Here is a 72,089-nt window from a genome sequence, read left to right on the forward strand (position 1 = left end):
TCGAAGCGAAGCATACGTTAAGAAGTACTTTAAAAGGTTTGAGTGTATGGAATATAATAAAATATTCGACGTAGAAAGCAGCCATACAAAATAGAAGAAAATAATGCAAAGTTTAGAACATCCGTTATTATTTTGCTTAATGGAATTCAAAATCGTAGCATTTACAAAGCTTAATGTTAAACGTTTGTCTTTGTCAGTTTGAAAAAAACTTGTAGCTTCCAAAGTATGTTTTTTTTGTTTGTGCAAGGTCAAATCAGCTGGTGTGTCTTTACTTAACAAACACGGTTTACGATCGAAAAAAAAGTATACATATAAATCTTCAGTTTGTGTAGGATTCAAACCATATTATGATAGGTAGACCAGCAGGTAATCAACAAGGCCATAGAACAATTTACGATTTTCTGGTAACCAAAACTGGAATTTACGTAGAATCCATGAACAACTCTATTTTTATCATATCTATCTATATAAATAAAAATGGAATGGTGTTTTTATGCCACGAAATGGCTAGTGAACGGGCTGCTTTCCCTATCCCAAGTTACGGTAAAGATGGGCGTGGCCGGGAATAGCAGTATTCATGGTTTTGGTACTCTTGTTTAAGATTGGATAAAGGTTAACTCCCAAGCCTTGTTCCTGAAAGCAATCTAGATGAGATTATCAAAGAAAAAACCTGAATATAGCTTGAAAAATCTGAATATATCCAATCTACGAAGTATACCGACACTACGCTAACGATAACGCTAATGTCTAGTGAACGGGCTGTCGGATTTTGAAAATTCTCTCATAGTTATATGTTCCTGGAGTACTCCGACGTGTTTGTGTATATAAAAAGCTCAGGATATTTACCGGGAGAGTTGGAACAACGAGAGTGAATGGAATTGTAATTTTGTATAAGACGTTCCATGCCGTTTTTCAACAGCCTACTTGATGGCGAAACGAAGTTTGCCGGGACTACTAGTTTAATATATCTTTTTAAAATTATACCCCATAACTTTGAATTGCATTACCCGGCATAACTGAAGACCATCACAGCGAGTTTCAGTTCCAAGAATGGCGTTACTTCGAATTCCATTATCACGAGACAATACAATTCGAGGTAATAATACATTCGGGACATAGATTTAGCGTAACAGTGCGTTCAGTGTGATGACACTCGGATTAAAAAACAAATCGGGGTTTTGGAATCTTCTCAAGACAGCTTAGATACTTAATGTAGACATGTTATATTAAGCTCTGCAAGTGTTATGATTTTACAATCAAAGAAACCATTGCTCCCCATTGAGGATTTTTTCGGCTCCCTCAGTGCCCTTGTGTACAAAAGTAATTGACGGACCAAGAATACGAAGCAGTTGACCACGAGGGTTCGGAATTGTACCCGGAAGATGGACATCAGTGCCGTACAGCGCTCTTGTGAGAGCATCCAGACTAAGTTGCGTCGTACGGCTGATCAGAGCCCTTTTCCAATATTCATTGAGGTTTTTTTTTGAAGAATAAACATTATGTCAATAAAAAAATACTGAATTCGTTTAAACAATTTTTTTTATTGAATACCAATCACCTAATAAGAAAATCTTAAGCAAATGCCATAATTATTTTCTGGTGAAAATTTCTGAATTGTTCAAAAGCTCAAATTGTTAGTGTCCCCCAAATATATAATAATAATTATTATTATTTGGAGTTTTTGGTTCCAATGAATTCCTGAGCAAACTATTCCTAAAATCCTAATAGTTCAACCCTTCAGTATTCTGCTACATATTATTGTTTGTACATCATCATCCTGTCCCAAAAAATGAATTTCGGATCAAAGCATTCAACAAGCATAGACTTTTTTATTCTCGTTTTTTTACGCTTTCGTACAAGCCAATAAAATATGCTTCATAGTTTCTTTTCATGTCTATCCATACGCTTCGTCTCTTTTTTCGTATAAAATAAAATTTCACAAAATTGCTAAATATATATTGTGGTGTGGATTCATGTCGTTTCCATTATTATCGAATTATCTTCCCAACCGATTCCGGCACCATTCCATCACGTGCATTTTCCTGGTGCAGGGGAATGGTTCTAGTCGGCTTCGCCGTCCGCTTCCCAAGTTCAAATTTTATTTGTTCTATTTGCTCTCGCTTGGTGACACGTGTACTAAAGTAGGGGGTTTGTGTGTGTGTGTGTATGTTGTGTTATGTGGTAAATATATATCATCATTATAAACGATTGAGACAAAAATATCGACATTTGATTTTTTGCTTTTTTGGATTTTTAGCTTTTTTCGCGTTTGTTTACAACAACAAGCGTTTTTCGGAAATTTATGCTTTGTCATTTGGTGCCTGTCATTTTTTGCCATTGTTGCTTGTGCTTTTTGAGGTGCTTTTATCGGCGACGGGATTCGATGACGGGGAGGAGGATGGCAAAGCCCTGGCCGGAGATTTGGTGGCATTGGTGGAACTGGCAATTGGTGGTTTTGAGTTTGGTTTTGAGCTGCCAACAGTTTTCATCGGTGATGAGCTGTTGCTGTTAATAGTTTTACTAATATTGCTGCCGCTACTTGATTGTGACTGACTTGATATGGCCGAGGTCTTCGAGGGGGCTAACCTTTTCGGGGAAGGTTTAGGGGAGTTATCTGGGGTAGATTTCGGAGTTGATTTCGGTGACCTTAGACTAACGCGACGGCTCATTCCGGGCGATGGACTTGCGGAGGGAGAATTAGAACCCAGATATATCGCCGAACCTGAGCCACTAGCTATAGCTAAATCGACCCGTGAACCGTGGATGGATGGAGGAGCTGAACCTGGAAAGGAAATATTTATGGTTAATGTCAATCAAACCTATTTTTACGACTTTTCTTTTTATAATAGATCTGTTTATCAGATTAAACGTTCATAATATTCCGTTTAGTTGTGGAGAAATTTTATTCACTCAGCCATGTTTCTGTCGTTAGATGGCAACACTGTTCAACTAGATTTCAATATATCTCAATAGATTGAAACTACAACAAGATAGCAAATATAAATCTTCAGTTATAATAAAACTGATGACAAGTACTTATTAGTCGCATGATATGACAACTAGAAGTTTACACGACTGTCAGACAGCAAAATAATAGTGACTTTATTAACCACAATAATAAAAATAGTGACCAGAAAGTGACGTAAAAGCAACTTCAAAACTACAAGTATTAGTCATAAGAATGACTAGGAATGAAAATACGTTCTATGTGGACATTAATCAATCTAAATAGTGGGTGAATTTAGATTGTAGAGAACTGCGATAATTTGAAATATTTTCTTAACGGTTTGCTGTCCTGGATAAGACTTGATTGCCATAAATGGTCAAAAAAATGGTGCATTGGAGATTTCAAGTCTCATTTTTACGAGACGAATATTAGCTTGGTAATCGAAAAAGTTGAAATTAAGCGTGACATGATTTGTGTGCCATCCCTAAGAAAATGATTTCTTGTGTCTACATTTCAACTGAATGTTCCAATGGATGAATTATTGAAAATAATTATATCACTCAGAGACGACCCGTAATCTCACGTTTTATCTATTCTACGACCCTAAAAATGTCTAATTTAGCATATTTAAATTATAAAGATTATAAACTGAACTGTTGATATTTCATTAACCTTCATTCAGCCAACATACTTTTCACATCATGAAAAACACACTAAAATATGCTAAACTTTTTTTTGTTTCTCGATGTATCCTGTTGAAATTTTCAGAATTTACCAAAAAACTCTCGTAGTTTATGGTTCGGAGAAATTGGAAATATGGTCCAGGTAATTCGACCTGTGCTTCATTATTAAGTTTTTTTTTAGATTTTTTTTTTTCTAGGAATTTCTCCTGCGTTTCACCCAAAGAATTTTGGATTTCATCCAAACGTTTTTCAATCAATTTCTCAAAAAATCTCCATGGAATATTGAAAAGTTCAATGAGGTTCCACACCAGCATTTTTTTTATGAGATCCTACGATTGTAGTAAAATCTTCTAAAAGTTCTTCAAGAGTGAGTCTTGCTGAAAATCCTCTTTCATCGAGGGTGACCTAAGAAATTACAAAAGTAACTGTAACAGAAGGTACTCTAAAATTTTTGCATCACGAATTTTTCTGGACAATTTCTCAGCTTACTGGTAAATTTCATTCAAATTTCATTGGAAAAAACTCAGAGAAAAAAGTTTTGAAAACTTCCTTGAGAAATCTCTTAGAATTAATGGAGGAATTTCCGAAGAATTCTTAGGAGCAATCTCTGGAGTAATTCCTGAAGGTATCCTCAGAGAAATTTGTAGTTAAAATCTTTAAAAAAATCTAAACAACAATTTTGTGGAAAATCCTGAGAAATCCTTGGAGACATCTGGAGAAGTTTCTAGTTGAACAATAGAACATGTTTCAAACGGGAGTCTTGGAGGATGTTCTAGAAAAACTGATTGGAGAATCACCGGATAAAATAATAGAGGACTAAGGGCTTTTTCGAAAAATATATGAAATAATATATGGGAATTTCTGATGGAAGCCCTGAGGTATTGTTTGTGATTTTTTTTTTTGGGAAAATCCTGGTTCTATTTTGAGATATCCAAAACAAAATTTTTGGAGGAATTCTTTAGGAAATTCTTGGAGAGTGAAAATCTCAAATAAAGATATCAATCAATCCCTATCGTAATGTCGTCATAATACATCAAAGAATGTTTGTCCTTTACTGACATTTACCAAATTTGTTGGTATGTCGTCGTAATATCACGAGAATTTTGAAAAAAAGTTAAAAATCAAACTATTTTATCCTGGTTCCTGTTAGGTTTCATTTTGTTTTTTTGATTACTGCTTCGTCTCGTATTGGTCATTAGTGATTTTTAATCTCTTTTTTTCTTTCCAGAGTTTCTAAATCTCCTATTTTCAAGAAACTCAGTCACCACCAGCCCTGCTTCAAGCACAATTTTTAAAATTTCTGAAAAGTATTTGATTTCAGAACAAACGGTTTTCGAAAAGTATTCTGGAAATAAACAACTTTAAATTCAAAATTTCGTAACAATCATGATTAATTTAGAACTTCTTCCAAGGAAATGCAAACATTCATCATTTATTTAAATTACCACAGTTAAATGTAATACAGTCGAACGCGATTACCCAGAGGCTTGATAATCTGTGTTTCTATTATCCGAAAAATATGGACCGAGATCCAAAAGTTTTACGGATTATTTGTATTAATTTAGATGAATATATATATCTACTTAAATATGTAGCAGATGACCATCAACACGATTGATTCAATGTGAGATATTTTAAAGAATTTGGCTTTTATGCAGGTCAGAACTATATCTATTACTTCCTTACTAGCTAATACATCGATTAACTTAGTATTTCTTGTAAAATATTGCCACAAATCCAAATAAAGTTTTACTTTTGCGCCCATGAAGCTGTCTTAGTTATCCAAACGGCCGATGGAAATGAATGGTACATAATATGTACTAAAAATACTGTCAAGAAGAAGCATACTGATGTAAATAAAAGACATAATCATTGGGAAATACAATTCATTTATAAAAAACTTAAACTTTGGCATTGTTAAGATCTTCATAGTGTAATATTAAAAATTGGAAAAGCTTCAGCATGCTTTAAATAATGTTTAGAAGTGTATAAATAGCTATTAAATTGAAAACATTTCAAAATTTGTCATTAGTTTGTTTTAGGGCCGTTTCTTCACCTTCGCTTAAGGCTCGAGACACCATCATTCAATCATCAGCAATCATCAAAAAATAAAAACCAGTTTTTTCGTTCAAATTTGGAGAAACTCTTATGAAAATCTATCATCGCATTACAGATCCCGGGGTTGGTGGTCTAATGGCTACCGCATCTGCTTCATAAGCAGAAGGTCATGGGTTCAATCCCAGGCCCGTCCCTTTCCTCGTACTTTGTAGTTCTATCTTTCACTTGCTTTTACCTACCACTCTTAATATATCACAGTTGATGAATCTACCACAGTTCTTAGCATTTGCTTGAACCAGAGACGGACAGAAATAAACCGATTCCATTCATTCATCATTATAGCATGTCTTCCTTTACGCCTGATACATAGGCAATCTGCTAACCAAACCAGCAAGCCTCTCTGTCATAAAAATTACCCCACCTTTTCACCCTTCCCGCATGAACTGGCGTTGACGCAGTGGTATATACGGTCAACCGTGGAAGCTAGTTGAATGCATCATTAATTCTTTCCCCTTCCCCTCATTGGTCTGCATTCTGACGTGGCAGGCACCATTGTTGCCTAAAAATAGAAGCTCACCAGCACTTTTACACTGAGGCTGTTAATCCCAATCAGACATTGGGATTGGTTCCTTGTGTAAGTGCAGCTGACCTGGCGATACTGGAGTAGCAACCATGGGCGGCCAATCAAGCTCAAGCTCAAGCTCATCGCATTACAGATAGCCACTGCAATGCAATGATAGATTTTCTTGAGCATTGCTTCAACTTTGAGCGAAAAACCTGGTTTTGAACATTTTTAAAACGATGATGGTTATTTTTCTTATTAGCCGTGAATCACGTTTACCCATATGATTTAACTAGATTTAAACCCAAGAGGAGGGGGGGGGGTCTGGTGAAGAAATCGGCCATTAGACATATAAAATTAGAGTATTTCTTGAACCTGGATTTTTTTGATAATAAAACCTGGAAATATCAGGGAATTTCATTTCCCTCCCCTTGGTTATGCGACCTTGCCGCGATGGGAGGGCATAATCCATTAGCCCATATGATGGAAACCAAAGGCGTAACCTGTAGTGGTGGTATCACATTTTGGCATTTTTTGCTTAAAGCCGCGTCATAATTCATATGGCATAGACGCAATAATATCTCGGATGTGATCCAACGGACATTCTGCGTCATTGATAGAATTGATGCCCATTTCAAATAACTAATCTATTCGAAGTGGACATTAATACTATTGGTGACGTTCAGTTTGCCTTTTGCTAACCAGAATGATCCGTAGCCACTCTTACTATTAGCTAGCTAAATACATCGTTATCGTAGGGACTACTTAGGAACTCTTAGGAAAATGAGTAATGACTAGTAGATTCACTGAGTAGAAATAAGTGGCGACAATCTTATTTTAATATGGTTTTTACATTGCCATAATAAGAAATACCTCTTTTGTAACAGCGGTATAAATAAACTAATTCCAGCTTCATTTTCGCAAAATTTACAAGTAGAAAGTAGGCGTTGTGAAGCATTGCATTTGCCACCGATAAGTGAATCTTTTAGGAGACTGTAATAGAAGCCTAAGGTAACTTTACTCTTCAATATTCACTATAAAAATGACTATGGTAAGTAAGACGCTGAGATCGATCATTAGGATACACTTGCTAGTTTCGAAAAATTGTTGAACAGACAAGGAAAGCGACTTTTTTCTTTAAGGATATATGAACGTAATGACCAATAAATACTTTTAACAACAAAAAATGAAATTAACTAGAACTACTACTAAACAGCCTAATTTTGTTAAGACTTGACGACACTTGACATTTAAGACTCTAATCTTACGTAAAAGACAATAGTAATCAGAATAGCACTTGAATGACAAATTATTCAAAACCATTTCGACTAGACAGTATTAGTAATGCACTATTATTTCAAACAAATTCTACACTACTATTTCAAACAAATTCTAATGGAGCTGCTGATTTTCATAATGCTTCCTTTTCTCAGAAGCAAGGGAATATGGGTACTTTTCAAAAACTACCACGTCACAATACTAATAAAAAACAGTGTTCATGTGGGCGCCATTGCCTAGTCCGTCTGAGTATTGGTCCTGGTAGAGGGGAAACTTGGCAAAAGCCAGACCGAGGGTTCAGCCATGACAATTTAAGCTGTCAGGCAGCTCCAACTGAATACCATACAAAAAAAAAAAAAAAAAAAAAAAAAAAAAAAAAAAAAAAAAAAAAAAAAAAGAAATATCAGGGAATTTCATTTCGGTAAACAAGTAGACACCCTGCTTTTGATCTGCTCTACCAAACTTTACTGAAGACACCAAGCTTCTAGCTTATCAGAATCTCGGGATATTGAAGATTAAAGAAAATTCGTTACTAGCGCCGCCTGGCGGATGAATTCCCAATCGGGTTTGCCACTATCAGACCCTAACAACTAGCCTGCCTTACAACGTTGCGAAGACACCAACCTTCAAGCTTATCAGAACCTCTAGATATAGAAGATTGAGAAAACAACAACTACTCAACAACTTTGTCGAAGACATCAACTTTCTAGCGTATCAAAATATCGAGATATAGAAGATTGAAAAAAAAAAAACAATGTTATTAGCGCCGCCTAGCGGATGAATTCCCGACCAGGTTTGTCACAGTCTTCTAGCTCATCAGGTTCTTGAGATATCCGTTGAATGGATGATATGATAATTTTTGGTACCCCAATACAATATGGAATTACTCTGGAACCACCTGGATTTCCAATTTCTTCGGACCATAAACTAGAAGAGTATTTCGATAAGTTCTGGAAATTTCAACAAAATCCACTAATAAGCGAAAAAGTTATGCACATTGTAACACGTGAAAAATTATTGGCTGGATGAATATCGTACAATGTTCATCAATGGTAAAATCTGAAATAATTTCTAGTAAAATTAGTACTCGCGTTTGAAGTCATGGACGAGTTTCTGACAAACTTTTTAAAAGTATTTGTTGGTTATACCTTATTGCCTCTGGTTTCCGTCAACATTTATTAAAATATTTCGGCCAGAAAATTCAGTCCAAAGTCGCTTCCTTAGTTTTGAAAGAACCATCCCCGGATTTCCCGTTGAAAGTTTCTATGATATTTTCAACTGAATTCTGCCAAAGTTCCCTATCTTTCTTGACACATTGACTTCCAAATCACATTATATTTGTCTTTATAATAACAAATTTCTATTTTTTGCCTTAAATCTCATTATCAACAGACCTCAAAAATAGTGGCTTTAGTAATCATTTTTCTGAAAAAAGTTAGTCTATAATTTTGTTGCAAATCGTTTACACGAATATGGAACAACGATTAGATCGGTCGATTTTTTGAGGTTATCAAAATCAATGATTGTAAGAAATTGGCTGGAAAATTCGATAATTTATATTTTCTATTTTCAAAAAAGGTTTGTTCTTCGAAAGCATCATCAATCAGAAGCCTGATGGAAATAATCAAGTTATTTTTGGAGCAACAATTTCACAGATATAATAAAATCAATTTTCCCGTATATTTTTAAAGAATTTTTTTTTAAATTTGATGAGAATTGATATGAGTAGAATTTTTTGTGTAAAAGTACGTCCTGACGGAAGTCCTAATATAGTATTAATATGAAAAAAAACTTACGCCTTCATAGAGTTACTTAGTAAGTCACCACGCACAACAGAAACACAATTGTTTTATTCTTAGAAGACCTATCAAAGTACATTGACAATCATCAAAATTGGCAACACTGCTGTAATAAAATGGATTTAATTTTCACATATTAGTTTCATAATATGCTATTTTGAGATTACCAATTGAAATATTCGGAGAAAACCATTTACAATTTGCTGTAGATCGATAAATATGCGTAGAAGATTTCAAAAGTATGAGACTTTTTAGTAAAACTACCATAAACAGTAAAATATGTACTTAAGTCTATAGTTTTAACGCACGATTTAGCTTTCGTTTATACTAATATAGTAATCCAAACTAGTTTTGAACACGCTTTTTACTTTTCTCTTTTGCTGGGAGTGAAAGGATGGTGTATCAGCAAATTTGGCCATAAATGGGTAAATCACTAAAGTTATCTAATGTCATAGAATGGTGGAATATAATTGATATTTTTGAAGCTTTACCTTTAGTAGAATAGTAAAGGATACAAACATACAATTTGTTCATAAAAATAAGGATTTTTGTTTTGCGAAAAATAATGTTAAACTTTGACGGACAGCTTTTTTTAAGAGTTTTTGGAAAAACTATTTAGCTCTTCAACCAAAAGCATTTTCAAAGATTTTATATTTTCATAGCATTTTAGGTCAACGATACACAGAAAACCGATTACGATTTTATCAATAAATAAAAAAGATATAGCATAAACAAAGTGTCCACTTTATAAAATGAACAGTCCTTATACGATTGAATCCATTCGTATATAATGATGTGTAACAAATGTTGACTGGGAATTATCTTTAATCGTTTATTTAGAATAGTTCTGATGATTTTTCAAATGTTCTACCTTACTTCCATTGATAAGTGATGTAGAGAATTTGGAAAATCCTTGCAAAACCGTAATTAATCATGCTTAGTTTTGTTAAGTGACTTCATCAGAATAAGAAAGTCATACATAAAATGTGATTTTGTTATAATTCACATATTATCTTGGAAAGTTACATTATCTTTTTCTACCATTGGAAAAACATTGTATTTTTGAATTTTTACTTTTATTTCGATCAAAATATTAGTTTTATTGAAAATTTGAGAAATCCCGGGATAAGCTTACATTTTTGTCCCGAATCCCGGGATGAGCAAAATGGCCGGGAAATGGACACTCTAGTTGTTGTCTATGTTATAAGCGGTTTCTTCACCACCGCTTAGGCCTTAAACCTAGTTTAATCGTATGGGCCTTAATGAGTTATTTAGTCCTGGGCAATTTCATCCAACCGTCGGCTTAATACCTTGCGATCGAAAGTTATTTTCTTGGGGATGGCATTTCGACCACATGTCCATTCGACTAAGGGTCATTCGAAAAACGTCTCGCGACCTAATGTCATAGATCTTGAGTTGAGCTAATTGGTTCATTTTTTTAAAACATGAGCTACCATGCGTCCACATTATTTGGAATTTGGTGAACGCTGAAGGGAACGTTATGACACAGAAGCTCCATAGTGTCCTACATGGGGGATAGCTGTATGCATGTATGACTTTTAGACCGTCAAAAACTGCAATCTACCCCAGTGTGCGACCTCTCTAAAACTGTCATAAAAAGAGGTGCGACTATATCATAATGCCTAGCTTCGTATACCTACCCGTATAAGAGTACAACCCGGCTGGACTGCTGCGAGGTCTAAAGGTGCTAACGATACTGGAACTACGTCGCAGCTCGGACAGTTCCCCAATGTCGATCTCGGCCGAATGTTCCGCCGCAGCCCGGGGGTTGTTCCGTTGACCGGTACCGGCACCTGGCCCTCCTCCTCCTTTCGAACTGCGTGGCGACGTTGGACAGGACTGGGCGGCACTCCGCACCGACAGCTGAGAGGAAGTCGACGGCGATGCCGAGAGGTTGTTGTATTGCTTTCTCGATGCGTTACTTCCCTTGCGGCGAAGGCCACTACGTGACTCCGAACGACAGATCCCTAATAGTCACACAACTAACTGTTTCAGTTTCGCATTTTTAAGGTTTATGTTTCTATGTTGAGACTGAATGAATAGCTATAACGGGCACTAAATGATGCTAAGTGATTGCATGAATTTTTGATAGAACACCTTTTTACACATTGTAACATATGAACAAGCAAATACTTTTCGTATTGTGTTTGAGGTGAACATGGCTTTTGATTTTTTTTTTGGGTAGATTGGGTGGCATTGGTATGAATCTATAATGAGCGTAGCTGTAAAGTGAGAAAAGTGAAAAGAACATATGAAATAATGAGAGGTAAGCCGAGAGTAGATTTTGTTTCAATTTCGGTAGTTATCATTGAAAATTTATACGCTGAAGGGTGAAACTACATCGAAAGCTGTAACAACAAACAACGTGATGATGATCTAAGGTGAAATCTAAACTCCACTCACCTGTTGGACAGTCTTTTGCAAATTTACATTGGCCTTCGCAAACTCCTTTGTTTTCTAGCAAAATTTCGTAATTATCTAAAGCTACAAAGCATTGCTCTCTATCATTACTTTCCAAGGCTAAGCTGGGGAAACGTTCTTTGAGGCGTTTCCTTTCCTGGAAAAGATTGAGATTTGTAAATCATCATGATTTAACCCTGCAAACCAACTCACATCCAAAAGCTTGTAGGATTCAAAGTCTTGCAGCTGGTTCTGGAAGCCGAGATTGGGATTGGCGATGGCACGACCCGCGCGCACCACCTTCAGGGCCTCCTTCCAGTTGAGCGGGGTGACGGACATGATGTAGGCCACGGCCACCGTGACCGAGCGGGACATCCCGGCCAGACAGTGGATCAGCACGTGGCCTTCCTTGAGCCGGGCGGCGTGTATAAAATCATTGCAGACAGAGAAGTATTGCGACAGGTTTTGGTCCGGTGTGTCGGCGGCCATCACACAGAGGTAGTGTTTGTCCTGGAAATAATTGAAGAATGGTCATTATGCTGTATGATCGATTTGGCAAAATAGAGCGTTGTTGCATTAAGGTGAAGATGAATCGAAGCCAAACCTCAAATTTTTGAGAGCACAAATCTAGAGAACTGAACACTCATTTGAACTGAAAACTTAATCGATTAGTCATCACCTACTAGTGACCAATCGATTAAGTTTTCTGCTTAAACGAATGTTTGGTTCTCCAGATTTGTACTCTTGAAAATATGAGGTTTGGCTTCGATTCATCTTCACCTTAAACCGAAATGATAATTTTACAAATGTAATCCAATTTCGTACACTCATTGATAAGGTATGCTGCAAATTGTTTATCACAAACGAAAATTAAGATTTCTTTCTTCCGAAGCATTGAAGTCGCCTGTGCATTGTATAAATTCAAGGTAGTCATTGGACCATTCATGAAATATTTTTGATGAATAAAATTAATACATTACTCAATGCGTTTGTGGCGATCCCGCCTGGTAACCCGGTAAATCCGAACATCATCATCATCATCATCACCGTTCAGGTAACTCACTCTCAATCCACACACCCGATCCCGGAACCACACACCGATCTCTGAACGTGTATCTACACCATCCTCTCACACCCAACACCACAATAGTGAAACCACAAGGTACCTTCTGTACATATCTGTAAATACCTATTAGTAATAAATTGACTACCGAAGATCGAACACGCGACTCTTCCCCGCTCCAGCGTGAATCCGAAAGGACCCCAAACGTTCTTTACCGACTCCGTTTGAAAACAAATTATGTTATCTGCACTATGACTCGATGGACTTGAATATGTGTAAGTATCGGTCAGCCAATCGGGAGCGTCTTAGAGACTCCCCGACTCAACTGCCTCAGGGTCGGCACGCTTACCTTAATTTACCGTGGACAGGGAATCTTCGCACTAGAACAGTGAATCAAATTGTCATCAAAGGAGATGAAAAACAGACAACAAAGCAAGTCGCTCACAACCCGTTTATCCAAACTTTTGCGGATAAGGATACAATCGGAAGCAAAATTGTCTTGACAATCACATAGCACAACATTGTTGCAACCTTTTCAACTCGCGATTAATCAGTTATTTTAAACACAAAACCAAATTTGTTTTATACATTCTGTTCGATAGTGTGCCAATGTTTACCTACACAGAGAAAGTTCTCGAAAATTGCAATGTGAAGCCCAGAAAATCGCTGTCAACGTGGTGATCGATCTTTGTCATATTCTGTTCAAGTGGTGATAAACTGATGTTGCGGAATAACATTGTTGCAACAAGAATAGAAGATGACAATGTCTTTGTTGCTGAGTGTTGGGTGAAAATTTATTCACTGCACTAGAATATAGGAAAACCCAAGCACCTCACTACTTAAAACTCCTACTTTATTTTCTTCCACAGCCTGTATTTTTTAATTCTACCATCTACTCTACTACACTTTCTTATGTAGTCCTTTCACTTCGAGCCCCCTTCTTCTCACAGCTATCACCTGCCCACTCCTTCCTCTCGGCCTGGTATCGGCCGCCGACGTTCTCCTACCACACAAGTATCCTTCGGCCTTGCAGCCTTCTGGGACCCTCTACGCTTCCTAGGCTACCGATATGTTGACGGATCGGTCTCGGCCAACGACGGTGCCGGAATCTACCCGGAATATGGCTCTAGGATGGCGTAGGGTGGTAATAGAAATTATGTGGTTTCTACACCAAAAAACGGCGGGGTCCTGGTGTCCACTTTCCGCTATCTTCTTCCTCACACAACTCTTCGTCTGCTTTTCACTTAAATTTCTGGATTCTGGATTCCGGGCAAGTGAACGACCAGTAATCTATTTTCGACCGTAGAGGTTCTTGACCTAGGTCGTCGGTCATACCCCTTTTCCATTCGGGGTTTCAACAATGGCCCCCATTTCGCCACCCCTCATGGCCGCCCGAACGTTATGCTAGCAGACATCTGGTGGTGAGTTTTGGGAGCTCGGTGGGTGGTAGCCTGCACAATTACGGTTATTTGACATACTACTGCGCTAGTTGTATGCCTAGTGCTACTGGGGAAAAACCTACAACTACTACGAATAATTCTTGTCGTTTTAACGAACAAAAAAATACAAAATCTCCTTAACACTAGCAATTGACAAATCAAAACTTACACATGTTACGTCCCAAACATTTCAAATTAAATCTTGAGCTACATTTTCTAAAGCCGAATCAAAGTCGCAACGCTTATTTTTTTATTATTTAAATATAAAATTAGGTTATAGTGCATTGACATTTTAGGATACATCATAAAAGGGATAAAATTTAGTCATATTCGTGTTTAAGTTGTTACTTAACTAAGTGTAATAAGGTTTACGTCACTCATAAATTTCATTATTTTTAAGAGTGTATAATATGATCAGTTATAAATTATTTTACCGCTCTAGCTTTTTATTCTCGTTTATTTATTCGGCTCGTAGGTTTATTATTTTTATTCTGCTTTTACGTAAAAGTCTTCGCAAAAATAATCTGATAAAGTTCTTGAAATTGTGTTTTGCTGATTATAACCATTCTATTGTTGAAAAAATACCGATTGGAATTCCAGGCTATTTATAAAAAAGTGTTTCAAAGACATCGACATTATGAACAGTCTTTACATCGTTTCTGAAGCTAAATGCGCGAAAAAGTTTTACGCTACGTTGTGGTTTGGTGTTAGGTAGAATAATCTGTGTTCGCTCTCTGAAAACCTCATCTGGATATGTGATCGAGTTTTGCAAGGCTAGAGATCGTACTCCAGTGTCTTCCAAGACTCAACTGGCAAAAGAAATATACACAATTGCATAAATAGTTCTATTGCAAAACTGTATATTACCATCGCTTCGTCTATCTCGTCTGATTCAACACAACGACACTCAATACCTACTTCCTCTCTACAACCGTATTCACTTCAAAATAGTGTTGCCTAAACGATGGAAACTATTGACAATTCTTCAACTTCTACCTGGCCACGTGGAATCATATTTCGAGAATTCGCTTACAGAAATAAAGATCCATGGAAGCCTTCAGCAATGAAGAACACAATAGAATTGCCTTCTTGTACTTTGTCTGAATATTATGTCCACTGACTGTTTCATGTAAAAAGTATATAAGTTTCGTTTGTTTAGTATTTTATATTTGTTATATTGAATGTAACTGTTATACTAATGAATTAAAACAGTCTGTAGAGTTCAACTGAAGACAGTGATATAATAAGAAATAATTATGAGAAATGCTTGCGATTTAAATTTATATCATAAATAACTAGTACCGTAATCCGGGATAACATTGATCACAATGACCCTTCTTGTAAGAAGTTCAAATATACATTTATCGATGAAATATTTTCAATACATGAGTGGTGATTCTCTTCCTTCCATTCATGAGCTAATGAACATTGAAATTTTTGCGAAAATTGAGTTGTGTTCATGCGTAAATTTTTCGACTTCTGAAAACAATTATTTTCATGATTATGGATGCCTACCTTTAGGAGTATTTCATTATTCAAGGTGGTTTATTTTGTAATAACTCTAAAAGTAAACGACTTGTAAGAGTTTGGCCCAGTGTTGTAAGCAATCACGGTAGTCGACACGTTTTCGCTGATATTCGGCAGCGCTTCCCTTAAACATCCTCAACACGAGCAGGGTTGGGAAAAAATCTGAAATTCACTCTACAGTAGCCAAACACAGCCAATCACAGTCAGCGAAGCCAGTGAAACTCACGCCCATCGCTGCTGTAGGCTAAATGCCTTGAAAATTGCAAAACACCCGTTGCTGAGAGCAACCCAAAATTACTGTAGAAAAATGTTCTATTTCCCGCTGCACTTCCCGCATTTAGAGCCTTCAATGACACTCATGATTTAGAAAATTTGTCCACCCAACAGAGGCTACTTGATGAGATTCACATTTTTGAACTACTGTACTGGGAGAGCCACGTGATTTTCGCGAAATTTCAAGCCTACTACTATTACCATTCCCAGCACTGAACACGAGCGATCAAGCGAATGTCGAAAAAAAAAATGTCATTTGAATGCCACCGACCACGATAGCTTCGCTAGGTAATGTTACGGTTTTGTTTGTTTCTGTTCTGCTTTCACTCTATGTGTGTCCCATTCGACATAACAGGCAAGATCAAACTATTCATGTTATTTATGATCCGATGTCTGAATTATATGCAAAACTTCTGATTTATGGCATCGTGTCCTACGACATTCAATTGACACTTTTTTGAGTTTGTCGACATTCATTCTAAAGCTCGTGCTGTGACTGCTGACCATGGCAACGAAACGAACGTCGCGCAAAGTGTCGAGTGATTGCAGCACTGAGTTTGGCCTTCATATCCAGCTTCAGGAATAACGATTTTAGTAAGTAATGATATTTTCAATATTACCGAACGTTGTTTTCATGGATGATCAATGTAACCCCATATCTGCTGAATAAAAAAATAAAACATTTTTTTCAACATTGAAGCATGTTTCAGAAAACAAAGTACAGATTAGAGTGGTTCAATAAATCGTTTTCGCTCCACACCGCTCATTCGATTCAAGATCCAATTTTGAGTGTCCTCCCAAAATTTGAGCTCATTTGGATGAAAACTGAGACTGCACAAGCCCTTTAAATTTTGTATGGGAATTACTATTGGAAAAGCAAGAAATTCATTCAACAGGTCATAGTGTTTGCCCATGTGCTCTTGGGGACTAGAACTATGTTGATACTGTGAGATACATTCATCAGCTACAAATTTGCCGAAGACCGTTTTCAAATCGGACGTCTCAGTAATTAGTTATTGATTTATATCCAGTCACAAATTCTTCAACAGTGCTCATTTAACTTCTGAACAGGCAACATTGCTGCATCTGGCGCGTAAGATAGCATGCAGAAATCATGGCTACTATGTTTTACTGCATATATCCAGTGATGCCTGCAGAACAGCCCAATTATTATAACCAAAGTTTTACAACTCATACAAAAATCAATAACTAATTACTGAGGCGTCCGATTTGGAAACAGTCTTCGGCAAAGTTGTAGCTGATTATTGTATTTCACAGTATTAACGTAGTTCTAATCCTTAAGATCGCATGGGCAAACACTCTGACCGATTGAACTAATTGCTTGCTTTTCCCATAGTAATGCCCATACAAACTTTGAAAAGCTTGTGCAATATCAGTTTTCATCTGAATGAGCTCAAATTTTGGGAGGACACTCAGAATATGAACTTGAATCGAATAAGCGTTGTGTAGCAAAAACGATTTTTTTTTTTGAACCACTCTAGATAGTGCTTCGTGAAGCCCAAGCAGGACAGTTTTTACATTCAGAAATGGAATAGTGAAAAGTGAAAAATGAAAAAGTGATTTGTTTGATTTGTCCTCAGTACTGTTGGTTTTTGGCTGCCCTAAGTTCACCGAACCATCCGAAAGTGACAGGCAGCACATAAATTTAGAGAATCAATCCGGTGAGTTTGTTCCAGTATGATACTTTTTCTTTTGTGAGCCTTCCGGATCGTTTTTGTCCGCGTCGTGGAACTTCTGATCGTTTCTTGAACGGAAAATGTTATTTTCGGAGTTTGATAATTATGTTCAGATTGCGCATTCTGTCCGGGCGGGTGTTACGCAACTAACAATCGGTTGTGGATGCTTTTTAACCGTTCGATGACCCTGGAGGGATCGATTCTGCTTTTCGTATAATTTTGAGCAGAAAAACCGACTGTGCTATCCTAGGGTGTTTAGTTCGAACGCGCTTCCTTTCGTTTTTCGATTATCTAAAAATACAGTACCACCCAGTACAGTTTTTCAATAGGCGTGATTTTTTTTACGCGTACCGTTATTTTATACAATCCGATGACCCTGGAGGGATCGGTTTTGCATTTTACTGGTTATTGAGCAAAAATATTACTGCACAATCGACAAGCATTTCGTGAAATACTATTTATACTATAAATAAGGTATTGTTTTCTCTTTTGATTGCCGGCATTCAAAAGATTAATTTGAAAACGCTTAAACAACAAATATTTATGGTCTATCGCCAGCTTTCTAGGCGAATCCTGACAATATACCTTCCCCAACCTCCAACCCGTAGCTTATGAGGGTGTCGCTGAGTCGGTGGCCTCTCATTAAGTAAGTGCTACATCAACATTTCCTTCCCCTATCCCAAGTTACGGTAAAGATGGGCGTGGCCGGGAATAGCGATATTCCTGCTTTTATTATTCTTGTTTATGATTTGAACAAGGTATAATCCCCTGCCTTGTTCTTGAAAGTAGTCAGGATGAGATTATTAAAAGGAAACATGAATGTTGCTAGTATCCAATTTACGAAGTATACCGTAACTACGCTAACGCTAACGCTAACGCTCTAGTACAGATTTTTTATGCAAGCAATGGGTGTCAGAATTTGTTTTAAAAATATAAAACTTGCAACATATGCATTTTCGAATGAAATTTTCAAGAAATATCTTAAAAATGACCAATGTTAGCCCGGATGACGTCATTTGACAGTAGGGTTGCTCATAATTATCATATTTATTATACGTTTTTGGCCTACATTGTATGGAAATCGTGAAATTGGCATAGAATTCTTGTAGGTCGAAAATTTGTGCAATTTGTGGTCGTGCAAAAGATGAGTTTGAGGTCATCCCCTCATAAACATACAAAAGTGTTTTGCTCATATCTCTACGATTATACGTTAAATTACCGGCCTTTATAATGTTTCAAATCTTAATTTTAGGTATTTTAACAACATAATTTTTTGAACACTGTTTACAAAATTTGTAATTGAAGTTTTCAAAAATTAGATACCCTTCAAAATAAGTCTAATTTTCTCAGCATTGGGTTGACTATACTTTGAATTCAATGTAGGATTAGAACCGTAATCTTATATTCTTGCACTTGCAAAATTTTATCGGAAAAGTCTGCAAACTATCTAAAATCAATAAAATAGTCATTCGACTCAACTGCAATAGTTTGAGGTCACCTTTCTTTAACTTATGAAAATGGCCTATTTTAATATACAAACAATATTTTTTGCATTAAACTCGATATAATTCGAAACTGGCTACTTCTAGAGAAATTATTCATATAATCATGGCTTAGAATCATTTTAAGATGCCTACTGTATCATCAAAACGTATTTATTTTGACAAAAAATCAAAATTTCAAAAATCGACCAAAAGTTGTTTTTAGAAAAACTTTTTTATTAAAAACTAGTGGTCCCGGCAAACTTCGTCTTGTCACCAAGTAGGCTGTTGTGAAACGTCATGTAATCCTTCATACAAAACGACACCTGAGTCTTTTCCCGTTTTCCCACTTATTCCAGTGACTTTCCCAAACTTTTCCTTGTACGAACACGTCGCATCCCTTGTCGAGTGCAACAATGAAAAACTTACGTCAATCCGTTGATCCGCTCTCAAATTATTTCGTGACATACAAACACCACTCCATTGTTATTTACCGTGGTGAATCAAAATCCGGACAGTACCAATATCCGGACACTTCAATGAAATCCATTATTTAAAGGTTATAATAATAGCTTTTAACTTTAGTTTTTATTCTTTAAGTTTAACTTCAACATTGCTGATCATATAAGTATCATTTGTAATCTAGTTACCATTGCCAAAAAAATATTAAAAAAAGAAACAAGTGCGATGTTCCAATTAGATGTCACTTTTTTGTTGTGCAAGTGATTTCAGTCAAAAAGCCGACACACACACGACCAAAGTTTGATTTACGATAATGTGCTTGAAATATATAATCCTGGGTTTGCTGGCGGTTCGGGCTTTTTAAAAAACACTTAACTGATTTTCCTCACTAAATCACTTTATTACTTAAGCCGAAACGCAATGAAACACGGATAAAAATAAACTGAACACCGGTCACGGTCAGTCCGGTGGTTTTGTAGAATTGAACTGCTGACCTAGCAATTCCGGCTGTTGGGCATAAAGGTGTTGACGTTGCATAGCACGTGGCAGTGGTCCGATCCAAAGGTGATGACGGTGCATGTGACGTTGCACCTGTGGTGGCTGGTTCATGTCGTGACTCCTCCGGGGGGTGAAGAAGTGTCGTCCTCGATACTCAGCTCCTGGTTACCATGTCCTGGTGATTTGGTTTCTGGCTTCCTTTGGTGGGTTTTCCTCGATGTCCTTTTGTGGGTAAACCTTAAATGAATGAAGATAAGGTAAAGGGTGAAGAATAGTAGAGTCGACATTAGAGCGGTTCCTCCTAATAGACTCCATTTCCAAATCTTGTCGGTTTCGTGTTGAAGAGATACTTTTTCCAGTTTGCGTCTGTTCAGAAGGGTGGCTTTTTCTATTTTTGCAACGTCATGATTTTGCAAAATCTCGCTGTTTATCTGCAGATTGTGTAATGCTCCTTGAATAGACTCGCTTTCACTTATTTTTTCGGTAGATGTGAAATTTTGGTCCATAAATTCGATTGTACAATTTGAGAACGATACTATAAAATTTCCAGATAAGTATCTGTCGCTAGGACCGCAATTTGAGCGTAATTCTCGGTTTTTTGCATTTGAGATAAGAATTTTGTTATTGGTTATTAGTTTGGTTGTAGTTTTTGCGTTGATTTCCATGAGACATTGTGGTTCTGTTCCCATGATGAGTGGATAAATACACAGATCCTTGAATTCTTTGATAAAACTGTGTCTTTGGACGTAGTCGTCTGGTTTTGCAGTGGTGAAGAGTTGTTTGGCTTGTTTGATAAGGAATTGAGGGTAAGTCTTAATAATCGAATCATTTTGACTCAATGGGTGGATTCGCATGATTGTCGATTCTTCTGTCTCCAATTCTGGAACATGTAATATGTAGAGTAAAGTATTTTCGCTAGTTGCCATTTTTGGTGTAACGAAATTGAGTGCATCTTCCGGAATGTCTAGCTGGACTCCATGATTTCTGAGTATATCCTTGATCAGATGAATTTCTTTGCCAGATAACATTCTGCTGTTTGTGACGTGCATTTTAGAAAAGAGTATCGCTTCTTGAACGCTTGTTAGAATTTTGTTGAGTGTATCTATGTTCAGTATGGTGGTGATGACGTCAAGTTCATCGAGAATGATTTGATTGATTTGTTGTTTTTCGATTAGTTCGTTGATGGTGGTTGTAAGTTCCGAAATTCTTTTGCCGATTTGGTGATTAATTTTTACTTGATGATTATTTTCGTTGACAAGTTCATTGAGGCTTCTGTCGATTATCCGTAGGTCTTGAGCATCTGGGCTGCCCGCTATCCACTTCCACGCTGTGCCGATGATGTCCCATCTTTTGGACCGTTTGTGCGATATTGGTTTGATTTGCATAAAATTAGAGTACAATTCTCGTATCTTGTATTTACTAATTTCAAATAAAGCGTTATTATTTTGTTTACGATACACCAAATTTGTGAGTTGATTGATAGTAATTTCTATGTCTGTTAGGTTGATCGGGTGTACAACCCGGATATTTCCTGTCTGAATTCTACATAGGCTGTTTTTTTGCATCATTATCAAATCATTATGAAGATTCCTGATAGTTAGGTCTTGACATGAGATGTTTGTGAGAATGAGGGTGAATGTGATAAAGTAGTGAAGCATCTGGAAGCAAAAAGTTATAAAAGTAAATGGTGTTACATTTTTTTCGGTCTTTTGATTTTGTTTTTATGTCTTTTAATGTGACGGTTGTTTTTGAATGTTCTGTCTGTGACTTCATTTGCATTTGTTTTATTGGCTCTGGGTTGAGTCTTTGTGCGAATATTTGGAATAACATAAACTTCTTGCCCATCATTTATAATTGGAGGGTCTTCCTTATTAGAATTTTGAGAAATCATTTGTTTTTGTGCTTTACCCATGTTCAATTTTGCTTTAAGGAATAGCTCTTGGGCGTCTCTTATAATTTCTTCCGGGTTAACTATATTATTCTGGTTGAACAATATTTCATTTGGAGTATATTTAGTTGAAGAGTGTACAGAGTTGTTATATAATGCAACGGATAATTTTACAATTGATTTTGTACCCATTCCTCTGAATTTGTGCTTGTTGGTATTAAAAATTTCTATTATAGTAGAATGTGTACGCTCTATTTGTCCATTCGATTCTGACGAAGCGGCGTAATGAATTTGTGCCCCTAGCTGGCTAAGGAAATTTCTTAGTTGAATTGATTGAAAAGTAGTTTCATGGTCGGTGACAATTTCTCTGGGTACTCCAAAGGAGCTGAAATATTTTCCTAGTGCTTTCTGCACATGTACAAGATTTTTCGATTTCAAAACTATTAACTGTAAATGTTTAGAGAATGAATCTATTAGAGATAAGAAGCTGCATTTATCCATGATGAATATGTCCATGTGGACTCTATCTAATGGTTTTTCTGTTATTGGCCTGGGTGAAATTTTTATGTTAAATGGTCTACGTTCATATTTGTGAGTATTGCATATTTCACATGAGTTTATAAAGGTTCTGATTTTTGAGTAAATATTTGGGAAAAAATATGATCTTTTAATTTTGGCTTCGACTTCAGTTATACCTCGGTGAGCTCTATTGTGTTCATTTATTATTATTTGATTCTGTCTTTCTTCATTTTGCACGTCTTCGACCATATTGTTAGTAAAAACGAAATGACCTTTTTGATTGAAGTTTTCTTTAAAGGACTCCTGTACCGTCTGGATAAGATTTTCTGGTGCCATAAGGGCTGTTTGTCTACCATTGTGGAAGGTTTTCAAAAGATGTGTGATATTTTCTTTTGTGTAGGTTTTCTGAGATACTATTGTTCTATGGTAGTTCTGGAAAAGGGTTTCTTGGATAATAGTATCTATACGGGAAATACGGAATATTATCTGATTTTTGAAATAATTTAAAGGGCGTTCCGTGAAATGAATATAGTTATTAGCTGAATCATCAGCTGAGTGAACAGTTTGGGAATCAAGGGAATCATGGGATTCAGGGGAGTTATTGGCAATGGAATCTGCATCATCTTCAAGATCTTCGGAACCTGAAAAATAAGGAATTTCATCATTATTGGTTTCATTAATATTTACTTCAACAGGCCTTCTGCTTAGTGCATCTGCTACTACATTTGATTTGCCTTCTCTGTACTTTACTTCGTAGTCATAATCTTCCAGATCTAGGCGCCATCGCAAAATTTTTTGATTTTTCTCTGAACTTTTAATAAAAGTCAGAGGTTTATGGTCAGTTACTAAAGTAAATTTAGTCCCGTAAAGATATGGTCTGAATTTATTCACGGCCCATATGATTGCCAGCGCTTCCTTTTCGTTGGTAGCGTATCTGGTTTCTGCATCGTTTAGTGTTCTGGATGCAAAGGCGATTGGGCGTTCTATATTGTCTTGTATCTGAGATAGAACTGCACCTAATGCATATCCTGAAGCATCTGTTGTTACGATGAAAGGCTTATCGAACTGGGGATAGACTAAAACTTGATCTGTGGCAATTATCCCTTTGAGCGTATCAAATGCTGTGTGATACGATGAATCATTTATATTGATTGATGAATCTTTCTTGAGATATTTGGTCATAGGTCTAGTTATTTTTGAAAAATCCTTAATAAATCTTCTGTAATAACCTACTAAACCCAGAAACTGTTTAATTTCTTTCTGCGTTTTTGGTAGAGGCCACTTCAGAATTTTATCTATTTTTTCGGGGTTAGGTTTGACACCTTCATTTGAAATTATATGCCCTAGAAATTCGGTCTCTCGCTTGAGAAATTCACACTTATCGAGTTGGATTTTTAAGTTGAAATCCGATAAGCGTTTCAGGATAAGGCTAAGATTTTCTAAATGGTCTTTTAGATTATATCCGATAATAATTATGTCATCAAGATAGACATAACATTTGGTGCCGATATAATCTCCTAGGATATTGTTCATTGCTCTCTGGAATGTAGCAGGAGCATTCTTTAGGCCAAAGGGCATTCTCGTGAATTCAAAATGTCCTTTGTCCGTTGAAAAAGCTGTTTTTTCTATGTGGGCAGGATCCATCGGGATTTGATGGAAACCAGACTTTAAGTCGATCGTTGTGAAGTACGATGACTTTCCGAGGCTATCCAGAATATCCTCTATTTGAGGCATAGGGTATCTGTCGTCAATAGTGAGCTCGTTCAGCTTCCTATAATCTATTACGACGCGTACCTTTCTTTTGCCTGACGCGTCAAGTTTTTTCGGTACTACCCATATCGGTGAAGAGTATGGGCTTTTCGAAGGCCTAATGATGCCGTTGTCTAGCATTTCTTCAATTTGCTGTTGGATATCGCCTTTAAAGTGGTGTGGGTAGCGATAGTTTTTTGTATAAATGGGAGAATCGTTTGTTGTTATAATTTTATGTTTTGTAGCTGACGTACATGAAAGTTTTTCTCCTTTCTTTTGGATCACTTCTTGGTGTTTGAAGAGAGTGCAAATCAGTTCTTGTTTCTCTAGTTTCGAAAGATGATTTGTTCTAATTATAGACTCTATATCATTTTTGGAAATATGTTGAGAGTCAATCTTTTCTGGGAGAATTGTTTCAAAATTGTTTACTGTCAGTTGAAGTTTTGGAAGATTTTCTATGTTTTTGGTTGCAGAAATAACATGGATGGTCGATTTATTATTATGTGCTTTATATAGTCCTGGTTGAATGAAAACTTTTTTATGAAGTTTTTGGTATGTGGGTACCAACCAATCTCCGTTGTTCATGGTATCAATAGTTATGAAATGATTGTAAAGTTTTTTTGCAGGGTAGAATTTTGAATATGAAAATTGTTTATCCCTTAACGTAATGGTTTCATTCTCATAGTTGATTTGTGCTTTAAGTTTTGCAAGGGATTCTGACCCCAGAATTCCATCAAAGAAATAATGAAATTTCATTACGTAAAATTGCAAAGGTTTAAACGTATTTCCGAAAAGATCGAGTTCTCCTTTCGAAGTGACGTTGTTGACTCCGCAAACATTACTGATTTGTGTATTCGGTACGGTTTTAACGGATTCTATTATGTTTGGTGAAATAATATTTTTGTTTGCCCCAGTATCGATTAATATTTTTAACTGCTTTTTTGTTTTAGGATGATTCAGTTTTAAATATGGGAGGTAATTTAGGTTGTTTTTTGTGTGGGGTTGACCAAGTGAAAATTTAGATCTAGATCTACTTCTTCATCAGATTCAGTTTCTGAATTTAAATGTGATTGAGTTTCCTCTTCTTCCGTTACATGATTATTTATGGTTAACCGACTCCGAGTAGTTTTTGTGTCCATTGGTTCAGTTGTATCTTTATGTTCGGTTTTTATAAAAGGTTTCTTATTTTGATTGAAATTTGATGATCCTTGGGATTTATTTTCAAATATTTTGTTTTTGTTGAATTTTTGGTCTTGATTCAGGTTTCGAGCTACAACTTGTTTAGATTTGAATTTGCATAAGAATGCGTATGCATCCTCAATATCCTTTGGTCGTGCAGCTTGTGCATAACCAAAGTACGGTTCTGAGAGTCCAGATATAAAGGCTGCTAGCGCATCCTCTTCAATGAACTCGTTAATGGCGTCCCAATGATTTTTGTATGTATCTTTTTGTTTTGCTAGAGTCTTAATATTTTGAATTATTTCTTTGGATTTTTTGTAGTAAATATGGATAGACATATCTTCGGTCATTTTACAATGCCATAATTGGCTCTTGTATGTTGACAATTCGTGTCTATCTCCCAACGCGTTCGTCAATATTTCTTTTAAATCTTCAAATTTGTCCGGATTTCCGGCTAAGCAAAGAATGTCTTTTGCTTTGCCTTGGACTTTATTAGATACCGCAGTAAAGTACATTCTAAACTGCTGAGCTGATACATGTGGTTTTAATACATTAAGGGTTTCTTCTGCTGTTTCCAGCCATGAACTTAATTGTTTCCTATTGCCGTCAAATATGGGGATCATTTTGATCGGGTCTGGAATTTTGAATAGCTGGTCGATGTTACTTATAGGTTGATGTGCGATAACGTTTTCTTGAGTTTGATTTGTTTGCGTTTGAATTTGACTGAAATACGTGGCATGTTCTGTTTGTTGTTTTGCCAGTGCCTCCATCATCTGCATCATCGTTTGCAGTTTGGCATTGACTTCTTCCATATTGTTGTTGTCGTTTAGAGAAAGGATTTCTAGTGAAGGGATGTTCTTTATTGGAATATGTGCTAAGTCTCCCGAATCGGTAGACTCAGAGCTGTCTGAATCTGAAGACACGCACGCGCTGTTTCTAATTTTAGATAACAAGTGGTGAGTTTGCTTCAGACTGTTTCTTACTTTATGCTCCTTTGGCATGACATGCACTTAGAAGATAAAAGCAAGCTATATTTTTGTTTGTTTTGAGCCGTACGATCTCTCGGAACTCGTATGACTCCCGAAATGTAATTCTCTTAGAACTTCACAATTTCGGTTGGAGGGGAAGCTCTCTTAGAACTCTTCTCACTCCAGGGGTTTAGCAAATTTTAATTTCGTAATGAGTTCGAGCCTTTCTCTTAGAACGGGTTTCAAACTCACGGAAAAATAAAACGCCAACCTAGGCGATGTTTTCACTTTCACTCGTATTTCGGTGTGGAATAGAGGATAAAGAAAAAAACACTCACCTTGCAATCGTTGTGCGTGGGTTCTCTCGACGTCCAACTTCACGCGGTGGAACCTCAACTCCGCTGCACCCTCGATGTTAGCGAATGCTTTCGCGGGTTCACTTCGATTCTGGCTGGTAGACCAGAGTCACTACACTGTTTTTCGCGAAATTGTTTTTCGAGCACTGCACGGCTGCGCCAATCCTGGGTTTGCTGGCGGTTCGGGCTTTTTAAAAAACACTTAACTGATTTTCCTCACTAAATCACTTTATTACTTAAGCCGAAACGCAATGAAACACGGATAAAAATAAACTGAACACCGGTCACGGTCAGTCCGGTGGTTTTGTAGAATTGAACTGCTGACCTAGCAATTCCGGCTGTTGGGCATAAAGGTGTTGACGTTGCATAGCACGTGGCAGTGGTCCGATCCAAAGGTGATGACGGTGCATGTGACGTTGCACCTGTGGTGGCTGGTTCATGTCGTGACTATATATTTCATGATGTGTTTGGTACAAAATTGTGAACGGCATAATATTTACTCAGTTTGACGATACAGCTGCAATGGACTATGCAGAGAATATATACTTAACTGTGTTTAAAGTGACTGTCCGGATTTACAGACAAGTGATTTCAAATCCGGACATAATAGAAAAGCCCTATGTTTTACGTGTTTGTGTTAATATTTGGAAAGTTAAACCTAAAGGTCATGTAAATGTGTATACAAAGAACTCAAACAATTGGTATCAAGAACATTATAAGTGATCAGATTATTACTCAATGCCGGAAAACTGTCTAATATGCTGCTCGAGCAAAAGGCGCTCCAGTTCAGGTAAACTAAGTGACAATTATTACGTACGCGCTACTCTTGAGAACACTGTATGGCACAAACATGTTTCAAATTGATTTAATAGTGATATAAAATTAGGTTTTAATGTAATTCGCATTCATTTTCAATACGTATTGACCAAGAAATACAGTTGTCCGGATTTTGAACCAAGAGTGTCCGGATTTGAAGACAACATCTGCTCAAGGTGTCCGGATTTAAAGACACGATATGCTATGTTAATTTAACGAATTTCAAGTTAAAACGTAACTTTTTTCAGTAATGTTCAAGACTACAATGAAGCTATTGTATGAAATGACGTGTTGCGTGACAGAACTTTGATTAAATTTGAATGAAACATATTCAAACCAGAGTTTGATGTTTTGTATTGCCTTAAGTGTCCGGGTATTGATGCATCACGGTATATAGATTTCTCCATCATGAAACATTGTCCTAAACATCTATTTACTATCAAGATTCTATAGTGAAAATTTAAAAATATTAAAAATGGGGTTTTTGTGTAATTTAAAATTCAAGTTTTATTTTCGATATTTTTATGAAAATAAATAAAATATTTTTTCAGTGTATATTTTTTTCTTATAGTCCAAACGGTTCACTGCAACTTCTTCAAAGAACAATTTTCTCTAAAATCAACAGTTTTGGAGTCAGAATTTTTCAAATAAGTTGCATGCAATAATTTATAGGCCATTAAAAAAGTAACACTTGAATCAAAATGATCAATTTTTCTATGGAAAACACTTATTCTACCATACCAAAAACATGTGCAAAATTCAATCCAAATCGAAGATGGTCGAGTTCTGTGACTGACCGATTTGATCTATCTTTGTATCTACGCAATAATGATAAATCTACACTGTTACTTCAACAGGACCTAACTGACATGAGCGATTCCTCATCATCGATCCTCTCTTTCGCTAATAACTTTGCTAAATTAGATATACACTCCCGTGCAAAAGTTTGGGTTCACCCCCTAAAAACATACAAAAGTTTTCAGTCCATATATCTGTGATTACACGTCCAATCGAATTTCTCTAATCCACATTCGAAAGGCAAAGAGTTATTCTTACTTCATATGGATTCTTCCAAAAAAACATTTTTTGAATTTTGTATACTAAATTTTTACTCAAAGTTGAGACAATTTTCAAAAAACCCACTGAAAAAATACAGCTAATTTCCTTAGCATTGGATCGACCAAAATTTTAAAACAAGGTTATCATTAGAATCGTAATCTCATATTCTTTGAAGAGCACTTACTAAATTTTTGCGGTAAAATCTGAAAACTATTCAAAATCAATGAAACAGTCATTAAAGTCATCGTGCAAAAGTTGTTGCAGTCGTGCAGGGTTCACCCCTTCGTATGATGCAAATCGTGCAAAAGTTTGGGATCACCTGAGCCGCACGCAAATCATTTTTGTCAATGTCTCTGCCATTTTTCAACCGATTATAATAATTAATAGCTTATTCAAACGCAAATAATGGCGCGTACATATTTGGCTTGAGATTTCACAGATTAATCGTGTTTTAGGTAAGTTCGAGTGAACCCAAACTTTTGCACGATACACCATACTGAGGGGTTTGAATAGTTTTCAGATTTTTCCGTGCTCTTCAAAGAATATGAGACTACGATTCTAATGACAACTTGTTTAAAATTTCGGTCCATCCAATGCTGAGGAAATTAGCTATGTTTTTTGAAAATTGTCACAACTTTAGGTAAAAATTTAGTAAACAAAGTTCAAAAAATGTTTTTGGAAAAATACATACAAAGTAAAAATAACTCTTTGCCTTTCGAATGCGGCTAAAAGAGTTTAGATTGGACGTGTAATCACAGAGATTACACTTTCGCTTTATAAGCGGAAGGTCATGGATTCGATTCCCAGCCACCCCACAAAAAAAAAACTCGTCCTGCCGCACGGAGGATCGTGTATTGGGGAGCACATCCATCCTTCGTCAGTATCGGATGGTGACTGAGACACACTGACCCTCTTCGTAGACAATAAGCCTTAAAAACACATGGGAGCAAGGCAAACAGACCCACCGCACAACAATGGACTATGGCTATATGGACAATGGATTGGACCAACAGCAAAAGCAGTGATCTCCCTCCTACCTTCTCGGTAGATGTGTTCTCGAGAGCGTAATAAAAATAAGAGGTAGGTTAAAAATAGGTTCTGCATCAGTGACACTCGGCACAGTTGCGGCCAAGAGCACGGAGTGCCTGTAAAAATAAATAGAAGGAATACAAAAGAAAAGAGACTCAGTTTTCTGCAATAACGCAAAGAGAGCAACGATAAAGAGAAATCGATGAATGCATATAAGCTCTCATGAAAAAAAAACAATGCTGAAATGATAATTTAGGTACATAAAATTTAATGATTAAAAAAATCCTGGGTTTAAACAACTGGGAAATATATTGAACAAAATTCTTGAAGGAGTAGCTTAGAAAGGCCGTAATAGAACCAATTAAGTAAAGAAATGTCTGGTAAGATTATTTAAAAAAAAACCTTATAAAAACTCGTTTATCCAGGTTTATTTTTTTCCTGATTGCTATTAGGTCTATGTTTGGTTTTTGTATGGTTTTTATTTGTCTTTTTTTCAAGCATGAGGTCTTTTAGGCTCCTATTTGTGAGACACTCGCAACCAGCCATGGGGTTGATGCTTGACCTAGCATGTATGTAAATAAATCGTTATATTGCTACACTGCTTTGCCTCATACGCATGTCGGAAAGTTTCGGACGGATTCAAATTTAAAATGAAAAAGTAAATCATACCAATGTATAATAACAAAAAAACAGAAATATTTTACAAAGTTATTTTATATTTTTTTGTATTAGAACTGTGGTGGATTGTTAATTAAAAGTATACAAATTCACTAAGATATCCTCATGCTAAAGTTATAGAACAGGTATGTTGTTTACTTTTTTATTTCAAATTTGGACCTGTATAGAACTTTATAGCATATTCACGTTATTCTTAGTTCTCCGTCAAAATTTCATATAATTCAGAACATTAATCACAAAATACAGGCCTCCAAACATAACCATTTTGTATAAAATTTGGCATTGTTTAATTTTTATTTCCTTTTGCATTGTTTACTTTTTATTTCCAACACTATATCTTAGAAGGAAATTCAAGATAATCGCAAATAGTTGAACATTACCATTTTAGTTAAAAACTGTGGGTCTTTGGAAAATGGTAAAATATATCATAAACTAAACTTCTTCAAAATGTGTAAAACGTGAGAATCCTTTTGTAGCAGATATAACATGAAATGGCTTATTCATCTGAATGGTTCATTTTCCACTCACTCAAAAATAATGTTCTTTTAATGATATCAAATACCAACTATAAATATCCATGTTTGCAATAGTTGCAGTAATTATTCGTTGTTTAGTTTCGATACAAAAGTGATTGTTCCATAGCCATTGTTAACTACAGCAGTATAACATAAGCAATTAAATCCGATTTCAATTGCATTTTTCATGTATTTTATCAATCGCTCTTTTTGCATTACCGACGTATACATACAAGACGTTACGCGAGTCAAGACATAACACTTATCGTTTTTACAATCGCCAGTCTCGAAATGTTTACTTACCGGATGGAAACGCCGTGGGCTATCATGTATCGAGACAATGTGCGTTATTTGATATCTTTCTAATTGCTGATAGTCTTTTGAATCCCGATAGTTGCCAATGTACAACCCGGGCATGACCTGAAAATGAAAGAGCACAGAACACCCAAACAAATTCAAATATAAATCAAACGGTATCATGTACGGATGATAGTTATTTTTCCTCTTGCATTCATCCAATCATCCGACCATCATCAAACACAAAATCCAATCTAAGCTCGCATGCAAACGAGGTCGGGCTCTGTTGATATCCCCTCTCGGCAAGCAATAATAGATTCATTACCTTGTTCATTCCATTGCCCATGATGACGGACGACGGACGAGGCGATTCCCTGCTATTATTATCCTATCAGTGCTTTTTTCGTGCTTCTCCGGCCCGTCGAATGCTTCTCCCCGCTCCTCGGAACAGGATATCTTCGTCGGAAAAAGGATGATGATTATGTATGCGCTCCGCTATTCCAAAGCTGCCAACAACTAACGCTATGAACAAACATCAACGACAACAACAACGATAACGACGACGACGACGGCTACAATCGGTATAACGACTCTATTATTCTACACTATTAGAAGTGGGTTGTAGCGCTCCTGGCTGTGGATAAACGTGTTTTCCTCTCCGCCTGGTCAGCAACATTACGGGGTCATGATCCGACGCTTCGGAGCCAGAAGCGCAGTCAATCGGGATCCTCATTTGGCGTGGGATGCTTCTGCTCCGATTCCGTATTCCAATTACGAATCCGATGAGGGCTGTTCGCGAATCGAACGGCACAAACAACTTGCAGGAACTGATGGGTATCTATCAACCGGTTTGTAACTTCAGAATACGAACGCCAGGCCAAATTGCTACGTGGCAGCTGGGACTGATTGCTGGTGGTCCTGCCTTTGGTGTGCTAAATATAAAACTGGAATAGACAAGGAGAAGCGGATTTGTAATATGTCCTCAATCCTTGGAGACTGATGCAGTGTGGTGTCATGTTATCGACAAATGGGCATGGTGCGCAGTGGTTCAGTTTTTCAAATGGCTCGCAAAAAAACAATTTTTAGACCTGCCCAAGTCACCATGGTGCTCAAGCTACAGTTTATGCTTATACACGGTATAGGGTGAAAACACTGTATTTCGACCCATAAAACCAGCATAGGGGCGGAAAACTTCTAAAAACCCTGCAAATCATGAATCAATATTCAAATTTGGCAATCGAATAGAAAAACCTTCTTTTTTTTTAATTTCTTTATTAGTATCATTCCAAACATTACATTCATTTCTTATATCTAGGTGTTCTGTGTTATTAGACAACACTATCATCCTAATTTGGTAAAACAAATTTTAGATTTAATTAACATTTTGTTAATAACATATTACATTTCGATTGCCGTAGCAGTTCAGTTTTTTTACAGGTGAGTTGATTTCACCTGCTTATAAGAGAAAAAAAAAGTTTTTAATATACTTAACCTAACTTAACCTAAACATATAACGCATTAATCGTGGCAATAGAAGATTGTAACGATTTTTTCCTGAAATTATTAATGATTGTATTTGACATTTGTTCCAATGTTTCAACATTGGATATTCTATGTAACTCATTGGTACTATACCAGGGAGGAAGCCTTAGAATCATTTTCAAAATTTTATTTTGAATTCTCTGCAGAGCTTTCTTCCTGGTATTACAACAGCTAGTCCATATTGGTGCAGCATACAACATGGCTGGCCTGAAAATTTGTTTGAATATCAAAAGCTTGTTCTTAAGACAAAGTTTTGATTTTCTATTAATAAGGGGATAGAGACATTTTACATATTTGTTACATTTGGCTTGAATGCCCTCAATGTGATTTTTGAAAGTTAAATTCTTATCTAGCATGAGCCCTAGATACTTAACTTCATCTGACCAATTTATTGGAACCCCTCTCATCGTAACAACATGCCTTTTGGTTTATGTAGGAATATTATTAGTTGAATTCTTCCATTTTTTCAAGTATGAAGAAAAAATATCCAAACTTTTTTGCAATCAACTACAGATGACACGCTGACTTCGTCCTTTGGCGGAGAGTCCCAAAATGCTGCCTTGGGGAACACCAGCTCTTACAGGAAGTCTTTCAGAACTGGAGTTCTGATAATTAACCTGAAGTGTACGATTTGACAGATAACTTTGAATTATTTTAACAATGTATGTTGGAAAATTAAAGTTTTTTTTTCAATTTTACGATCAAAGCTTCAAATTCTTGAAGCAACATGTTGATAACATGTTCCATTATAGTGGTTCAAAAAATCGTTTTTGCTCCACACCGCCCATTCGATTCTAGATCAAATTCTGAGTGTCCTCCCAAAATTTTTGCTCATTTGGATGAAAACTGAGACTGCACAAGCCCTTTAAAGTTTATATGGGAATTACTATGCGAAAAGCAACCAATTCATTCAATCGGTCATAGTGTTTGCCCATGTGCTCTTGGGGATTAGGGCAACGTTGATACTGTGAGATAAATATATCAGCTACAACTTTGCCAAAGACCGTTTTCAAATCGAACGGCTCAGTAATTAGTTATTGATTTATATCCAGTCACAAATTCTTCAACAGTGCTCATTTAACTTCTGAACAGGCAACATTGCTGCACCTAGCGCGAAGGATAGCACGCATTAATCATGGCTACTATGTTTTACTGCATATACCCAGTGATGCCTGCAGAACAGCCAAATAATTATAGCCAAAGTTTTACAACTCATTCAAAAATCAATAACTAATTACTGGGGCGTCCGATTTGAAAACTGTCTTCGGCAAAGTTGTAACTGATTATTGTATCTCACAGTATCAACATAGTTCTAATCCCCAAAAGCACATGGGCAAACACTATAACCGATTGAATGAATTGCTTGCTATTCCCATAGTGATTCCCATATAAACTTTAAAGGGCTTGTGCAGTCTCAGTTTTCATCCAAATGAGCTAAAATTTTGGGAGGACACTCAGAATTTGATCTAGAATCGAATGCGCGGTGTGGAGCAAAAACGATTTTTTGAACCACTCTAAATGTTCCATATTGGCCACATTCTCCAGGTCACCTGGAACCTACTAAATAGTGGTCATAGCATCAGGTGATTCTGAAAATGCTTCCGGAAGCATTACCTTCAAAAATCTCAAAGTTAAATGTTATTGATATGGCTCTGGAAATTTCCCGTATTGGCCACTTTCCCCAAAGCACCTACAAACAACTACAGAGTGGTCAATGAATCTAATTATTCAAAATATGCTTCAGAGAGCATTTTCTTGAAATTTTGTTTGCTATGCTTAGCTCACTATAAAAAAAATCAGAAAGGAGGACATTTTTCTTTACTGGTTTTAAAAAAGAAGAACATTTCAAAGTTGTACCATACAAAAAATAAGTACAGAATGGAAAAAAATGAGGAATATTGATCATTCAATCATTCTTTGAGAAGATCATAAAAATCCACTGGGAAAAGTAACGATTGAAAAAAAAAAAACAATGTGTTACCGCACTGTACGCACTGAACTTGTGAAATGCCACATTAAAAAAGAAAATAATGAAATCCTTTATTTTCCACTACACGGTGTGCCAGAAACCGTTATTAACAGAAAAAAATGTCCATGAATTCGGCACCTACCATTCGAAAGATATAGTATTCAAGCATCTTCTCCGTGAATTTGAAAATATTCTAACGAGGGAATCGAAAGTTATAGTGATTTGAAGGTTTTAAGCTATTCGACATGGGATATTCACATGCTTATGAATATTCCTCAACGGTGCATCATTATTAACTTGTAAACAAGCCAAGTAACCATCAGCTTTGCATTAAGCATTCAAAACATGTGATATTCAAGCATCTTCCCTGTAAATTTGAAATCATTACGTCGAGAAAATCTGAAGTTACAGTGATTTGTATATTTACCATTATTTCTATGCAGTCTAAATTAGAGCTTTTTTATATTAGTGCACATAATTTACAAATAAAAATGTCCATATGACTGACACTCGGTACTCAAAAGTTGATTATTCAAGCATCTTCGGAGTTAGTTTGAGAATACTTTATCTAGAATGTGATTTGTATTTTTATGAATATTTCTGTGAAGTTTAAATTAGGGCTGATTTATATGCCTTTGTCATGAAAGTGTACGTAATTTACAAATAAAAATGTCCATAGGACTGACCCTCGGCATTCAAAACATATAGTAGTCAATTATCTTCGCAGTTAGTTTGAGATTATTATATCAAAAGACAACACAAAAAAGTACTTTGAAGTTTTGGACCTATAATAGAGTAAATTTTGAGTATTAAATTACCACGTTCAATGTTTTACCACTACTAATTGCAACAAATTCTTATAAATATATTGATCAATGTGATTTAATAGCGTGATTGACCGCCTACTGTTGCTCTTCCGTTGTCACAAGAGCAACTTTACATGTACAAGGAACCAACGGATGTTACTTAGGATTAGTCGCAGCACTCTCAGTGTGTATGTAATGGAATTCTCATTCATTGTACTAAGCAATACCGCGTCCTGCTGCGTCCGAATGCATGTCAATTGGGGATATGGAATACGTATTTACGTGATACTATCTTTGAGGAAGCCATTGGAATCCTCTGCACTTCCACGAGAAGTCAATGGTAGTTTGGAAAATTGGAAGTGGTTATATTACAGATTCGTCTTGGTAAACAAAACGCTTCATTACAATAGTCCTAGGGATCATCACATCATTTTCACGGGTTATACCCTGTTATACCTCTCTTAAAACATAATGAAGTCATCAACACAATGAATAAAATAATATAAATAGTAATCCTTTAATATGCACAAAACATTACAGAATCAATATGATAATCAATCAATATCAATATATCAATCAGGGATTGAATCCTGATAAAATTGAAAGAATCTCTCACGTATCGCTCTTCGTAACTATCATAATATGCTGCACATTACGAGAGACTGTTTATCGTATACTGCTACAACTTTGATCAGATTGGGGGGATAGCAGTGCATGATAAAACCCCTCTAAACAAGCTCCAAACCTGGGGGGCACTATTGCTATAGGAAGTACGGGGATTGTTCATCGTGCCAGTAAAGAAAAACACCTACCCCCCAACGGTAAACAAGCAAGAAAATGGATTTTATCATCGCTCTCTCTTTAGGGCTCTCGCTCGCTGCTTCCATTTATCAGACTTGTTACACCTTGCGATACAATGACGATCGCGGACCGCAACAGATGGGATGTTTTTCTTTGCTTGCTTCGATCGTGCTTCATACTCAAATGAGAGCGAATTCTGCAATGCCTGATGACGATACCTTTGATGACGAACTATTCAAAGATTTCGCATGATGCAAATCATGCAGCATCAATTCAAAAAGTAATCTATCAGTATCTAAAGGAAAAGTCGACGCTTATAGTATCCAAAACTAGAAACTAAACAGAATATAAATGCAACAATTTACATATTTTGCAAAATATGAAACAAGGTTAATTTCTACAAAAAAAACTTCTACTAACTATTAATTGAACAAACACATATATAAACGTATCCCCTTCGCTGTCATGAAAAAATGTGAACCATCATATTTAACTTATTTGAAACACTAGCATAAAATGATCTCAATAGTTGATAATCCAACCTCGACTGAGCAACAAGGTGTCACTTTCAAATTGTTCAGGTTCGCCAATATGCTTATATGGGCCATAACGAAACACTGCCCCGCAAAACGCGCAGAAATGAAACAAAATTCACACAAACAAACCCATTTGCTTATGATTTAACGAAACACTGCATTTCTTCAATGTAACATATAAGTTGAATGCAAATCTGTTAAATTAATTTGTGTCGAAATTATTAAATGCGTGTTGCGAACACTATTTTAGTATTTTAGACGATTGAAAAAAATCTTAATGACTCCAAAACTTCAAAGTACTCTAGTTATGTTGTATTTTGATATAATAATCTCAAACTAAGATTTTTTTTTTTTTTTTTTTTCCCCCATCTGTAGAGCCTTTTAACCACTGCTTCCATTATTTAGGAATATTGTGGTATGACCCATATTTTATTTGGTGCTCATCAAATATCCTTTCACAATTGAGATGTGATAGACATTGGTTGATGTGTCACACTGTCCCTCGTTTATAATACTCGTTTTATAAAGTCTATTACCCTATTAGGACTACCTTGCCAAATTTCCAAGGGCTCTAATAACCCTTTTCCAAATGTTAACGTTCTTTGATTAAGCAATGCTCCGCAGTTGCAGAGTAAATGCTCAGCAGTTTCGTCTTCAGCTTGACAAAAACGACACTCAGAGGATTGTATTTTTCCTATATTTTTAAGATGATACCTACTTGGGCAGTGACCGGTCATCAGGCCAGTTATTACCCTAAGATTTCCTTTATTAAGATTCAGTATAGCCCGGGCTTTAGCTAGACTGGGTTTTATGAATCTTTTCGCTTGCTTGGATGTATCCGTGGCGTTCCAATTGGATTCTACCATGGACATTTCCCAATTTTTCAGTTTCATCCTGAGAGTGCACTCAGGAATACCACAGAACGGTTCAGGGCCGACAAAGCTCGAAGCTGCACCCTGTCTTGCTAGATTGTCGGCGATTCCATTCCCCTCAATTCCACAATGGCCGGGCACCCAGTACAATGTAACTTCGTTCCTACTGGCCAATTGCTTCAAAGAAAGAATGCATTCCCACACTAACTTTGATCTACATGTGAATGCCTTCAGAGCATTCAAAGCTGCTTGACTGTCTGAGAAAATACAGATCTTTGCAAACCTATAGTTTCTTTTGAGACAAACATTTGTACAGTCAATGATGGCTTGTATTTCAGCTTGGAACACGGTGGGACTGCGCCCCATAGCGATTACCTTGCTGATACCAGGGCCGAAAACTCCAGCTCCGGTATTGTCGCCCATCTTTGACCCGTCGGTATAAAACACAATAGAACCTGCACGTAAACTTGGCCCACCAGAATCCCAAGTATAGCGGCTTGGTTTAACCACTTTAAAGGGAACATCATAGTTGGTCTTCGTTGTCATCCAATCTTCTATTGTTTTGTTATCTGAATTCAAATTGAATTCCTTGATGATTTTCATGTGACCAATCAAATCACCATCTAGTATTTTATTATAACGAATAAACTGCAAGGCATTTTTTGCAGCTTGCAGTTTAATGAATTGATGCAAAGGCAGTATATTAAGAAGGGCATCCAAGGCAACCGATGGTGTACTTTTCATTGCCCCTGTCATTGATATACAAGCAAGTCTCTGCAACTTAGCCAGCTTCTTCTGAGCGGTTACCTCATTTGTCTTGGGCCACCATACCAGTGAAGCATAACTAATTTTTGGTCGGACTATTGCTGAATAAATCCAGTTTACCATATTAGGTCGCAGTCCCCAAGTTTTTCCTAGGGCTTTATTGCAGACCCATAGGGCATTAGTACCCTTACTTATGACCTTGCTCAGATGAGAGTTCCAGTTCAATTTCTTATCCAAAGTAACACCAAGGTGTTTAACTTCTTCCGAAAATTGAATTTGAACTCCATTCAAAGAAGGCTGTATAAGCTTTACCTTTTTCCTTCTGGTAAAAGGCACGATAGTAGTTTTTGAAGGGTTTACGTTTAACCCCTCTTTCCTACACCATTTGAGAGTAATGTTTAACGCAGTTTGCAACCGATCGGAAATCGTGTTATCAAACTTTCCACGAACTAAGATGGCCACATCGTCGGCATATCCTATTACCTCAAAACCTTGATCTATTAAATTTCTAAGGAGTTCGTCTACTACAAGAGACCACAGTAAGGGCGATAACACTCCTCCTTGAGGACATCCCTTCGTAGATCTTATAGATATTTGCGCACCTCCTAGATCAGCAGAAATTGTGCGACCCTTGAGCATGGTCATAACCCATTCGATAACACTTTTATCCAAGCCCCTTGCTTCCATGGCTGAACTCATAGAGCTATAGGATGCATTATCGAATGCTCCTTCAATATCGAGAAAAGCAACCACGGCTATTTCTTTGGCTTCAAGAGATTTCTCGATTTTATTTACCAGCGACTGCAGCGCCGTAATGGTAGATTTACCTGATTGATACGCAAATTGGTATTTACAAAGAGGCATTTCTATTAAACTTGTTGACTTGATGAAGTCATCAATTATTTTTTCCATTGTCTTTAAAAGAACAGAGGAAATGCTTATAGGTCTAAAGGCTTTGGGAGTTGTTTTATCCTTTCTTCCAGCTTTTGGAATGAAGACAACTCGAACCTTTTGCCACGCTTTTGGAATATATGAAAGCGCAACACTTGCTTTGAATATTTCGGTTAAGAGCGGACAAAGCGTCTCTTTTCCTTGTTGCAGTAAGGCTGGGAAAATATCATCTTTCCCGGCAGATTTGAAAGGCTGAAAAGAACTCAATGCCCATTCGACCCTCGAAGGCGTGAAGATTTCACAAGCTTTCTGATAGGCATTTATCGACCATACATGTCTTGCCTCATCTGAGACCTGTTCTTCATCCGAATATGGGATCGATTCAGGGAAATGAGTTCTCATCATTACTTCCAGTGTTTCAGAAGAGTCAACAGTATAACTGCCGTCTTCTTTTTTAAGGCAACCTAGACCATTTGAATGGTCTTTTGAAAGGACTTTGTGCAGCCTTGCAGCTGCAGGAGCGTTGTTGATGGTGGCTCTACCCCATTTGGCATAATGCCATCTGGCATAATGCCGTTTGGCATATTGCCAATTGGCATAATGGCCATTTGGCATAATGGCCATTTGGCATAACGGCCATTTGCCATAATTTGAAGAATACATTTCCTCAAATTGTTGTCCTCAACTTTTGGCCATGTCCAATCTAGACAACATAATAGAATCATTTTCGATTTTCGACCAGTGCCCTTCAAGTCACACTTGAAGCTGTGAGATTTTATTCACGTAGCTTCATGAAGAAGTTTTATGAGGAGTAAAAATTTGGCACCGTAGAGTGAGCCGGCTTTTATCATTCTTGTTATGCTCTTAGAACGTCTGTCTTTAATTATTTTTAAAGCATTAGCTCGATTTCTGGCCATCGCTTGGGTGCCACGATTTTATATTGATTTTTTTTTTTGAGGGCACAGAAGTTAAATATGAAGAACATCCAATGTTCCAAAGAAGGAAAATCTCAAGAGAGATTCTTTTCCCTAAATGCTACAACAATCAGTTGATACACGGTTATTAGTTAAGCAGAATAATTCGCCTATTGCTGAACGGCCTTAAATCCCGCCTATTACTGAACAATATGTGTGTTCTTAACGAAATGTTTAACAATTAGCGAGCATTTTATGCATTCAATAATTGGTGAACTGCCCAACTAGAAATTTTACCTTCTTTCAAACATAAGCTGTTCTTTTAGTATGCAGCGTTGTGAATCATAGGCACGCCATGATCGATTTTTAATTACATCGGATGCCTTTGGTACCGTGTTGATTCAAATTTCCCGGACGCTTCAAATTCCGGAAACTCATCTTGACTGAATGAGTACGACTTAGTGGTGAGATCCATGATATGATCACGACTAACCGGATTTCCGATATTACGCGGTTACGCATTGCATGCCAAACGAATATGTTTCTGGAGCAAGCGACACATCCAATGGACTCAATCCCAGACACTGCCCCTAATTCACCCAAAAGTCATTTTTCTTCTACATTATGCATGGAGAATGTAAAGGACGTGGTAATTATGGACTTTAGACGAAAAAGTCGGAATTTAGTCTAAAAACATCGCGAAAAGGCCACTGTCCGGCATTCGCAGCTTCCACAGTTCGTTATGACTTGCTAAACTGCAAACTCAAAAGAACAGCTGATGTTTGAAAGAAGGTGAATTTTACTAAGGAGCTGCCCATTAACCCATGGTCATTTTTTTGGAATTTCAGACCGAATTGTTTCCTCCCCTGTGGTCAGTTGTCCACACAAAAATTTTAAAATTTGTATGGACTGTGGTCTTCGGCCAAACCCCCCTTCCGCCCATAAATGACCACATGGTTCATGCACGACCCCTAATCTAAATTAATTACCCCATATGTTATGGGATGCCTCTCCAGCGATATGCTCAACCTCAGATGTGACAAGTAATAATGTTGGTAATATTATTATCATCAGCCTCAAACGCACTATTTGGACGAGCCTATCTTAAAGTATTTCCTCGTACTTACATCACATTAACTTCTTTGGACTAAAGATCATTGTCAATATTAGTCCCTTGACTTGTCCTAGACAAACATTTCAAGCACTTTAAGGAGGCAGGATCCGTCATTGATTTCCGAATTTTCAAAAGCAGTTTTTTCGTTCAAAGTCAAGACAATTTACAGGAAAATGTGTTCGCTGTATTCTATTCTCCAACTGATACACAGTGAACACATTTTCATCGAATAATTTTCAGTTTTGAACAGAAAAACTGCTTTGGAAGTTTCGATGATGACGATGATTACAATGACGGAGCGTTGAACGTTAAATGTGAAATGTGTGAGAAAAATATATATTTTTTTTTAATTATGCCAGATGGCCGTTATGCCAAATGGCTATTATGCCAAATGGCGATTATGCCAAATGACATTATGCCAAACGGCATTATGCCAGATGGCATTATGCCAAATGGGGTAGAGCCGTTGATGGTTTCACATACCCGTCTCCAGTCCTTACGTTTGGCGTGCCTTAGTTCTCTGTTGTATTCTGTTAGGGCTTTTTTGTATTCAACTCAATCTAAAGTGATCTTTGCTCTATTGAACAACCGCCTGGATTTCTTCCTCAATCCTGCCAGCTTGTCATTCCACCAAGGCACATCCCTGTTAGATGACCTTTGTTGAATAGGACAACTAGCATGATAAGATGAGACTATTTGGTCAATGATCCCATCAGAGGCATTTTCCAGTTGTGAAACAGTCGTGAACTGTTCACCGTTATACGAATTCTTATTCGTTAAATGAAAACGATAGAGATCCCAATTGGTTTTCTTCGGGTTTCTATAGCTTTCTGTTATTTCTGATCCAGCTTTAAAATCGAACCGGATTTGTTTATGATCTGACAATGATTCTTCATCAGAAACATGCCAGTTCACAATCTTCTCCGATAACAAGTCGCTACAGATCGTGAGATCAAGAACCTCTTGTCGGATAGAGTTTACAAAAGTAGGAGAATCACCTCTATTACATATGTCTATGTTGTTAGACGACATGTAGTTTAAAAGATCTTCTCCTCTTTTATTAATATCGGTGCTGCTCCAAATTGTATGATGGGCATTTGCATCGCACCCTATTATAAATTGGGCATTAATTTTCTTACAGTAGTTGACAAAATGAACGACAGAGCATGGAGGCACATCTTCAACATCTCCAGGAAAGTAAGCAGAAGCAAAACATACCTCCGTTTTCCCACGGATAGTTGGCACCTCTACTTTGATCGCAACAATGTCTCTACGGATAAATTCTGTGATTGGGACAAATTTTGTGTCCCTATTTACAAGAATAGCCGTCCGTGGTTTGGACTGAGTTTCGTCGTACAAAACTCTACAACTGCTCGAAGGGCAACCAAGTACCCTTCCATTATTTACCCAGGGCTCTTGAATTAGTCCCACATTGATATTTTCCTTGGTGAACCTTCTGCTGAGCACTGCTGATGCGCCCTTTGCATGATGAAGGTTCACCTGGATAATTTTGATTCGATTCATATTACATTAACATGCTCCCACTCGTATCAAGCCTCTGATTTGAGGCTAAATATGAGTAGCCGATTATTTCGGAGAAGTCCAAGGTCAACTGCGCCATTGCTCCGGGTAGCACAGTAAGGGCATAATACTGTGGAGGGTGCCCTGGTACTCCACAGGCACCGTTCACGGTTAGGTTTCTTTTGACCCCCCTAACCATTCATTCCTAGGCACGGTATGCTTTTAGCCGCATGACACCATGAATTAGGGGCCACCTGTATGATGGACTTATACCACCGGAACAGGCAATCCGTAGTGTTATTTCTAGCCTTGTTGCAATCGGCTACCGACACTACACGGCTATCTAGGCTATTCGAATATAGAAGCTGATATTGAGGATCAACTTCCATTGAGGCCGAATTAGCCTCAAACTAAGATAATCGACTACTATATTTTTTGAATGCCGGGGTCAGTCCTATGGACATTTTTATTTTTAATTACGTACACATTCATAACAAAGGTATATGAATCAGCCCTAATTTAAACTTCACAGAAATAATCATAAACATACAAATTACTGTAACTTCAGATTTTCTCGACGTAATGATTTCAAATTTGCAGAGAAGGTGCGTGAATATCACATGTTACGAATGCTTAATGTTAAGCTGGTGATAACTTGGCTGATTTACAAGTTAATAATGATGTACCGTTGGGAAATATTTATAAGCAGGTGAATTTCCGTTCCAAAATAGCTCAAAACTTTCAAATCACGATAACTTTCGATCCGTTAGAATATTTTCAAATTCACGGAAAAGATGCGTGAATACTATATCTTTCGAATGGTAGGTGCCCAATTCATGGACATTTTTTTCTGTTAATAACGGATTCTGGCACACCGTGACTACCTTTGGCAAAAACTCAAATTAACGACAACCATAGTCATTGTACTTAATATTGAAAAAGTATTGATGTGAGAAGTTCAGAAAGTTTTGATTTATGATTCCTCGAACAAACGTAACATTCATATAATAAAGCTATTCTGAAACTTTTTTTCCTAAAAGTGCGAATTCTAATGAAGATAACTTATTTTTCTACATAAAAAGAATCGTATTTTCACAAAAAAAGTATAAAGTTTGTCCTAATTTAGGTAAAAATATGTGAAAAACAATATTTTTAGAAAAATTTAAAAGCATTTCGATTTTTCAATGGCCTCCACCCGAGGAGGAAAGAATAACTCGGCAATAACTTTTGCATACCATATTTTGGTATCATACCCCAATTAGGTATTGTTCAGTTATCAATACCACATTTTGGTATTCTAATGGTATTGGAAAAAATGTTTAAAACAATAAAAAATACTTCATTTTGGTATTCGATAGCTATTGAGGACTGCTGGAGGTATTGAACTATTATTGAAAAATTTCACTTTTATATGAAAATCCATCAAGTATTATTTAGGTATTGCAATACCTGATCTAGTTATCAGCTTGGTATTTGTAAAATATGCAGAAGGTATTATTTGAGGTATTTTACCTCTTATGCAGGGCTCATTCATACCTCATTCAGGTTGTAAGTATTGGAAATTATCTGGTATGGAATACCTCAATTTGGTATTCAGTAGTTATTTTCTTCTGCTGGGGCAGACAGCACGTAAAATGTCCCTGTTGACTGAATATGCTTAGCAAGGTGTCAAAATCGTTTGGCCTCCCTTTTTGAGCTAATCAAATATTGTCTATAAGGGAAGCCATAATTGTTTTCCATATTTAATTTAAAGCTCTTAGAAAATGTTCAATTCGAATGCATAGAAATATATTGCAAATTAATATAGCGTTAGCGTTAGCGTTAGCGTAGTTACGGTATACTTCGTAGATTGGATACTAGCAATATTCATGTTTCTTTTTAATAATCTCATTCTGACTACTTTCAGGAACAAGACAGGGAAGTATACCTTGTTCAAATCATAAACAAGAATACTAAAAGCATGAATATCACTATTCCCGGCCACGCCCATCTTTACCGTAACTTGGGATTGGGGAAGGAAATGTTGATGTAGCACTTACTTAATGAGAGGCCACCGACTCAGCGACACCCTCATAAGTGCTACGGAGTTGGAGGTTGGGGAAGGTATATTGTCAGGATGCACCTAGAAAGTTGGCAATAGACCATAAACATTTGTTGTTTAAGTGTTCTCAATTTAATCTTTTGAATGCCGGTAATCAAAAGAGAAAACAATAGTTTATTTATAGTATCAATAGTCTTTCGCGAAATGCTTGTCGATTGTGCAGTAATATTTTTGCTCAATAGCCAGTAAAATGCGATCCCTCCAGAGTTACGAGGATTTATAAAATAACGATACGCGTAAAAAAAAAATCTCCGGCGACGCAAACACGCGCGAAACCGTGAGCAAAATCTATCGGACGACGCAAAACCGAACTGTCCTGCTTGGGCTTCACGAAGCACTACCCAATGCATAGAAATATATTGCAAATTAATATATTCACAAACAGGTAGAAAAAACTGAGGTGAAAACTATCATTGGACTTAAAGTGACAACTCCTATATCCTCATCCAAGAGATTCTATTGAAAAAGTATGTAATTCAAACTTCAATTACATTCTAAAAGAATTACACATTGCAGCATTATGCAAAAATAGCCTATAAACAAGAGCAGACGTGGGACGTGGGCTTCGTAGCCGTGCGGTTAGTGTTACCAGACATTTAGCCGCATCGTGCTAGAGAGTGTGGGTTCGATTCCTGCCTCAGGCCGGTAAACTTTTCGTGAGGAATGTTTTCCGACTGTGCCACTGGGCGTTGCATGCTAGTCCGTTGTCTAGTGTGGTGCTTCCTTCAAAGGGCATAAATGCCCACTGGAAGCATTAACGTGTCAGTGTCTTTTTTTTAGATTATTTTTCGTTTAGAATGTTTAAAGCTTTAACACGAAAAAAAACCTTCTCACAGCATAACTCGAATGAAGAACACATTTTTTATGGCAAGATTTTCGAACGATTTATTATTAATTATAATTTTGAAAGTGTAAATCAAAAACACCGTCTATTATCGAAAGGAGGGGAAAATTTGTGACTGAAATAATATTTTTCCAGCATATAACGAAAGAAAAGCATGTGTTTTTGTAAAAAAAATATTTTGAATTATTAGCAGGTTATGAAGTAATGATCATAGCAGCACTGATTGTAAGAATTGATAAAACAGCAATATATAAAAATGTTTAACTTTCTTAATATGTTTTACATCAAGAGCATATGGTTGTTGAATAAAGTGTCAATATTTTATATCTTTTGACTCTAAAATATGCCTGATGTCGTTAGAGGGATTCAATAGAAACGTAAAAATGAATGTCATCTTAAGAAAATTTTAGATTTAGACTTATTATGCCAAACGGCTATTATGCCAAACGACCATTATGTCAAATGGTTTTATGCCAAATGACCTACCACCGCCTAGCCTAACTCCAATATATTTACAAGGCCAAAATATCATTTAGTCTGGTCTGTCTGAACACCGATCAATTCCAAATTAGAAATAAAAAACCCCAAAAAGTTTTCCTTTAAGTTAAGAAACCACGAAATGTATAGAAACATGTTTTGTTTCTTTGAAAACCTGTGAAATTTTTACTGTGCTCAAAATACGGACTAGAACCCTATATCATTTCCAATGATATGGGCAACAATATTGAACTACCGTCGATGGGGGTGACAATGACCAGAGAGGTAATAATGGGTTAAACATAATTTTAATTATCTCAACAAACGTTCGAAACATTGAAGTTCGATTTTAATATTTAATAAAGTCTTGTCATATGTTCAAAGCTAGCAACAAAAAAATAGGTATCTGAGACAAGTAGTTATTTTTAAATTAATCATCTAAAATGCTTGAAAACAACGCCTTTTCTAATTGTTCGTTTTAAGGTGCCATAGAATACCGAATTCTTGTAACACTATTTAAAAATTGTATATATTATATTATATATTTATGTCCATCATATTAAATGTTTTTGAAAAGCAGTAAAACGGACGATTCTTCTGTATTGTTCCTGTTGCGGACCATTTTCAGTTTCTTCAACCCAATATTCCCTGAATAGAATGGGGTGAGAATAAGTCAATTTTCATACATTTTACACGGAATCTCATACTCGGAAGATTATTTCAAATCAAATTACGAGAGTCATCCAATAAGCAACATGCTCATATTTATGCGTTTTACACCCATTCTCACCCCGGAGGACGGTACTGAGAATGTGTAATATTGTCATGATTTTTCGACTCTGGACCACTGTATGACGGGAACGTGCTTGTTTCCCTGACACTGCACTCAACCGATGTTTTCAGCAATGGTTTTTGGTGTGCATTTTGTGTGTTTTCGCCAGACTTTATGACGCCAACTCGTCAGGCGGCGGGAAAAGTTATGTTATGGTATCTACTGAACGTTTCCTGTGTAGTAAATCCAAACAAAACCATTTGGAGCACAAGCTGTGCTTTTCATGTTTGCTAGATATTATGATGACCTAAGTTTTGGACAACATCTCATATTCGTCTTCGATATTCGTTGAACGTCCTCTTCCTCGTGGACTTTTTCTTTATGTAATTTGTGTAGAGCATAGAAATAAGTCAAACTTTCTTCCTCTTAAAACTCAACGGAGTAATTGGGGGCGCAAATAAGGATAAGATAAATGACGGAGTTTTGTTCTCTCATTTTAAGATTGTTGTATATGGACCTAAATTTTATGAAGTGTCTCTTAGTTTTTCTCTCTTTTTTTGAAGAAAAACGTTTGCTTTTATCAGTTCTTGATATAAGAGTCCTATGAAATTCCAAGAAATGTCTTTCGTTAAGTGTATGTTGAACTCTTTGACAGTTACGCGTATTTTGACCTCAAATGTAAGGCCGTCTTCAGCGTCGTGTACCAGACTCGACTATCTGTCAAAGGATACAAACTCTAGTGGAATTAAATTGTAGCACAATTATATTAAGATTTGTTACAAATAACAAACTTTGTTTCATTTTTGTTAGAAGCACCTTGAGTTGACGGAGGAAATTATAACATAATTAAAGCAAAATCAGTTATAATTAACATAGCCTGTTACAATTTTGTTTCAATTTAAAACATGATTATAATAAATCTGTATAATTAAAAATGGAGTGGTGTTTGTATGTCACGAAATGGCTTGTTGTCCCGTGACAACCGAATTTCACAATTCTTTCACTGTTGTTTTCTTGAAGGTTTCCGACGTAAAACAGGAGAGTACTAATATGTCATTTTGTATGGGAGGTTCCATTGATATTTTTCAACAACCTACTTGATGGCAAGACGAAATTTGCCGGGACCACTAGTTTTTTTATAAATACCTTGAGATCAACTGCTTATAAATTTTTTTGTTATAATGCATTTATAGAACACACCAAAATGAGTTATATTTTTGTATGATTTGAAATATAATGAGTAGCATTTGTGTTTAAATTACATTAATATATTTTCAACGAACCACAGAACCCATCTTCAGGATCGGTTGCATTGCCCAAGTGGTGGGATCACATACAAATGACCATTAGGCCGGTCTTACAAATCTGACCAATTCAGATTTAACTCACCAGTACCAGTTGCGATGATCAGGTGTACTAAAGTACTCATTGGGTACCTGAACATCACTCACTTGCCGAATAAGGCAACGATCGGGAAGTGGTGAATATAGATCGGAGTGAGAGCTAAGCTTTGACCCAAATGCCCACAAGAACTTCAATCAGTTCTGACTAACCCGTTCTGCACACAAGAACAAGTGCATGGTGCAAAAAGCAAATAGCAAGTGCGTTACGGAAATAATTATTCATTCGGGTTGTTTAGTTATCGAGCTTTTTACGCTAGCTTGCCATAGACTTTGAATCACCCCTTTTTGACATTCCTTGCCCACACTATAATGTGATTCTATGACACTACCCCGAACGCCACTACCCCGAATGCCACTACCCCGAACGCCATTACCCCGAAAGCCATTACCCCGAATGGGTCATTACCCCGAACGCCACTACCCCGAATGGGTCACTACCCCGAACGCCATTACCCCGAACGCATAAAATTTGGAACTTATTCTAGTGAGAGAGTGGGGAGATAATTGTACGATTTCTTATGAGTATTTAACGATTGGCTCAACAATTTATATTTCAAACATTAGAAGATATAAAAGCAGCTAGTTTTTTAGCTAATGATTTTTGAATACTAAGTTTTATTTCGATTTGTCCTCTAATTTTGGTGAGATTCACACAGCCACATTGCAATGCTCTGAAGAACAGCCTATTTCAAAAAGAAGGGTGAATTTATTATGCAAAGGATAGCTATAATATGCACAACATTAGGATGTAGTAAAGTTTCTTATTGGACGTCGGAACCCACTTCCTTTACTCATTGTAGGTGTCGGGCTACTAGCATTAAGATCTCCTTAAAGAATTTGTTTCGTAAACGGTGATAATGGAAGATCACCCTGAGATAATCGCTGCAAGTGTTCGTCTATGGAACCCGCTTAAAAACCAACCTGATAGACAACCGTTCCACTAAAGCAAGGAAACGTTAATACACTTGTACATGTTAGAAAAACGGCGGCCTTTGATTGCCGCTACAGTAAAAACTTTCGTTGGTTTGTGGGATCATAATTTGAATTTCGATGAGATAAACATATTTTTTTTTTTCCGATTCAGCACAATGAAGAAATGATGATGACAGTAAAGCGGTAAGCAAATTCATAAGAGACCTGTCTGTTTCAATACAAGAAGATGAAAGAAAGAGAAAATTACTGATTAGAATTATAGGAGGATTCACTTGAGTGAGTGCCTTCAGGATATATTCCTTCAAAAAAAGCTATATCTATTCTATATGGAAATATTAATGACTAGTTTGTCCAACGAAAACTTGAAAGAACAGCCTATTTAAGAAAGAAGGGGAAATTTCTGGTGAAATGTTTGCAGCTATGACGTGAATGATCACTGTAACAACGTGATATGTAACAATATGATATGTCATATCATGCTATGACACAACATATATACACAAGAAAGGAAAATATTTGCTTTAAAACAAAATTGAAATATGGACACCACCAAGAAGTTCAAAAATCTGTGTTCACGCAGCTGTTCAGCTAGACCATATTAAGGATTATGGGTTCAAAATCCTCCGGTGGTGGATCTTATGCATTGAGCTGACGTTCTATGCCCAGGGACAATAGAACATGTACAATTATGGTAAGTTAACAAGGAGAGCTCTCAGTCATTAAACGGCTTATTTTATCAAAAGCCCATTCACAAATTTCGTAACACTGAAGGGGACAAAAAATGCTGTCCATGCAAAAAGTGGTACGAACGGGTGGGTAGGTGTCAAAAATAGTAAATTTTGGCGTTATGAAATTTGTAAATGAAATTTGTAAATAAAGTGCCCACTGGGCTGATAAAAAGGTACCGTCTGCGAAAGAATGAGAAGAGTTGCCAACAATATATTTCGAAAGAAGAGCTGTCATAAAAAAGAAGGGAAAATGTATGATGAACATTTTACCGACGAATTTTACGCGCCATTAATTACCAGTTTTCATTAGAGACGCATTTTTGTCCGCAAAACAATATATTTCACTGTATCTCATACTATTCGGGGTAATGGCTCATTCGGGGTAGTGGCGTTCGGGGTAATGACCCATTCGGGGTAATGGCTTTCGGGGTAATGGCTTTCGGGGTAGTGACCCATTCGGGGTAGTGGCATTCGGGGTAGTGGCGTTCGGGGTAGTGGCGTTCGGGGTAATGGGATGGAGCCCTATAATGTTTATAGCTGGGTCGCAGTAAGCTTTGCGATTTTTGATTATTGTTATGTTGTCAAAGAAACGCTTATGTTGTTATGTTGTTGTCTTAGGTTGTTAGCTTAGTTTGGAGAAAATTGAAAAAAAAAATAAATATATGCTCTTATTGTACTAATGGTTCTTTTCTTTCAGGTTTGGTGAAAACTCATCTACAAGGGTTATGGTTGTAATTTTGCCTGTAAAATGAGTGCTCGGTCGTGTTTACTGAAATTAATAAGTAAACGCGGCCGTAACGATTCCTGAATCATTCAGTCAAAAATGGCTGTTCTTAGGCGTAGCATAAGGCTCCCTATGTGGAGAAAATCAATGCGAATGAGTGAAGAAGGGCTGAACGATCGTTAAGGAAAGCATAGCTCGGCCGGGGCTGTTTTGCTTGGGTTGTTCCAAATGTTTTAGTCAACAATGGAGTACAAATTAATATACATATATCAAATATGCCATCAATTTTATTAAATTTTTCCTGGTTCTTACTGATCCTTTCCACTTATAGATAAAGGTTCTTCAGTGCCTGGTTCCTGGAATGGTAAAGAAGGCTAATAAAAAAGGTGATATAAAACATTAACCCTCTAATACCCAACCCCGCCTTTAGACGGGGTACACTTTGGAATTTTGTGTATTTTTTCGTAGCTCGCAAATCAAAATGATTTTATTTTTGGCTTATACCTTGACTCATAACACGCATATAAGAAAAGTTTTTTATGACTTTTGAAACTTTTTTGTATTTTTAGAAATTGTTTGAAAAATTGCATTGCCTGGGCTTCATTTAACGTGTAATATAAAAAATCGTACCTTTTATATTTTTCTACGATTAACCTATTACAAACGAAGAGCCTGGTGGTATTAAAATCATTTCAAACCTGTTTTTCCGTTAGTTACACGGAAAATAAAATACGCTCCGAAAAAAAAAATTAATATTTTAAAAAATACCGTAACAATTTAATTTTTTATTATTGCCAAAAATCAACAACTAGAAATGAAAAAATGAAAAAAGCTAGGGATGTTCAAAAATAAAAATTATAAAAATCGAAAACCAAAATTTAAAAAATTTAGAATAAAAATAAATAATGCACTAGAAGGAAAAATTCTTTCGGGAGTAATTTGCCTATGAAAAATGTATAGGTACCCCGTATAGAACACTTATTTTCAAGACCAAATAAAATGTGGAGATTCTGGGGTTTTATAGGATGGGTGACATAACAGGAGAGGGACAATTTATCTTTTCGTTTCAGAGAGCGAGTAACGGCGCTTAAGCCTAGGCTGTAAAGCCAGGACATTAGGAAGAAATACCTTTGTCCCATCCCAGGAAAACCACAACAATGGAGTGTGCATTAACTTTCTTAGCAACGCCACTCCCAACGATTTGACCTATCTTCCCCTGATTGAAACGGTTGGTACGGTTGTCCCCGTTTCTTCCTTCGTAAAATTGAAAAATTCTCGTCTATCAAGTTATTCATTCGTGGATAATCTGATCGCCGTGAATTTTGCAATTACCTTCAATCCCAAGTCTGCACAGTGGGCCTGGCCGTTTTAATATTTGTATTATATTTTCGATATGCTGCAAATATTAATGATGACAAGAAAATATTAGAAGATATTCTAGTATTTCCAGGATGCTTTTCTATATTGGCTGTGCAAGCGCTTAGATTAGATTAGATTAGATTAGATTAGAATAGATTTAGAATAAAAATAAATAATGTCCAAAACGTGTTTAGAACGATTTTAGATAACGAAAAATAATACTTAAATCGAAAATAAAAATTTGGGTATTACAGGGTTAATCTTTAATTTGTTTGATTTCCAATAGGTACAAGAAAATTAGAAAGCCAAAACAAATAAAATGGAAATTATTGACAGTTCGATCAACATTATGAAGGCATTGCCTACTAAGATCATGCTATAAAATGTGTACGCAAAACATGTCAAAATCGATTCAACCCTCGCAGTTTTATAGCCAGCGTAAAAAGCTGGATAACATCAGAACTTAGCATGTGGTGTATGGAGTAGGCGTGAAGTGCTTAAATTGAGATCGGTGAGAAGATGAATTATTGGTGCATTTATCTGTACCTAAAACCACCCTTGATCGCACCCTAGGCCTATTAGTTAATACCAACGATTGTGTCTTCGCGGGAGGTGCAGTGTCGTCAACAGCCAATTCGCTGCATGTTCGCCCCGCTGTAGAGCCAGGCTGCGGCTAAGGTTTGCCATCCGGATGGCCGATGATGTCGCCGAGTGGATACAAACATATTTACAACACTAGCAGATAAGTACAAACCTTAGAATTAAATTGATTTGGGGGGAAAATAAATGGGATTTTGCATGTAAAACTTCAATATTCTTTTTATCTCTGGTGATTCCGTTGACTAGATTCGAAAAGCGACTTTTATGCTGAGCCGCGAACCTGTTCAAGCTGTCTTTCTGTAGACCAGCATTTCTGCATGTGTTCTCTAACTAGTATTTTTTTCAATTTTTTTGTCTCATGCCAGTGGGATGCAATCCCCGTGTGACAAGGTGTCCGGCCATTTGGACAAATGCCGTTTGACGGAGCGCCATTTAGCCGAACAGGTCGTTTGGTCGAATGCCATTTGGCCGAATTACGATAAAAATCATCTAATTACTACAACACTTATGTGTAAGATTTTTAGATGTTGTTCAATAATTGATCAACTAATTTATTTATTTACTTTAATAATGTGACGGGACGTCATGCTTGTTACAATTTAAGTGCTCCAAGAGAATGATAAAATTAACCCTGATGATGATAAATCTTCGAGCTGTTTAGTAGAATACCTATAAGTAGATGAAAAACCCGAATTTAGTACTGTACCATTTAATTCCACTAGAGTGTGTATCCTTTGACAGATACGCGTATTTCGACCTCAACTGTAAGGCCGTCTTCAGTGTCGTGTACTAGAGTCGAGTCTAGTACACGACACTGAAGACGGCCTTACAGTTGAGGTCGAATTACGCGTATCTGTCAAAGGATACAAAATCTAGTGGAATTAAATGGTGTAGTACTAAATTCGGTTTTTTCATCTACTTAAAATTAACACGTTAATTTAGGACGATGTTGTGAACTCCACATATTGCGTCAAGACTCAAAGCTCGTGGTTGTTTCATCTGGGGTTACCAACGGTATGTAGGGTTCCAGTTTTTTTAATGATTTCATTAGAAGTTTTTCCTTCTTTTAAACATAGGCTATTCTTTCGAGTTATAGTGGTTTCGTTACTGTTGGCATTAATTTAGCTTATATTTTAATTGGAAATTTTACCTTCTGTAAATTATAGGCAGTTCTTTGTAGCTATACTAATATAAAAAATATTTGCATCGCACTTGCTTAAATTGTCATAGGAGATTTTTCCTTCTTTTGATCATATGCTGTTCTTTCTATTTCTTCCAAAATTTCTTCTCCAATATTAAGATTGCAACTGACATTTGCACAGTTGTGGAAAGTAGAAGCCAAAATTTGTGATTACTGGAACTATGAAATAATTTACTTATGCGATTCGAGAGATCGAAACAATCCGGTCCTGTAGCAGGACTTATAAGTCGTTAACCGTTTTAGTTACTGTCAAAATCTGACTACAAACACAATTCAAAAACTTCTGCTGGCAGCTATTACCGCTAGCAGAGAAGTGAATAATTGCTTACATTTCAGCACTGTCTGTTTGTTGAACTAACATCAAAGAGACAGTTATGTGTTTATCGATGATGATTAAACTTCTTTAAGAATAAGCTGAATGAGTTCTTCGAAATTCAGCTTCGAAACTCAAAACAATTGCATGTTCACTGTAGTTTACTGTTATTCCTTATTTCGGTCAAATGGCGTTCGGCCAAACGGCATTCGGTCAAATGGCATTCGGCCAAATTACCCGGAACCATCCCACTAGACCACTAGTTATAAATTATGCCCATGGATCTCATTCCCTTTCTTTTACACCAGATTTGTTTAATTGCTGGTGCATTGACAATTGAAAATAAATTTACTTCAAATACATGTTTTTCGTTCCACTTATATTTATCGGTCTCGTCGCTTTTGAATGCAAACACCATGACGCTAAAGTTTAAGGTCCACATGTACTTGTACAGTGTACTTGTTCACTGCTATGTCCCGTTAGGGTGGTTCAAAATTCAAAAATGTTTGAAAATCGTATCTCCCATATGTTTCCTATCATCCTTACCATAAAAATAGTGTTCTGTGAAATTTTCAGCTTTCTAGGTGGTGATTTAAAGGTGGTCCAAAGACAATATAGGTTTATATGGAAATTACTATGGAGAAATTTTGAGAAATGTTCCAAACAGTACTGTAATGTAAGTTCAAACTAATTATCCCATAGTAAAAACTCATTCTTCAAACCATAATAAAGAAATTTGCTGAAGAGAGAAATTCAATCCGACGGATACCAGAAGAGATATTCTTGAGTTTGTTTGCTATTATTTAGCTTAAAATGGGATTATAGCCCTGCAAACATGTACAAAAAACCCAAACAAAATTAGCTCAAAAGGGATTTGTTTCTTCAGCAACATCCTTTATTTATGTTTGAAGAAAGAGTTTTCAATATGGGATGATAAGTTTCTACTTACATTACAGTACAAGCGTAACATAGTAATTTCCATATAAACCTATATTGTCTTTGAGCCACCTTTAAATCACCACCTAGAAAGCTACAAATTTCACAGAACACTATGTTTATGGAAAGGATAGTAATGAGTATATGGGAGATTGGATTTTCAAATATTTTAAAAATTTGAATCGCCCTAATGTCCCGTCCCCAGTTGCATATGTAAATTGCCTACAGATAATATCATGAATTTCATAATTTATCGTATGGATTATAACTCCTTCATCTTTTTTATTGCTATTACGTTCCATTTGGAACATAGCTTGATCTCAATTTCGAACTTCAATATTAAAACCACTCTAGATACAGAACAAAATTTTCTAAACGTTTGTGATTACGTCGATTAGAAAATTAGAACAGCTTTATTTTATCGTTACGCCTCACAGCCCAAATAAGCAACAGGCACCCCAATAACTGAAGTAAATTGAACATAAAACCAATCACCATAACTGGAAATTGAATTCGCATAGCAACACTGACCACTTCCGGGAACGCATCCTCGCCGACTATGTGCTCAGCCAGCTGTAAGATAAAAGCCTTTCTCACTTACCGTTTCCACTAGAGAGAACAAGCTGCTCCAAACGCCTAATGCGACATGACACAGCAACACCCGCCGCCTTCTACGATCACAGGAATTTACATTTATCCTTTTGGCTTAGCGTAAGCAGCGCACTGCCTACCACTACCAATATGATACCCCCAAGGTGGAATAGCAGCTGCTGGGCGTTCGGTACTCCGCCGGAAGTGCTGACTCCAATCACTGAAACAAACACGCTCTCGCAAATGTCTGTTAAACTTTCCCTCTCTCGCCCCAAAGTTTACGAAAGATGTTTCCACAGAGTGATGATGGGTTATATAATCAAACCTTTGTCGCCTACCGAATTGACTGGCACTGGGCAAAGTACCTTTCGCTTTCGCTTGCCCTTGTTTGTTTATCTTCCGCGCCTACTTGTCCCTATCTTCGCCTTATCGGTAATCGATTCTGAGGCACAATAGGGCCCTATTCCCTTTCCCGCTTGGGAGCCTGCTTGGATGAGTTATTGTTAAAGTTCACAATCTCGTTCCCGAACTTTTTCAACCCTCATGAGGGTAGTTTGTTCTAATAAAGCAATTATTATCACTTTTTTTTCAACCATGAAATATCACTCTAGAGGATCACATTTTCTCTCTGTACTTATTGGATTGCTAAGGTTTATCATCAGTACATTTTTCCTATTGTTGGATATCACGGAATCGTAGGATAGTTTTCCTCTGCGGTTGATATGAGTTCCACCCTTGTTGAAATTGAAAAGTTCAGCTCATAAAGATAGGTGTTTTAAGGAAGCCAATTTTTTTTCTTTTTATATCACAATTGATTGATTTCGCTTGATTAACTTTTTTTCTAATTCGATCACATAGCACACCGAGAAATTATTTCAAATTAGTACACGTAGAAGCAAATTCAAAATCAAATTATTACACGCAATTTTTTCAGTCAAGTTTCAGTGGCGATGGCATCTAGTAGTAGTAATTAAAGTTTCTGTAGATGAAAGGTGTGTAGTGTAGTTTTCTTTCCATCCTATGGATTGGAATTGCTGCAGTAGTTTAGTGTTTCAGTCAGTGTCGGAGAACGGAGCAGAGAAGACTGAATGCGAGTTCTGCTTGGTGGGCCGTGTTTGGTGTCCGGTTTCGGTTTGGGTCCTTCGAAGAATGTTTGAGAGCTTGCGAGACCGGGAGCGAGAGAACAGGAAGTGTTTCTGCTCAAATTTCACGCTTGGTCCGAGAGTTTATGTGTACGGAACCGAAGGCCGGGCTCTTTGTTTTGCTCTGTTTTTCCAAAACGTCATCCGTTACGAATTGGTAACCACTGGATACGCAAAGCTATGCACGGTTTGTGGTTCAAAGTAGGCGAGGCGTGATTGAGCCGATGGTTGAACCTGTATTGGCATGCTACGTCCTTAGCAACGTACGTAAAAGCGACCTACAAGAACTCGAACTTTTACACGAAGTTGGCCAGTATCGTTTGAAGTAGGTGGGTTGTAAATTGATGCTCTTACCCTACATTACCCTACATATTTGTTCTACATTATTTGGGTTTTTGTAACTAAAAATAAAAGGCCGGGCTAAATAAATAGTACAAAAACGTTGTAAATATTTAAACTGTACGAACTAAGAATTTTCTACAGTATTCGGTATTTTAACTAACATTCAATAACTCGTAAATAGTTAAAACGTTATTTTTCCGGAAAGTCTTGAAATTATAACGTCTGTTCTTTGACTGTGACTACTGTGACTACTGTTTGATTCTTGGCTAAACTCAAAGATAGGTGAAGAAATAATCAAACTAAGTACAATGTTACAATTGTTAATTCAACATATTCTTCCACGCGTAGAGCTTAACGAACGCGTGATTTATCGTCGAATACTTTGTACATAGTACATTTGGTGAACACGCTTAACTTGTTCGGTAAAAAAATGGTTTCTTGGACTACCGAAAAAATCAGTAAACTTAAAAAATGTCAAATATCGAGAATCAAAGATTTTATTTTGGAAATTTGCACAGAGAGTGTTCTTTAAACACTGTTTATCAATTTAAAAAAATATAAGATATTAACCAGGAATGATTCCAAGAGCTGCATCAGGTATTCTTCCTAGAATTCCACCCAATATATGTCCTGAAACTTTTCAAAAATTTGTTTGATATGTTTTTAGGAATTCCTCTAGCCTTTTCTTCGTGAATTTCTTCACCCATACAGTTTCCGACAAAACAATAGAACCACCTTAGTTAAAACAGTTAAAACTAAGAAAAGGAAAGGTTTTCGTTGTTGTTCTTTTATGTTACGACTCTTCCACAATTAATAAAATACAATAATCAATATGTCTGGAAAAACGGAGAAATTTACGAAACAGCGTACCTTCCAGTTGACGCAACTTCGAGGTGGACAGTGAAGAAGTTCAGCCATGTGGTGGATCAGCTAACTGATAAGTTGATCGGGAGGAGACTTCAATGCCTAGGCTGTGGTGTGGGCAGCAGAGTAACCAACGCAAGATGATAAATATATCCTGCAGGAAGCCTTAGCGAAGCTAGATGCACGATTGTGCAATGAAGGCTTCGTTAGCACATTTCGGAGAAACGGAAGGGAATCCATTATTGACGTTACGTTTTTCACGTTTTGCAGTACTGCATTGTCGGCGAATATGAACTGGAGAGTTTGTGAGGGGTACACCCATAGCGACCATCATTCGATATGCTACTGCATCGGTCAACGGAACTCTGTGTCAATAATAGAAAGAATAACTAGTGAACGTTCCTTCAACAACGAACTATTCGTTGTGGCACTACGTCAATATGGTGATAACGAGGATATCGCCACTATGCCGCGGAGTCGAGGAACAAACGTCGCCCAGCTTACTGGGAATTACTATGAAAAGGCAAAATTACTATGGAAAAGGCAAACCTTTTGTGTTCAGTCCCCTAACTGCTCGTCAAAATAATTTATGGAAAAGTGAACACACTCATCTCATGTGAAAACTTCCCAGCTACAACTTTGCCGAAAACCACATTTCGATGGGACGAAAGGATAATTTGTTATTATTGATAACAAAGTCTTAATCATGCTGAGATGATCATTCAATTAGTTTCAGAGCAACACTGCTTTTTTGCTGTAGAACATAGTAGCCTGGATTACTTTGATCTATTCTACCCGCCAGGAGCACCACTGTTGCCTGCCGAACAGTTGGAGAAGCATGCTACATGCAAACTAACTTTATGATGATGAATAACGATTTATCCTGAGGTCCAATCAAAAAGTGGTCTTCGGCAAAGTTGTAGCTGGGAGGATTTCACATTAGAAGAATTTGTTCACTTTTCCATAAAATATTATGACGAAGAGATAGAGGGCTGAACACAAAAGATTGGCGTTTTCCATAGTTAAGCATAGGGGAGCAAACATTTCAAAATTTGCATCACTCTACTCAGCACGCTTCGCGCTGCTTGTCTCAGAGCCAGAAAGGGGTCTCAGAGGGCTTTTCAAGAAGCTAAGGCTGCACTCAATCGGGAAATCAAGCTTAGTAAATCGAATTGCTACAAGGAGCTGTGCTGAGATGCAGACACTAATCCGACACTAATCTATCATATCAATATCATGCTGTCTACTCCATCACAAGTGCATTGATGGCGATAGACTGTGGATATCACTGATGGGTTAAGTTTAGCCTTAAATTAAGCAATTAAAATGGCAATTTATCAGTATGATATTTTTGACAGTGTTGCAGATAGATTGAAACTATTTGTTGGTCACTGAAAAACAGTAATAGCATGGATAATTACCACGTGATCACTCATTCCGCAGTGATTATGATCTAGAGTGCGATGTCGCATCACTGTTGTTGGTTGTCAAATCAAAGTGATATTGATAACTCGCAAGTGATGGTGATAGTTTTTGACCATCAGCCATCAGCTGATATGATTGATATTAAGCAACTCTGATCGATTCTACGCCGTGGTCACGCTAGATGTGAAAAACAGTGTTGGGAAACTCGTGAGTACTCACTGGAAACTGCAAACTCACTCGCGAGTATGAGTTGTACAGCTTGAATTCTCACGTGAGTATACTCAGTCGTGAGTTTCAGTTGTACAGCTCATACTCGTGAGTGAGTTTTCGACTAACATTTACTCACTCGTGAGTAATTTTACTCACTTGAAATATTGTAAATATTCTAAAAGCTTGCGAATGGCTCAAATAAATAATAAGTAATAAGTAAGGCTTTTCTGGGGGTGACCTTATTCAAATGATAACATGAAAATTTTATTCTGAAAACTATCCCGAGCAGAAGAAAATAACTACTGAATACCAAATTGAGGTATTCCATACCAGATAATTTCCAATACTTACAACCTGAATGAGGTATGAATGAGCCCTGCATAAGAGGTAAAATACTTCAAATAATATCTCAAGCATATTCTACGAACACCAAACTAATAACTAGATCAGGTATTGTAATACCTCAATAATACTTGATGGATTTTCATATAAAAGTGAAATTTTTCAATAGTAGTTCAATACCTCCAGCAGACCTCAAAAGCTGTTTAATACCTCAATGAAGTATTTTTTATTGTTTTAAACATTTTTTTCAATACCATGATGATACCAAAATAAGGTATTGACAATTGAACAATACTTAATTTTGGTATGATACCAAAATATGGTATGCATAAGTTATTGGGGAGTTATTTGTTCCTGCTCGGGATTTGATGCACGCAAAACGTTATTATAATATGCATTCTTAACTCAAGCTGTAATTTATGTTTGGTGTTTCGCTGCGCATATTGCATCGTAAATGCTCTTTTCTTCTGACGTTACACCTCTACTGGGCCAGATTCTGCTTTTTAGCTTATTGTACTTATGATATGAGCATTTCCACATTTATCAACTATGAGCTTTATTTGTTTGCCAATTGACTATTTTTTTATTCTCTACTTTACGATATGCAGCACTACAGCAATAATAAAAATCTGAGACAGAGATTCGACAAAACGTATCTGAGTTTCGTGCCAAAATTAATAAGCTGCTGATTGGTCTGCCAAACAGCGTTGCCAGCAATATTTTGTGCGACAATTTCAGCACCAGCTTTTCAATTTTCATTTTTGTTCCGGTTTTCTGACAACACATAGATCATAAAAGAGGAGCAGAAATTTAACAATAAGTCAGGTGCCACATGTCTTAGATAGAATCGAACAAAAGAAGTTAAAAAAATATTTCAAAACATTATTTTTAATTTATTTTTTATTCATTATGGGACTAGATTAAACGTTGAAAATGATACATTTTTAAATGTCTGTTCCTTAAACAGCGCTATTGAAAATTCTATATTGAAAAATTATGCAAACTTGCTATTACCACATAACAGTAATGGCCAAACAATAATCAGAGGCCCGTATAATGGTTTAATGAGGATAAACTTTTCATTCAGTATCTATATAGAAACCAAGCAAAATATAATAAATTCCGAACATTTTTCTGATCAGAAATCTTTATTCGGCAACGTTGCATACAAGTTTTCTAAAACAAACTTGCAAATTACATAAGGCTTGCTGAAAATATTCAAAAGCGAAATTACATATGATATGGGCAAGATGCTAATCGCAAACCGAATTTATGTGAGGTATCGCAGGGCAAGTGGGTAAATGGGGTAAGTGAAAATAATTTGCATATTTTACTGAATATATGTATTCACGTTTGAAACTCATGCGTAAACCTTTGAGACCATTCAGAGCATTACGATAGATAAGAGATTCCTGCGATTTTCAACCATTATTGCATAATAGAGTGAAAGATTGTCTACCTGTCAACTATTACTCCGTTACAAGTTGGCGGCGTGCAATCTTGTATTGATATGTTTAGTAGAAAAAAGTTGCAGAAAATAATTCTCTGTACCACATCTAAGTTGTACTCTCTGACAGTTTTAAACTGAAAATAAAAGTTTTGGGATTAATTCGACCTAGACATAAAACTAAATAAATTAAAACACCATCAATTTTCTAATCACGTGGGGTAAGTAAAAAGTTTATCATTAGAGATTGAATTTATGTTTTCTTTTTAGGTAGCTATTAGTAAACAAGGTTCGCAATTATCATAGAAAATCGGGACGTGCTTTAAATTCAAGAAACACAATACTCAAAGCGATAAAAGCTATTACTAATCATGGAACTTCTCTAAAAGAGATTGCCAGACGGTATTGATGTGTCTACTTGGGACAGCCGATTGAAAGGAAAACGTTGATTGAAAAGTTGCAATATAAGAGAACGCACGGGAAACTCATGGAATTTAAATGTAAAGCTAGTCCAAAACATAAAAATGGGGTATGGGTCTATCCACACAAAAAAGTGTCCGAATACTATTGAAAGATTCCGTTCCAAAAAATAATTTCTCCAGAAGAGTTATTTTATGTCATATCCGACTTTCTTAGAAACAAATAACGACCGGTAAAAATTCTACAGAGCCGAAACTGAACAGAAGAAAATTGAATTGACAAGAATGAAATTTTCTTTGTTTACATGTTACTTACCTAAGGAACAGGACGCCTTAACTAATGTTGAAGTTAATAGAAATCGTGAATATAACTAAATTTCAATTTATTGTTCAAAAACTTGTGGAGCAAGTGAAAAGTGACATTTTGCAAAAACTTTTTCTGTATTTTTTTTTTATTTTTACATAAAAATCAATTTTAGCATACTGTTTATATTTGGTGGGAGTAAAGTTAAAAAATAAAGACGACCTCATTTATTTTAATTTAAAGTCTTTAGAATTTGAAGAATCTCAACTATACGATTTCCATTACCCACTTGCCCCACGGTACCTTATTCCATTTTTACTAATATTTGAATTCAACTTTAAATATCATTAACATAAACGGATTCAAAAAAAGTTACTGTATTTATTTTATGCAACTAAACGAAATAAATTGGTCTGGAAAATATTTGAACACATCCGGACTTTCGCCATTATAACTTGTTTATCCATTTAAAAAAACTGGCTCTGAATTCGGTAAAGTTTTAACAACCATGCTATAAAACTGCATATCACAATACACACTGAATTCGACAAGAGCTGCAAACATTTACATTTACAGTCTTCAAACTAGTATAGAACATACTAATGTACAATTTTATTTTGCTATGGAAATTGGTTACTCACCATACTCACAAAAGTAACTTGCTCACTCACCGAGAGTAATGACGTCATACTCACTGCGAGTATTACTCTTTACGTGAGTAATACTCGCAGTGAGTTATGACGTCATACTCTCGCGTGAGTTAGAGTAAGGAATGAGTGACTCACAGCGTGAGTATTACTCGCAAACGAGTACGAGAGTGAGTATTTTTTTACTCGCGAGCACGAGTTTCCCAACACTGGTGAAAAACGCATTCAACGGTGCCAGCTGGGAAGTCATCGACGCAGCACTGCACAAAACGCAGGCTCCCGACTATCTGTGCAAGATCATGAGGAGCTATTTTCAGAGGAGAATCTTGGTGTATGAAACAAATGAAAGCAGCGACGGAGATGCAAACTCCAATAACATCGTGCAGAAAATGTGTCAACACGTAAGTATGTAGCACGCGGTGAACAGAGCGATAACGCATATCATGTCGTCAACAGAAATGGCGAGAAGACCAAAGGGCGTCGGACCGCGATCGGAGTAGATTTTCGGTCGGGGACTAGGGCAAGTTGTTCGTGCGTCACCGGAATCACAGAACTGACCTCGGCACCAAACCGACCACCATCGAGTCGGAGTAATCTAGATCCTTCGCCGGGGACTAGCTGAGTAGATAGCGAAACAGTACCGGCAGATGGTCGTCGGAGCGCCTGTAAACTGGAAGTTTCCCTGCGCCAGAATCTGCGACTGACCTCGGCATCTGCCCGGTCGAAGCTATGGTTCGGGAGATCTTCCGCCGCCGGGAAAATCTTCATCGATGTAGGATAGATCCACCGTCGGGGGCTATACTGAGTAGTACGAACGTATCACAGGCTTGAGTCGTCAGAGCGCCAGTGAACCGGAAGCCATCCTCCAACCGGAATCGTTTGGCCGATTTCGGCACTCTACCGGCCAACAACAGAGTATGCACCAAGGCGCGTTCAATTCTCTAAGGTGTCCTATTATGCTCACTTTGTGGAGAAAACCAGACAGGGTAGGTGAGGAAAGGGTGGCCGTTTTGTTTACAAACATCTAAGACAGGTAGTCGAGAGATCGACTCATGATTGGTTGGAGAAACAGTGTTGTCAATAATTATTCCAATCTGGTCGCCCCTGCTCCTTGTGTGCTCTACTCCTTTCTTTCTTTTTTGACAATTTCGTCCGCACTGATGGCAGCACAGCTAGTTTCAGTTTCAGCATCATCCAGGCAAGGCAGTAATGTTTGTAAACAAAACGGCCAGCAAGTTAAAGATGGCCTCCAAGCCGCTTTCGCCAAGTGATTACACCTTACTCTGGCTACAGAGTAAAATGCACACACCTTGGTATGCACAACGCTTAACGTTACCGGTTTCGGGAGATATTCCTCCGTAGGGGGGCTCTTCATCGGAGAAGGCTAGCTTCACCGTCGGGAGCTACGCCGAGTAGTATCGATTACGACGAACTGTCGGCTTTGGGTCGTAATAAGTAGGTAATACCATAAGGAAGTTCCGGGGGGGGGGCAAACCAACTAAAGGTGGCGTGGTACAGAGGTTTTCTATTTTTTCTCTGTTACCACACTCGAGGCGTACATACGTAATAGATCGTTGAACCAGGTCCGTCCCACTCGAGTTCAGATTGGGTACCACTTCTAGTACTGCATTTGGTCCCTCTGTAGTGCAAAAGGTACCCGAGTTTGATAGATCGCAGTATACTTTTCATGGAATTAGATTACCATATGAGCCATAAAATTTTGGTCAACTTCAAGGGACATGGAGGTCTTTAATTTGTCTTTGGTTGAACGATAGATCGTGAGTTAGTGAGAACCCTAGAGCCTGAACCCAATTAGCACCCCAGATAGCCGGATTAGGTGAAAGTTTCTTGCTTTGCTAGAAATACGAAAGTTCTATACATGAGCAGAAGCTATGATATATTAGTTAGACATTTTTTTTCTAGTGGGCCTTATAGAGAAAAAAAAATCTGGATTTTTTCAAGTAGGCGTTTAAAAATTCTTTTAGAATTTATTCAATTTCATAGGCTTCTTTAGAAATTCATCCAAAAATACCTTCTTTTTACTGATTCTGTCAAAAGTTTTCCAGAGGTTTTTTTTTTTGAATTTATCTACAGATCCCTCCAAGGATTACTTTAATATAGAATACTAGAATGTTTACTATAAATTTATTTGAAAGGAAGTTTTACAGGAGCAATTTTTTAGGAAACTTCAATCGTTTATTCCCGGAGTTTCTCCGGTTTTACCCAGAAATTTCTACAGAAATTCTGCCAAAGCTATCTCTTCACCTGTTACTACACATCACCACCCGACTATGGGTACATAACAAAATTATATCAGCTTATGATAATATGATATGAAGATTTTATCGAACATAGGTTGATACAATTTTGATGCAGGATGTTGTTGAAATAACTAAATTTATAACAAAAAGTTCTATGAATTGTAACACAAATATAAAAAAATGTGTTTTTAATTTATTAAAAACATACCAAGTCCAGTTATAATTTGTGATACAAAGTATCGAAATTTCAATACTGTATAATATACGGGGTAACTAAACATGATATTCCGTGCAATAGACAGAACCGTATATGGTTATAACTAGTTTTTTATCAATTACATTTATATCCAGCTTTTTACGATAGCCACGCTATAAAATCTTTGACAGAAGCTTTTTTTATGGGAAAATCAAACAGATTCCGGAAAATACCTGTGATGTATAATGAAAAGACTTTCAACATTCTACTGATACAACGATAGAGGCAAGAGTACATGCGTGATACTTTGTACAGGAGAAATTTAATGTTGTAAATTTTATCTAGTTTCAACATGCAAGTTTATTGATGTAGTATACAAAAACAACTATTTATAAAAATGTATATTGTTATGAATTATGTGTAATAATATGTTCCCTAACATATGAATTAATTATTTTAGTAATATCAGCGTTATTAGCCGAAATATTTCACAAAACATAATCTTCCGTTTTGACCCAATCTCACCCCCTAGACCCATTGTCACCCCCATCGACGGTACGGTACAACATTTCCGTAAATCGAATGAAAATCACTCAAGAGATTGTTGTCTGGAAAATTAAGATCTCTGCTACTGTAAAATTTTAACAAGGCAGAGTTAAAATCGTGCTCAATTTTACGCCATGGAGTCTGCCGACTCCAGCTCTGGATTCAAAGAAAATTCTTGCCATGAAATCGGTGAGAATGATGTCCAGCTTTGCAGAAGAAAAAGAAAAAGCAAACCCCCCCCCCTTCTCTGTAAGCATACGATCAAAGTTCCCACCGGGGCTCGTTACCCGATCTTCCTCAAGGTTACTCGTACCTCAGTCAGTTGGGTGAATTCTACGAGTGGCGTGAGGTGACAATTGTCGGTGTCGTATAGCGAGGTGACAATTCTCGACTCGAGTGAAGTGACTCTCCATTTGATTTCCACGGCGAGTCACTTCACTCGAGTCGAGAATTGTCACCTCGCTATCCGAGACCGACAATTATCTCCTCACGCCACTCGTAGAATAACCTCAAGTACCACGAGGAGGTAGGGATAAGAGTTGCTGGGCAAGAGGCAAAGGACCACACAAAGGGGTCTATTTTATTCCTGCAGGTACGCGAGGTACTAATGGTATGCCATGCCCAGCTGTTTATCGTGCAATGTTTGATCCATTTTTTGTTTTCGTAAATTTGTTAAGCATTGTTCTTGCGAAATTCAAAGAGTTAAGGTGAAGATGAATCGAAGCCAAAGTTCAAATTTTCAAGAGCACGGATCTGGAGAACCTAGCATCCGATTAAGCTGAAAACTTAATCGATTGGTCATTAGTTGGAGGTGACAGGTCGATTAGGTTTTCAGCTCAAACGGATGTTTGGTTCTCCAGATCCGTGCTCTTGAAAATTTGTATTTTGGCTTCGATTTATCTTCACCTTAAGCCGGGTCTTTTAAATATTTTTCCTTCAAGTTGTTGGGAGGTATGGTCAACCAACTTATTTAAGCCTAAAATAAAATAAAGAGTTCTTCATTATTAGATATAAAAATAACGAATAAGATTATTCCCGCGAATTCAAACAAAATTTTCATTTGATTGACAGAAAGAAAAACAATGAAATTTGATGGTTCGTCAAGGCATGCTGATTTCCAAGTTTCAGTTCAGTCTGATAGCAGAGTTAGGAAAAGTTCTGAGATTCACACTACAGTAGGCAAGCGTAGCGAATCACAGTCACCGGAGCCAGTGACACTCACGCGTATTGCTGCTGTAGGCAAAATGCCTTGAAAATAGCAAAACACCCGTTGCTAAGGGCAACCCAAAACTACTGTTCTATTTCCCGTTGCATTTCCCGCATTTGCAGCCTTCAATGACACTCCTGATTTAGAAAATTCATGTACCCAACATAGGCTACTTGATGAGATTCACAATTTTGAACTACTGTATTAGGAGAGCCACGTGATTTTCGCAAAAAACTCAAGCCTACTACTATTACCCTGGGTGCTGCGGACAGACTCGATATGCTTGTCAAACGGGAGCCTGATTGCCGGAGCCAAACATTTGAAATTGAGATCATGTTCGTTTCGGATGAATGACTAAGGAGAGTCAAGGAGTATTGCATTCTATCAAAATTATAACCCAAAAAAGATTTTTATTTATTTTATTTATTTTTTCATATTTTACAAGTATAGTTTGAAAATCGATACATTTATGATTCATTGGTTTGGCTTTATAATTTATGGTTATCACGTTCGACATCATACAACCATACTGTCAACCGGCTGTCGAATTCTGATTTGCATGTTTTTATCTAAGCGTAATGCTTCAAAGATTCATGTTCAGTGGTTTCATTACTCCGAACAAAAGAAGATGAGCATAAAAGCTGATTCAATGTCTTTGCTTTTGTCTAGTTATTATCATAAAAATTGAGCCACTTTGAGTGGAGAATAAAATATGTCGGGAAACGATAGGAACTCACACGATCCTTGCTGTTGTTCCACCCTTTATCCAAGCATCGTATTGTAATCAACAAGTTAATTATGGGTAAAATAAAATAGATAGACAATGATCAATTTCTTGAAGATTTTCATATGACCATATCCATATTTCACATGGAGTCGATCAAGTCATGTAAACAAACTTTGAGAAAGTCATGGGTGTTTGAACCAATTCAAGCTCTCCAGATAGAGATCGGAGAGCAACATTTTGAGAGGAGAGAACTTTGAATGACGTTTGAGGGACTAATGCGACAAACACAATTCGTCACAAGAAACATGTTTCAAGATTTGCTTGAAAATAAAAGGGGATTCAGTTCGCAGGACCCAGCTATTACCATTCCCAGCACTGGCTGATAGTCAGCATCAGTCAAATATTTTATAGAATATTGTTTTTATAGTGAGCGTAAAAAGCTGGATAAATTCTAATAAAACTTCATATTTGGTGCAGTAGATAGAAAAAATGTATGTTTTGATATAAAACAAGCAATTTAAAGTCGCAACAAGTCACTTTTTAATCACTTGCAATTAGCCAATAATTAAATTAAGTTCATAACATTTTGTTGTCGCTTGGCTAGTTTCACAGACTCAAGAGATTTTTCTAACAATATTCTCAAATAAAAAATATATATATTTCGCTTGATTCAAAAATTCAAGTTGATTAAAAATCACAGATGTGTATTTTATTTTATTATAAAATTATTAAAGATAAACTTATAAAAATTACCACGGAAGCTAAAATAGTTCTCTTCCATACAAAGTCGGGTTAATTTGATGTAATACCGAACTTTGTTTTTCCAATTTGACTCATTGTGTTGGTTAAGTAGCCATTCTTCCAAAAGGTTTATGGCTTTAACATCAAAAGAAACCATAATTTCATCATCTTGAATATATCCAGAAGCCTGAAGTTGGCTTGCAAACTCCTGAGTATTGTTAACTGAACGGCTTTCAAAAGGTTTGGGCATGGATTGGAATTCTTTAACCAGCCACTTTGCAAGTTTGTGTTTAGGAGACCCTTCTGCTGATATTATTTCTCTCATTTCATTGCAAGGTTTGTGAATTTTTGGCAATCCTTTAATTCTTGGTAGAACTGGGTTAGAAACTTTGAGGCGGCTAGTGTTATCTCCAAGAAGTGGCTTACATTCTTTTAAAGTTTTTTCTACATGTCTCACCATTGGGGGAAGTGGATCGACTCTAAAATGCCTATAGGGACTAGTGGTTATTTTTTCGTTCATTTGATTATCATAATCATCTTTATCCAAAATAACCACTGCATTGCCCTTGTCCGCTTTTACATAGTATACCGACTTATCCCGAAGTTCTCTCAAAACTTTATCGTCATCACTATTTTGACCTCTTGATTGAAATTTGTTTTCTTTTAATGACTCTTCAGTGTCATTTCTATCTGATTCTTGCAACTCTATTGGTATTGTGTGTGTAATGGCGGTTTCAACATCGATTATTGTCTGTTCAATATCTGGTTTTGTGGCAACCGCATATGCTAATCCCTTATTGAGAAGTGTCAATTGTTCTTCTGAGAACTGCTGCGTCGAGCGATTGACCACAAAACCTTCAATAGAATGGACTTTCGGCAATGCTGTTACCACTTTATTGTGCTGCTTATTCTTTAAAATTGCTAATTTTTTGAGTGAATATCCTTCTTTCTACGTGCTTCGCACTGCTCTGCTTGTATCACCTTGGTAAGGAAAAGTGGAAATTCCCAAGGGTATTGTTTGGCCAAATGTAAACTATAGCACTTCAATGTTTGTGAGTTCAGTTTTGAGTGCAACTTCTTGATACTGGATCGTAAATATTCTGATTCCATTTTCTTAATAATGTCCTGGGGGACCTTTTTTAACCTTAATTTTATGACTCTTTGGTGTGATTACGACACTCACTTAAAAATGCTTTGTCCTTTTTTAACCCTGCGATCGACTTCTTCAGCTTGATAAAAGTATTTGATTCGGAAAGCGTGGAAGCCATTACAACTCTTTAATGAATGTTTGAATCCTCTGAGCAGAATCTTAAATAGAGAAACTTAAAAGTAGATGGAGTACCGTGTACCTTTTAATTCCGCTCCTTAATGCTTATCTTTGACAGATACGCGTATTTCGACTACCACATGCAGCCTTCTTCAGTGTCAGTTACTCGTATCCACTGAAGAAATCGTCGCTTCTCTCTATCTTAATTACTAACACCAGATAAGTACCTACACAATCAATCTACCTAGAAAAAAAAATTTGACAGGCAAAATTACAACCATAACCCTTGTAGCGTTTTTTTTTTGACAACATAACAATAATCAAAAATCGCAAAGCTTACTGCGACCCAGCTATAAGCATTATAGTGTGGGTAAGGAATGTCAGAAGGGGGTGATTCAAAGTTTATGGCAAGCTAGCGTAAAAAGCTGGATAGTGCTGTTTGCGTTTGATGTGCAAATCTTAGCTACTCGGGCGTCATGCCGCAAGTAATCAAGTAAATCAAAGGATTTTTTTCTGTTCGGGATGAACCACTGCGTTTTTTTATTTTTCATAGTATACTCGTGTCCTTTTTCTAGTGCATGTCGTTCTACTCCATGACTACATATTGAGAAATAATGAAAAAGTAGTTTTTAGACAATTATCATTCTTTACCATTTTGCATAGAGCCTCTTTATACCTTTTGGAGAAAACAGTTTGTCACCATTAAAATCTTCAAAGCGCGCCCCCCATCCACTAAGCTAATTAAATGATATTGATTCTGACCATGCATCGGTACTCTAGCGTATCAAATTTTGCTTCGAATTATTAAGTTTAAAGTCGTTTTTTTAATGTAAACAAGTTTCATCGCATTAGACATTTAGATTTCGGAATGTTTGTTCAGCGGTCAGCCTGTTTACAATCTGTTTTCGGTGTTTTTATCGGTCCATTTCCCCTTGCGAGAGAGGTTTTGCAAATATACTTTCTGAATTTATCATGTAGTCATCGAGTTCAATAACTTTGTGATAGGATTTTTTTACACGTCATGATTTGTTGAAATTCTTCAAAGGCCTTATCTCCAACATTCGCATTTATTAAATGATAAAAAGCGTGTGTATCTGAAGCGCTGGAGACATACACATAATTTAGCCCAAACTGTGTATTCTGTAGGACCGGGATTTAGTTTTCATTAAAGTGTGATACGCGGCTGTGTATTGCTGAAAAACTATCAACCGGTGCAGTGTTTGGATTTTGATCCGAATAAGCCGATCGAACCATATTTGGAGAGTGTAACAGATCGTGAACCATAGCAGTTCGTGGCACCTGGCACATCGCAATCGGAGAGCCCTATAAATGTTTGGTACGTGGCACGATAGCGTTCAAGAGCAGCAACTATCTCAGGCTGCAACAGTATAGAGCCAGTCGGGTGATTTACGTACGTGTATAGCATAAAATTGGTAATAACTTTCATATTTTCTGGTAATGCTGCCTTTAACAACCTAATTATAATCTATTGGACCATTGAACACCCCTTTGGTTGCAAACATAGCCAGAAAATAAAAAATATTCGCCTCTGTTTCTTAATCAGAATGAGAGTGGGTCAGCGAATGTTACAAGTGTTGACACACAGTGATCGACGCCAAACAGTGGGTGGTTCGTTGTCTTCAACGAACGATGAATGTCATGTGTGTTGTATGAATGCAGGCGAATAAATGGGATGAAATTATGGCTCGTGTGTCAGTGATCGTTAAATTTTCCAAAGCCTGAACCGGTGTCAATCCAAGTTGTCTTAACCCAAGGAACAAATCTATTTTTTTTTAAGTTCGTATGTATCTATGTATTTACATTTAATTAAACATTGACAAAATAAACCCATAAGACGCAATTGATTCCAAAATCTTAACTCTAGCAATATATTTTGAAGTGGCCATAATGGTTGTGCTACTATTCGTCAAAAGTCGATTCCCCGAAAACTAGTTCCCCGAATGCCAGTTCCCCAACTACCTTTTTCCCCGAATTGCTAATTTCCCCAAAAATAAATTGTCACTAATAATTATCATAGCTCAATACAT

The 72,089-nt window shown here is 36.8% G+C and overlaps 1 protein-coding gene across 1 annotated transcript; it reads right to left on the reverse strand.

Annotated features, from left to right (window-relative positions):
- Positions 1 to 1,822: 1,822 nt before the first annotated feature.
- LOC5568591 lies at positions 1,823 to 57,043 on the reverse strand. The gene is made up of 7 exons (XM_021855919.1): positions 55,965 to 57,043; positions 31,567 to 32,185; positions 31,248 to 31,364; positions 11,962 to 12,258; positions 11,752 to 11,905; positions 10,989 to 11,315; positions 1,823 to 2,782 (listed from the first exon to the last, which is right to left on the reverse strand). Exons 2-7 carry the CDS (start codon positions 31,585 to 31,587, stop codon positions 2,325 to 2,327), a joined length of 1,374 nt encoding a protein of 457 aa, XP_021711611.1. The 5' UTR covers positions 31,588 to 32,185; positions 55,965 to 57,043; the 3' UTR covers positions 1,823 to 2,324.
- Between the last annotated feature and the right edge of the window lie 15,046 nt (positions 57,044 to 72,089).

Source organism: Aedes aegypti, chromosome 3 (genome assembly GCF_002204515.2).
Source record: "Aedes aegypti strain LVP_AGWG chromosome 3, AaegL5.0 Primary Assembly, whole genome shotgun sequence".
Taxonomy (NCBI): Eukaryota; Metazoa; Arthropoda; class Insecta; order Diptera; family Culicidae; genus Aedes; species Aedes aegypti.

What these genes read in the sequence shown, in the direction of transcription:
- LOC5568591 (XM_021855919.1), bottom strand. Translation starts at nt 31,587, where the DNA reads ATGGGCAATGGAATGAACAAG. An exon ending in GCCCACGGCGTTTCCATCCG is followed by an intron (nt 12,259 to 31,247) that starts GTAAGTAAACAT and finishes AATTATTTCCAG; the next exon opens with GACAAACACTACCTCTGTGT. An exon ending in AATCCTACAAGCTTTTGGAT is followed by an intron (nt 11,906 to 11,961) that starts GTGAGTTGGTTT and finishes AATCTTTTCCAG; the next exon opens with GAAAGGAAACGCCTCAAAGA.